Source organism: Aegilops tauschii, chromosome 2 (assembly GCF_002575655.3).
Source record: "Aegilops tauschii subsp. strangulata cultivar AL8/78 chromosome 2, Aet v6.0, whole genome shotgun sequence".
NCBI lineage: Eukaryota > Viridiplantae > Streptophyta > Magnoliopsida > Poales > Poaceae > Aegilops > Aegilops tauschii.
In genome coordinates this window covers 11792130-11864218 of record NC_053036.3, presented here as the reverse complement: position 1 = coordinate 11864218, position 72089 = coordinate 11792130, and the positions used below count along the sequence as shown (strand labels likewise).

Genomic DNA, 72089 nt, shown 5'->3' with positions numbered 1-72089 from the left:
CCAAAGTACTCGCAAGCAAGGAGCTATACTACATATGCATGGGTATATGTGTAAAGGGGCATATCAGTGGACTGAACTGCGGAATGCCAGAATAAAAGGGGGATAGCTAATCCTGTCGAAGACTACGCTCCTGGCCATCTCCATCTTGCAGCATATAGAAGAGAGTAGATTGAAGTCCTCCAAGTAGCATCGCATAGCATAATCCTAGCCGGCGATCCCCTCCTCGTCGCCCTGTTAGAGAGCGATCACCGGGTTGTATCTGGCACTTGGAAGGGTGTATTTTATTCAGTATCCAGTTCTAGTTGTCATAAGGTCAAGGTACAACTCCGGGTCGTCCTTTTACCGAGGGACACGGCTATTCGAATAGATAAACTTCCCTGCAGGGGTGCACCACATAACCCAACACGCTCGATCCCATTTGGCCGGACACACTTTCCTGGGTCATGCCCGGCCTCGTAAGATCAACGCGTCGCAGCCCCTAAGCACAACAGAGAGGTCAGCACGCCGGTCTAACCCTATGCGCGCAGGGGTCTGGGCCCATCGCCCTATGCACACCTGCACGTTGCGTACGCGACCGGAAGCAGACCTAGCCTAGTGGCGTTCCAGTCCAATCCGGCGCACGCCACTCAGTCGCTGACGTCAAGAAGGCTTCGGCTGATACCACGACGCCGGGATACCCATAACTACTCCCGCGCAGATGGCTAGTGCGTATAGACCAAATGGTCAGACTCAGATCAAATACCAAGATCTCGTTAAGCGTGTTAAGTATCCGCGAACGCCGATCAGGGCCAGGCCCACCTCTCACCTAGGCGGTCTCAACCTGCCCTGTCGCTCCGCCACAAAGATCCACTTGCGGGTACTCCTACGAGCCGACCCGACTTTAGTCATCACATGTGTCATGTATATAGTATAAAAGTATATACCCGTGATCACCGCCCAGGTGATCACGGCCCGATAGTATAGCACAGCAGACAGACAAGAATGTAGGGCCACTGATGGAAATCTAGCATCCTATACTAAGCATGTAGGATTGCATGTAAAGGTATACACAGTAGTAGCAAGGATAGGCTATGCATCAGGATAGGATATCGAAAAGCAGTAACATGCTACACTACTCTAATGCAAGCAGTATAGAGAAGAATAGGCGATATCTGGTGATCAAGGGGGGGCTTGCCTGGTTGCTCTAGCACGTAGGAGGGTTCGTCAACTCCGTAGTCGAACTGGGCAGCAGCAGTGTCGGTCTCGTAGTCTACCGGAGAGAAGAGGGGGGAAGAAACAGTAAATACAATGCAATCATAAGCATGACGATGCGTGACATGACAATGAGCGGTGCTAGGTGTGCCCTAACGCGACAGTAGGTGGTACCGGCGAAGGGGGGGAACATCCGGGAGGTATTCCCGATGTTTTGCGTTTTTGGACAGACGGACCGGAGGGGGAAGGTTGCTAGTTCGATAGGTTAGGGAGGTGTGGTGGACGAACGGATTGCGTACTCGGATTCGTCTCGTCGTTCTGAGCAACTTTCATGTAGAAAACATTTTCATCCGAGTTACGGTTTAAAAGATATGAATTTTCATTATTTGAATTTCTGGAATTATTTGAATTTAGCAAAAAAATGAATTATGACGTCAGCATGAGGTAATGCTGACGTCAGCAGGTCAACAGGTCGGCTGACCAGTCAAACCAGACAGGTGGGTCCTACCTGTCATAGACAGTGGGCTAATCAGAAGATTAAATTAACTAAAATTAGTTTAATTAACTACTGGGCCCCACCTGTCATAGTCTAATTATCTAAACTAATTAGTTTTATTTATAAAAATATTTTTTTATTAATTATGCGGCGGGGCCCGCATGTTAGTGGTTGGGCCTGCCTAGTCAGCAGTTGACTGGGGTCAACCCAGTCAACTGGGCCACCAGGACCCACTGGCAGCGACCCAGGGGGGGCACTTAGCCACGTCGGCGGACGGCGCCGGAGCAGCTCCGGCGAGCCAAATCGCGGCGGCGCGCGGCGGGCTCGGCTCGGGTTTAGCGCACAGGGGGTCTGGGGGGCCGCGGTTACTTGCGTTCGACGCGGCCCGACGCCGCGCGTCGAACAGTGGCGGTGCGGGGTGCTGGGGAGGTCGGAGCGGAGCGCCAGGAGCTCGCCGGCGGCGGGGTGGTTCCGGCGTGCGGCGGAGACGGGGTTACGGTGCGAACTGGGGCAAACCGAAGAGCGGGGCGAGGCCTACTCGATGCGGCCAAGGCAACGGAGGCACGAACGGGACCAAAAGGTCGCCGTGGCCACGCCGGCGACGAGGCCAGGCGGCGGAGGGTGCTGCCTAACGCGGCGCGGTGGCTACGGCAAGCTAGCGAGCTAATGGAGAGGGGGGGGAGGTAGAGGAACTCACCGCGCGGCACACGGAGGCCGGTGAGCGGCTTAGTGCAGCAGCAGTCGCCGGAGTCGAAGAAGACGGCGGCGACCCGAGGAAGAAGGCGACGGCGTTGGGGGGTGATGTAGGGGGTCCCGGCTCGAGCAGGTGGTCAGGGAGGACGGGCTCGACGCGGCGGAGCTCGTGGACACGTCGGGGAGGAGAACGGGGCTCGGTGGCCGCGGAAACGACGGTGGCACGTCGGCGACCGCGCTCGGGCGGTGGGGAAGGAGGGAGCGGCGTGGATCTGGGGGGGATAGGGAGAGGCGCAGAGGCCGAGAGGTGAGCGGGGGGCGAGTGGGCGGGGGCGCTGGCGGCCTTATCCTCCCCCGTCGCCGGCGATGGGGTGCGGCGGGGACCTGCCCCTGTTCCGACCCCGGTCGGGGGAACAGGGAAGGGGAGGGCAACCCGGGGAGGTGGGCTAGGCCGGCTGGGCCTGGGGTCGGCCCAGTTGGGCCAGGGGTCCAGTGGGGGGAAGGGGGTTTGCCTTCTTCTCTCTTTTTTTTTGTTTGTTTCTCCCCTGTTGCATTTTCTTTTCTTTTTATTTATTTTCTTTTCTGTTTTAATTCATTTAAAAGTATTTAGGCATCTTATAAAAATGTGTTTTCTCCACAATATTTATCAGTGCAATATCTGGCATGGCCCGAACATTTTTGTTTAAATTTTTGAAAACTTTTATTTTCCACTTTAAATTTAATTAAGTTTGAATTAGGAGTTTGAAAAGAAATGTGATTCCAATGTGATCAAGCCCTGTTTAGCAACATGATTATCTTAATCACAAAGAGTTACTGTAGCATGATTCTCGGGGTGTTACAAAGCTCCTCCACTACAAGAAATCTCGTCCCGAGATTTAGGAGTTAGAAGGAAACAGTGAGGGGTATTCTTCGCGCAGACGATCCTCTCGTTCCCAAGTGGCCTCATCTTCAGAATGGTGCGACCACTGGACTTTGAGAAACTTGATCGCCTTCTGACGTGTGCGGCGTTCAGCTTGGTCGAGAATGCGGACCGCATGCTCCTTATAGGAGAGGTCTTGCTGCAATTCGAGCACTTCATGATCCACAGCTCGGATTGGGTCCTTGAAGCAACGGCGGAGCTGTGACACATGGAACACATCGTGAACCTGAGAAAGGTTCGGCGGTAGCTCCAGTTGGTATGCCACTTTTCCACGCCTTTCGAGAATAAGGAATGGGCCAATATATCGAGGAGCTAGTTTGCCCTTGATTCCGAAGCGGTGAGCACAATTAATCTAAGAAAATTAAGAAAAGTCTGGAAATACTTTAGGAACAATCAGTTTTTTAATTTCCAAGTTAGTAAAGCAATGAATATCATGCTACCTAAAATAAAAAAGAGCAGATTGGTACAATATAAACTTGGAAACTCTATCTCCACCTATTATATAGTCTACTTAAAACTGATCTTTTTTCTTTTGTAATACTAGATATAGAATTCACTACATGAATGCAACTTGTATGATGTATGATATGATCTATGCCACAGGTAGATAGTCTATTCCATAAACACCTGTGGATAATGACGATTTTGTTCTTTAGACTAATTTGCAGTTTATGCCAAAAAGTGTAATTACTATAGCAACTTTGCCCGTGTAATTCAGCAATAATTTTTTCTTTCTGTCTTTGTTGTTGCACCGATGAAATGAAGTGAAATTATTGAAATGAAGAACCTGCAGCAATAAACGAAAAAGCTGAGAGTACAAACCAAACAACAAGAACTTAGTTGTAGCATTATCAACAATAACCACTAGCCTGATAATAAACTGTCCTGTACAATACAATTCATTAAACAAATACAAAGTACTCCCTCTGGAAAGAACTATAAGACGTTGAGGGATTTTCAGACACAGCCGACAAAAGTGCAAATAGACAATTATGCCCTTGATTTGAATTTCAAACCAGTCGTCTTCTTCCTCACGTCCCCGCATTAGCCCCGCATCCAGGCGCTCGTCCTCGCCGCCCAGCTTCGGTCCCCAGGCCGCGCGCAGGCCATCCTCTCCGTGCCTAGGCCCTCCCAGCCACGCCCAGGCCCTCCCTTGCCGCGCCAGGGCGCCCTCCCTTGCCACTGCACCCAGGGAGCCCTCCCTTGCTACTCGCCTAGGTGATCCCCACTGCGCCCACCTTGCTGCTCGCCCTGGTGCTCCTTGCAAGAATTCAGCAACATGATCAACAGCAAGAATTCATCATAGCAGCTGGATCAAGGAGTACAACAACAGCAAGAATAAATTCTCATCATAGCACAGCAGCAGTTCAGGAGATCACAGGTGCACAACAGTAGGAAGAGCAGATCAGCGGTGTACAATAGCAGGTGTAAATCAACACAGGAGTACAATTTCTCAGTACAACAGCAGGTGCAAATCAGCACAGGAGTACAATTTCTCAGTACAACAGCAGGTGCAGGTCATAAAGTACTCCTTGATCATAGCAAGAGCACCAACAAGAGGAAAAGTGGAGCACCAGCACAACAGTGGAGTACTCATCATGCAGGAGTAGCACAAACAGGAGAATTTCTCATCATAGCAAGAGCACCGATAAGAATTTCTCATCATAGCAGCAGTAGAAAGAGGAAAAGTAGAGCACCAGCACAACAGCAGTAGCAACAGTACCTGAACATCACAGCAGCAACATCACAGTATGGTGCTTCCAGATAGTTACTTGTCTAATTTTGTTACTTTTATTATTCCTTCTTATTACATAGTGCGATGGTTTTGGTATCCGCCCCCGTCGGCCCTCGTCCTGTCTATGATTCGGATGTGGTAAATATTATCTTTTTATAACTATTTGGTTCATTTATTGTTTATGACAAATATACCGACCAACGTGACATAGATTTTATTTATCTAGGAGGTGGTTGAACCAGAAATTCTAACCGACCCTATTGTCGAGAGGTTAAATTTAGTTGAAGAAGAAAACAATTACTTGAAGGAAAAAATAAAAAAAATTGAGGAGGAGAAGATGATATTGGAGTTGCATGTTGCGGATGTCGTCGATGATCACAAGATCAAGATGGATGCAATGCGCTTGAAGATTAGAAAGATTAGAAAATATGCCATTCATACCGAGGCTTGGTATCATTATGCCGTTGGATCAATTGTTACCTTGGTTGCGATTATGATCGCATTTGTTTTCGCATTGAAATATTTTACATAGTTTCAATGTATGATTTAATTAATTAGATGCTCTGGAGAGCTATATATATGTCGTTAGATGAGAACTATGTATGTACTTTGGTTCTAATGTGATGATGAACTTCTATTAATTTGGTCACTGAATTATCTATTCATGATATTCTGTAACGGTTTTTGACACACTTAATTATATATAATGCACGCAGATGAACCGACAATGGATGTACGGTGACAGACACACCTCCGAGTACATTAAGGGCGTGCATGATTTTCTCGAAGTGGCTGAGGCAATCAAGCAGAATGGTTTTATGTGTTGTCCATGCCCTATATGTGGGAATACGAAGTCCTACTCTGACCGGAAAATCCTTCACACCCACCTGCTTTACAAGGGTTTCATGCCACACTATAATGTTTGGACGAGGCACGGAGAAATAGGGGTTATGATGGAAGACGGCGAAGAAGAAGAGGACGATGACAACTATGTGCCCCCTGAATACGGTGATGCTGCAACGGGGGAAGCTGCTGAAGATCAAGAGGAACCAGACGATGTGCCCAATGATGCTGCAAGGGGGGAAGCTGCTGAAGATCAAGAGGAACCAGTGCCCGATGATGATGATCTCCGCCGGGTCATAGTCGATGCAAGGACGCAATGCGAAAGTCAAAAGGAGAAGCTGAAGTTCGATCGCATGTTAGAGGATCACAAAAAAGGGTTGTACCCCAATTGCGAAGATGGCAACACAAAGCTCGGTACCGTACTGGAATTGCTGCAGTGGAAGGCAGAGAATGCTGTGCCTGACAAAGGATTTGAGAAGCTATTTAAAATATTGAAGAAGAAGCTTCGAAAGGATAACGAATTGCCCGACAGTACATACGCAGCAAAGAAGGTCGTATGCCCTCTAGGATTGGAGGTGCAGAAGATACATGCATGCCCTAATGACTGCATCCTCTACCGCGGTGCGTACAAGGAGCTGAACGCATGCCCGGTATGCGGTGCATTGCGGTATAAGATCAGACGAGATAACCCTGGTGATGTTGACGGCGAGCCCCCCAGGAAGAGGGTTCATGCGAAGGTGATGTGGTATGCTCCTATAATACCACGGTTGAAACGTCTGTTCAGAAACGAAGAGCATGCCAAGTTGATGCGATGGCACAGTGAGGACCGTAAGAAAGACGGGAAGTTGAGAGCACCCGCTGACGGGTCGCACTGGAGAAAAATCGAGAGAAAGTACTGGGCTGAGTTTGCAGCTGACCCAAGGAACGTATGGTTTGGTTTAAGCGCGGATGGCATTAATCCTTTCGGGGAGCAGAGCAGCAATCACAGCACCCGGCCCGTGACTCTATGTATGTATAACCTTCCTCCTTGGATGTGCATGAAGCGGAAGTTCATTATGATGCCAGTTCTCATCCAAGGCCCTAAGCAACCCGGCAACGACATTGATGTGTACCTAAGGCCATTAGTTGAAGAACTTTTACAGCTGTGGAATGGAAACGGTGTACGTACGTGGGATGAGCACAAACAGGAGGAATTTAACCTGCACGCGTTGCTGTTTGTAACCATCAACGATTGGCCCGCTCTCAGTAACCTTTCAGGACAGACAAACAAAGGATACCACGCATGCACGCACTGTTTAGATGACACTGAAAGTATATACCTGGACAAAAGCAGGAAGAATGTGTACCTGGGCCATCGTCGATTTCTTCCGACCATTTCTTCCTGCTTTTGTCCAGGTATATACTTTCAGTGTCATCTAAACAGTGCGTGCATGCGTGGTATCCTTTGTTTGTCTGTCCTGAAAGGTTACTGAGAGCGGGCCAATCGTTGATGGTTACAAACAGCAACGCGTGCAGGTTAAATTCCTCCTGTTTGTGCTCATCCCACGTACGTACACCGTTTCCATTCCACAGCTGTAAAAGTTCTTCAACTAATGGCCTTAGGTACACATCAATGTCGTTGCCGGGTTGCTTAGGGCCTTGGATGAGAACTGGCATCATAATGAACTTCCGCTTCATGCACATCCAAGGAGGAAGGTTATACATACATAGAGTCACGGGCCGGGTGCTGTGATTGCTGCTCTGCTCCCCGAAAGGATTAATGCCATCCGCGCTTAAACCAAACCATACGTTCCTTGGGTCAGCTGCAAACTCAGCCCAGTACTTTCTCTCGATTTTTCTCCAGTGCGACCCGTCAGCGGGTGCTCTCAACTTCCCGTCTTTCTTACGGTCCTCACTGTGCCATCGCATCAACTTGGCATGCTCTTCGTTTCTGAACAGACGTTTCAACCGTGGTATTATAGGAGCATACCACATCACCTTCGCATGAACCCTCTTCCTGGGGGGCTCGCCGTCAACATCACCAGGGTTATCTCGTCTGATCTTATACCGCAATGCACCGCATACCGGGCATGCGTTCAGCTCCTTGTACGCACCGCGGTAGAGGATGCAGTCATTAGGGCATGCATGTATCTTCTGCACCTCCAATCCTAGAGGGCATACGACCTTCTTTGCTGCGTATGTACTGTCGGGCAATTCGTTATCCTTTCGAAGCTTCTTCTTCAATATTTTCAATAGCTTCTCAAATCCTTTGTCAGGCACAGCATTCTCTGCCTTCCACTGCAGCAATTCCAGTACGGTACCGAGCTTTGTGTTGCCATCTTCGCAATTGGGGTACAACCCTTTTTTGTGATCCTCTAACATGCGATCGAACTTCAGCTTCTCCTTTTGACTTTCGCATTGCGTCCTTGCATCGACTATGACCCGGCGGAGATCATCATCATCGGGCACTGGTTCCTCTTGATCTTCAGCAGCTTCCCCCCTTGCAGCATCATTGGGCACATCGTCTGGTTCCTCTTGATCTTCAGCAGCTTCCCCCGTTGCAGCATCACCGTATTCAGGGGGCACATAGTTGTCATCGTCCTCTTCTTCTTCGCCGTCTTCCATCATAACCCCTATTTCTCCGTGCCTCGTCCAAACATTATAGTGTGGCATGAAACCCTTGTAAAGCAGGTGGGTGTGAAGGATTTTCCGGTCAGAGTAGGACTTCGTATTCCCACATATAGGGCATGGACAACACATAAAACCATTCTGCTTGTTTGCCTCAGCCACTTCGAGAAAATCATGCACGCCCTTAATGTACTCGGAGGTGTGTCTGTCACCGTACATCCATTGTCGGTTCATCTGCGTGCATTATATATAATTAAGTGTGTCAAAAACCATTACAGAACATCATGAATAGATAATTCAGTGACCAAATTAATAGAAGTTCATCATCACATTAGAACCAAAGTACATACATAGTTCTCATCTAACGACATATATATAGCTCTCCAGAGCATCTAATTAATTAAATCATACATTGAAACTATGTAAAATATTTCAATGCGAAAACAAATGCGATCATAATCGCAACCAAGGTAACAATTGATCCAACGGCATAATGATACCAAGCCTCGGTATGAATGGCATATTTTCTAATCTTTCTAATCTTCAAGCGCATTGCATCCATCTTGATCTTGTGATCATCGACGACATCCGCAACATGCAACTCCAATATCATCTTCTCCTCCTCAATTTTTTTTATTTTTTGCTTCAAGTAATTGTTTTCTTCTTCAACTAAATTTAACCTCTCGACAATAGGGTCGGTTAGAATTTCTGGTTCAACCACCTCCTAGATAAATAAAATCTATGTCACGTTGGTCGGTATATTTGTCATAAACAATAAATGAACCAAATAGTTATAAAAAGATAATATATACCACATCCGAATCATAGACAGGACGAGGGCCGACAGGGGCGGATACCAAAACCATCGCACTATGTAATAAGAAGGAATAATAAAAATAACAAAATTAGACAAGTAACTATCTGGAAGCACCATACTGTGATGTTGCTGCTGTGATGTTCAGGTACTGTTGCTACTGCTGTTGTGCTCGTGCTCTACTTTTCCTCTTTCTACTGCTGCTATGATGAGAAATTCTTATCGGTGCTCTTGCTATGATGAGAAATTCTCCTGTTTGTGCTACTCCTGCATGATGAGTACTCCAGTGTTGTGCTGGTGCTCCACTTTTCCTCTTGTTGGTGCTCTTGCTATGATCAAGGAGTACTTTATGACCTGCACCTGCTGTTGTACTGAGAAATTGTACTCCTGTGCTGATTTGCACCTGCTGTTGTACTGAGAAATTGTACTCCTGTGTTGATTTACACCTGCTATTGTACACTGCTGATCTGCTCTTCCTACTGTTGTGCACCTGTGATCTCCTGAACTGCTGCTGTGCTATGATGAGAATTTATTCTTGCTGTTGTTGTACTCCTTGATCCAGCTGCTATGATGAATTCTTGCTGTTGATCATGTTGCTGAATTCTTGCAAGGAGCACCAGGGCGAGCAGCAAGGTGGACGCAGCGGGGAGCACCTACGAGCAGCAAGGTGGGCGCAGCGGGGATCACCTAGGCGAGTAGCAAGGGAGGGCTCCCTGGGTGCAGTGGCAAGGGAGGGCGCCCTGGCGCGGCAAGGGAGGGCCTGGGCGTGGCTGGGAGGGCCTAGGCACGGAGAGGATGGCCTGCGCGCGGCCTGGGGACCGAAGCTGGGCGGCGAGGACGAGCGCCTGGATGCGGGGCTAATGCGGGGACGTGAGGAAGAAGACGACTGGTTTGAAATTCAAATCAAGGGCATAATTGTCTATTTGCACTTTTGTCGGCTGTGTCTGAAAATCCCTCAACGTCTTATAGTTCTTTCCAGAGGGAGTACTTTGTATTTGTTTAATGAATTGTATTGTACAGGACAGTTTATTATCAGGCTAGTGGTTATTGTTGATAATGCTACAACTAAGTTCTTGTTGTTTGGTTTGTACTCTCAGCTTTTTCGTTTATTGCTGCAGGTTCTTCATTTCAATAATTTCACTTCATTTCATCAGTGCAACAACAAAGACAGAAAGAAAAAATTATTGCTGAATTACACGGGCAAAGTTGCTATAGTAATTACACTTTTTGGCATAAACTGCAAATTAGTCTAAAGAACAAAATCGTCATTATCCACAGGTGTTTATGGAATAGACTATCTACCTGTGGCATAGATCATATCATACATCATACAAGTTGCATTCATGTAGTGAATTCTATATCTAGTATTACAAAAGAAAAAAGATCAGTTTTAAGTAGACTATATAATAGGTGGAGATAGAGTTTCCAAGTTTATATTGTACCAATCTGCTCTTTTTTATTTTAGGTAGCATGATATTCATTGCTTTACTAACTTGGAAATTAAAAAACTGATTGTTCCTAAAGTATTTCCAGACTTTTCTTAATTTTCTTAGATTAATTGTGCATTTTGTTAAAAAATTTATTTTTCTTTCAATCATGAATTTCACATTATAAAAATGTGATAAGTTTTAAGTTTTTGCTGGAAATTATAATCTAATTGTTTCCTTTATTATTTTCTAAACACTTATGGCCTTTCGGTTCATGTATGTCTCTTTCTGTATAATTTTTTGTCCGGCAGACAGTCAGACCTGCAAACCCATTGGTATGCAATTTTTATCACTTGTTGACTTATTTTATGTGTTTTCAAGAATTTGGTTATTTATATATTTCATTATGCCCGATGATCTGCCATGTGCTCTGCTGATGATCTAGTCGATGGTGACTTATGAATTCCTAATCCAATTGTGCGGCCATGTTAACACCAAATACAAATAGTACATGTCTCCGAGGAAAGGGCAGGTCTGAGACTGGGACTCGCAGCTACCTTATTTAAGAAATAACTCCTACTGGGTTTTGAGCTAGCCAAGCTGGAGTTTTATTTGTTTTCCAACTTCTCTTTATTACTTTCATCAACTTTAAAAATATGCAGATACGATGTTTATAAATCATATGCATATATATATATATATCTCTAAAGGTACTTCTGAAATATGTAATTTTGTTGATTTGAGAAATATGCTATTATAGGAGTTTGCTGGCTGATATATTGATGGTGGATTTTTTTAATTCCTGTTTATAGCCTGCAGACGTGGAGAATGGATAGTCATGCACTTTTGCTAGATTTAATTTCCACAATACTCTTTCGGGTTCCGATAAGAAAAGTCATCGTGTTCGATACTAACACGGTCTCCTATGTTAAATTACATACCATCATGCTATCCCGGAGTAGTTTTGCATTAAGGGCGGCTTTATTGACTCATAATATGACATCTAGGAGATACGTACAATGAGTACACACCAGGTCTCTGCATGGTTAACATGTACATCACGGCGATCGACGTCTTCTGGTCTATATCGATGACCTCCTGGTCATTGCTTTTACATGTTCCTTGGTTAAAACAAGTTTGATCTGCTGCGGCAACGAGCTTCGTTCACCACGTGTGGCCGGTGGATGCATGACGAAGAACACTTTGGTACCCTGAAGGGTTGGATGTAGTTTTCAATTTTATAAGAGTGTTCTTGTGAGGGTTTGTGCTACTTAATAAAGGTGGCCTTTTCGGAAAAGAAAAAGATGCACACGGTCAACACCCGGTTCCAGTAGGCTTATTTATTTTTGCATGCTTGATTAAACTTGGATTTGTGGTTATATCGGTGATGTTGCTTTACCGAGAAAGCTGGATGAAACCCTAGTTTCTGAAAAATACCAATCCCATTTAACACCAAATAAAATATAGTACATGTCTGCAGGGGACAGGGCATTTCTGAGACTGGGACTCGCAACCAACCTTAACAGTCTTCTAGTTGTGACCTGTGATTATGACAGTCACTGACACTTGGCCGGTCCCCCATGGGTGAAAATAGACAAAACTGGTCCTTTTCTGAAAGTTCAACACAAAATGGCCCCATTCTGAAAATATTTCACAAAATGACCCTTTTGCATGACGCCCGGGCCTAGGGGGTCATGCTAAATAGCATGACGCCCCGGGCTAGGGCATCATGCTATTTGGCATGACACCCTAACCCGGGGCGCCATACTACATGTCACAACCATGACGCCTTAGTCCGGGGCGTCATACTCTTTAGCATGGCGTCCCAGCCCCGGACGTCATGCAAAAGAGGGTCATTTTGTGATATATTTTTAGATTAAGACAATTTTATGTTGAACTTTCAAAAAAGGGTCAGTTTTGTTCATTTTCACCCCCCCCCCCTGGCTACTTACCCGTCATCATGAAAAACGAGCAAGTTAATCATGTACCGTGTCAAGTGGCTCTCCTTTCGCGGATGAGAACGTCCACAAAATTAGTCTCAAACGCGAGTCGCTGTCCAACAGTGCTGCAGATTGGACTGGAGAGAAGGCTCCATCAGGACCTTAACGTTAACGTGCGATCCAGAACACGGCAGTGAAGAGACAGACGACGGCGACGACGGTACGAGCCTGTGTACAGTCGAACGGTCGACAAATGGACTTTATCTTGGCTGCTCCGTTCCCAAGTGTGAACGTTCTGAACCATGGGCATATGAACCAGTTTCTCAAAATTGCATTTTAAACGTGTTTTAAAATGTCAAAGAACTTGGAACAGAATTTCACGCACACATCTTCGCAACATGTGTGCGTAGGACAAGTTCTGTGAGAAAAAATCTCTTTTATTTTGCCTCCACAAAAAAGAGAAATTGCAGTGCTTCTAATTAGCGTCCCATGGTATATTTTTTGTCTTTTTTGAATAGGCCAAGCAAAAAGTTATTTTCCACGAAATTTTATGTGCACACATAGAATGTGAAGATGTATGCGTGAAACTTTTTTAATTTTTTGTGGGCAATTAGAAATGGGTTTTCCAAAGTGGGTTCATATGCCCATGAGTTCATCCATGCACTTTCCGTTCCAGATTCATATGCACTTGCCAATTTTGAATCATTAAGAAGATTTTTTTTCTAAGACACCTCGCCTGTGCAGTTTTGAATGTAGATGCGGGAGTTGTTGTCTCTCTTATGTTATCTAATTAAACTCCACTCCCCGGGCGCTCCGGCGGCGGAAGGGTGGGGGAGCGGGAACCCCGGATCTGGCTGTCCGGTGTGGAAATAGGATGTGGGCTTGCGTCTAAGGCGGTTCCATGGAAGGGAACAATCTCGACGCAAATGAAAATAATGTTCTCCCAATCCTTGCTCCACCTCAACGACGGCTCACCGGGCTTCAGTGCTAAAGGACAAGTGGATGTTGGGCCTGGTCTTGCTGTGGAGGCGGCGGCGGCAGCAGTACTGTTGTCATTTTGTCCTCGGGCTCCGTCCGTGTCGTGGCAGCGGCTTATGCAGCATCACTTGGAAGCTTCGAGAGTTTGTGCAGGCCTTGGGAGGCTGGCTTGTTTGCTTTCTTAGGTAGCAGCCACAGTGTGCCATGTTCTAGTGCTTCTGTGTCGGCTTGGTCAGCTTGGAGGCTCTCAACTCTTGGACTTCGAATATGGCGACTACGACTTTTCACCCTGAAGTGCCAGTCTGAGCATATCCTACCAATGCCTTACAAGGTAACGACGTAAAAACATCATCATTGCTAGGTATAACCATAACCAAATTGGTTTTAAGCTAGGCTTTCACCCCGGAGCTCGAGTCGGGTGCTCGAGTAACACCACCATCGACATCACTCACGTGTTGTCACCACCACTATTTCGCGACCACAGCTGAATGTGTGACCACTGCCGCTGCACAACCATCCCTATGCGTCAAGCCGTCGTCCATAGTTTGCATCTCAGTGCAGAAGTCAACCACCGTATCTAAAGGGAGAGACCCTCACGAAGATCTTTCGATGGCCGTACCAATCCATTGGTCAATGCCTCGGGAACACCGACGACATCAACACGACACCATGCCTTGCTGGATTGATCGATCCCCAAGTCCCCAGAGAAATTCCCCTGGCGCAGCCACCAGCGATCATTGCTCGACAATGTTTTCTGGTGCCTGAAGCGGGAGGATGGGGAGGCGGTGATGCTGCCTTGTGTGCCTGCCCCAGCCACCTCACGGAGACAACGTGGAGGTATGATCTGGTTTTCTGGGACAGTGAAAACCAGGGGCCGCCGTCCGAGACCAGCACGCTATAGGAGTCCACACGTTGCCGCCCGGTAGATCCGTGATGGGCCTCCCTGACAGTGACCTCCACTCATGCATGAGGCCCAGTCGCGCCTCCGCGAGCGTCCGCCTTTGCATCCACCGGCGTGAATTAGCAGCACTCTCGTGTTCCACATGCGCCCCAAGCGACGCAGCCTCAGGTAGGCATGCCTGGCCATCATAGGAGCAATCACACGACAATGGGAAGGAGGAGACGATGCTGCTCCCTGATGGCCGAGATCTGCATGCCTACCCTCCCAGCAAGATGCTCCGCTGCCGCCTCCCTGGAGTCTGCACAGGCTTCGCCGATGGGCTCCTCAGGCAGCGGTGAGATGAGAGTGAGAGGTGCTCGGCCTAGGAGCAGCGCTGGTGGGCTACCCACGAGCGGCCAGGTAGGGGCGACTCGGGGGCTGGGCGATCCTTTTTTTAGGCTGTTCTGTTTTCATTTCTCAGGAGCGATCTCTCGATATACTGGGATTATCCCTTTAAGTTTTCTACGAATGGGTAATTCATTGCAAGGTGCGTAAATCTGATATTTATTTTGTATTTCATTATAGATATGCCTGAATATGGAAAGATTATCATATCTCCATAATATACTCATGAAATAGATAATTTTCATATGTGGTAAGAAGGAACGATGACCACTGGTTCTACGTCTGCTGCCACAAGCACTAATTCGCATGATTGAACATCTATATAAGGAAGATATGAGGCACTAGAAATGGCTTGCCATTTCCCGTCACCGAGCTTTGTGAAGTCTACCATTTCATAGTAGGCACTTTATCAAAGGTCCTCATAGTTATCGGCATCATCATCGCCACCTCCATTTAGGTAAAACCCTAGTACTCCATCAATAGGATTAGACTAGTATAAAAAGGGCATTATGGGAGATATAAAGAGATGATTCCCATAGCTAAAACCACTTGCCGTGTAAAATAACCACTTCTCCAAATTATGATGTTAATCGAAGCATAGCACTTGCATATCATTGTTTCATGCAATGTTGGAATGTTCAAAATGGTTTCCAACTCAAACAAAAGCGAAGCTATGATTTCTTGAAAGCAATGTTGGAATACCTTGGACTGGAGCCACAGCGAATTTAGGAAAAAATAGAGATAATATTCTATTTGGGCCGGTCAACACCGTCCTGATAACCCAAATCCCTTCCGACAAAGCCTTTAGGCCTATAGCCTATTAAATCGCTCAAGCTCTGTCAAAGGGAAGGCAACCACAGCCCTACCAAACGTAAGCCCCTCGGTCTTACCCACTACTAGTAAACTCCTTATAGGTAGGGTCGCATTAGTGGTGGGCAGGCTGGGTGCAAAAAGATTCCCGCCACAGTTATCTTTTCTAGAGACCAGTGGGGAGTACAAAAACATGCTCGCCACTGGAATTAAGTTATCTATGGAGAGCGAAAATTACTGCCTGCCACTGGTTTTCTAGACATAGGTTAGCCATGCACCAACAATACCAGTCGCGAATACCATACACTTGCCCGCCACTAGTAGTTAGATCACCAGTGGTGGGAGGTATACCAGTGGCAAGCACCATCCTTTGCCGGCCACTACTCAAACATGTAGGTATTTTGTTTAATTTCATGTTTTTAGATTTTATTATGTTATTGTTTTGTGACATTGGTATTGTATGGAAAATGATTTGAACATTGTAGGTTCCATTATTTGCTATATGTTTTTGACACTTTATTGATAACTTTGTATTTAACTAGATATAATTAAAATTTAATTGCAATTATACATTTAAAACTAATTTTGAAAGGTTGGAATAAAATCATAATTAAGGTATTTATGTGTGATGAAATTATTGTTGCTACTTTCAAGTATAATTATATGTCAAAATTGAAACTCACAACTTAGTTGTAATTATTAAAAAAAATAAAATTCAAAAATAATGTTGTCTGAAACCTATGAAACTTTTCCTGATGTCATGACAGGTGTAGTGTGTGGTTAATTTTTTTAGAACATCAGAAAATGCTATGATGTAGATTTTTTTTTAAGCAGCTCGAGTACAAGTTCGAGCTTTGATCATTTTAGGCTGGTTTGAGCTAACTCAAACGGAGTTTTGAAGTGAGCCAAATTCGCGTTTTGTTTTAATTACAGTTTTATATGACTCCGGTATCTTCCTAAAATGCAGATTATATATTTACAAATCGTATGCACGTCTGTATATCAAAATGTACCGCCAAAATATACGATCGAAATTAGCTGTTAAAGTTTACCTCGGGATACCGTCTTAATATCAAGAATGACAACTTCTCTTATGGGGCTGAAAGGAGTAGTGTGAAAATTAAGTGTGTCAAAATCTCACAACTATCTATTTTCCATGGCTGCGCGATTGAATCAGGAACTACTAATACAACGTCTATTAGATTGGCCAGCAAAATATCAACACTTCTTAATGTATCAAATACACATTTGTACATGTCTCCAGGGCAACTCGACTGGGACTCGTGACCAACCTTGGCTCATCTTCTAGCTGTGAACCCGTGAGTGTCTATCAATCATGGTCATTGGCCAGTCTTAAATAGCTTGGCTACATATGACCGTGTACTGCATAAAGATTCTCTGTGAAGAAGAATCAAAGAAACCACGCTCGCTCGATCACGCCTTAAGTTGTGGTTGTCAGGAGGTCGTACCAGAATGTCATATTTTCAGATGGAGATGGAGGGAGAGAGAGAGAGAGAGAGAGAGGGAGAGAGAGAGAGAGAGAGAGAGAAGATTCAAAGAAACCATAGCCGCGTGATCGAGAGTTGATTTGTGGTCGTTGAGAGCACGTACAAGGTTGTCACATCTGTTGTACGATATCACACGGGGTACCTCTCTCCCGTGGCCACAAATATGGAAACTTGGAAAGTGAGAGAAGGAGACATGTACGATGCCTTGAAAAGGAGCAAGAGAGAGACATAGTCCCAGCAAACCTCTCAGCGACGATGGTACACCGAAACGTTCGGTGCATAGTTCATTTTATTATTATTAAGACTCGCTAAAGTTAGCCGACAAATTTCATTTTTAGGCTTAGAGCCGAACTGTATGTTCCTTCCGACTTTTACGTCCCTATAAAGGCTTTAGCGTGGAATTAATGTTTGGTCATTCTAGCCAATAACCAACTAGACCAACAACCTTTTTTCTATGTTTGTAACCGATAGATTATTTGTATGTACGCAAAACAACCAAGAATCACTGGCCCAATATAAAGAAAAAAAATCATGAAATGGTAGGATAGAAAGAGATAACATGTAGGACAATTTGTTCATCGCCCTTGGAACAAGGTTGATGTCGTTGTTTGTCGACAGATCCAACGGTCATAATCTACCAAGCCACGATGGTAATTATGTGAGTTGCCATACTGTTACCGGCATTCTTATCTTCATATGCTACAACTATCAATTTGGCAATAATGTCCTAGTTACCATCACTATTGGAAAAAGGCTTATACGTGAACCCAATGAGTGGTGGGCGAGGCGGGCTCCCGTCACTTCTATTTTTGAAAACAAGCATTGGCGGGTAGCAAAAGCTGCCTGCCACAACTAAGAGCGTAATTGGGGCGGCAGAACTCATTGCCCGCCATAGGTATAATCTCCCAGGCGGGACTTATTTGCGTAACTCAGCAGCGACAGACTCCACCTAGCACCCGCCACAGGTAGATGACCAAGCAGTGGCGAGTGGTGACTAGCAACCGCCACTAATTTTCCTTGCCGGATGTCCAGTCTTGGTAGAACATAGCTGTGGCGGGTCCTGCTTACTGCCTGCCGGTGGTAGGTTAAAGAACCTGGGGCGGGCCGCCGGCCGCACCCGCCACTGCTACTATCTTTTTTTAAATTCCAGCGGGGACTGGATGCAAATTACGTCCGCGCAGCCGGCCGCAAAAGCCAATCGCGTACCAACACCACCACGCTACGCTCATATATTGTACATGATGGTACACCAATCCCAAATAAATTAATGATTTGATTGTAAAAAAGAATAACGTAACCAAACTGCTCTCGGCTGTGAGTTACTTGGAGTAGCCTTGCAAAGAAAAGGAAAAACAGTTAATAATACTAGAAAGAAATGTACAAGAAAGGAAACATTAGTATATTTGAAGGTGAAAATTCTTACCACATGTTTATTCTTCCTCAAAGCTAGCCCAGGCTTCAACTGTTTAAGACAGTTTGTGTACCTATGCCCTTGGAGACCACAATTGCCACATGTTATGGTCCCCATTCTTGAAGTGTCTTTTGGCTTTGGTACTTCAAATTTGCCCTTGATCCTCTTTTCTTTCTTTCTTCCTCTCTTGATTTTGAATGCAGGTGGTTCTATGTCTGGACCAGGGGTCCTTACCCAATCATGCTCACCAGGCACAGGAAAGATCATTGGTTCATAAGCAGCAACATAGAAATCTTTGTTGAAGAATTTGCTGACATAATCCTCTGGTTTCCTTTTAGCCTTGTTCATTGCAGAGATGGCATGGTTGCAAGGTATGCCACTAAGGTCCCACTTCCTGCATCCACAAGTCTCAAGTTCCAGGTTGACAGCATGTGTTTGCTGCCCACTTGTAACTTGCCATAAGTTGACCCCTGCCTGTATTGGCTTGCAGTATCTTGCCCTCTCCTTCTCAACCTCTAGCTTCTCACTGTAATGAGGTGTTATCTCCCATCTTGCTGCCTTTCCACTCTCTCTGTTCCTGTGCCACCTCACCATCTGCTTATCTTTTATCCCGTCACACATTGTCCTTATAGGTTTTCTCCTAACATCTAGAATGTACTTGTTGAACACCTCAGGCAAGTTGTTCACTACCAAGTCAGTCTTGCAGTTTGTGTCAAATGCATGCCTTGCCCATGATTTTTTGGTATTGCAGCAAGCCACTCCCAAGCTTCCTCACTTTCAGCTCTAAGATCATTCATTGCAATATTAAATTTGTGTTCATTGTAGGCATAGCTAGCATTATCCATGCACTTCTTAAGATCTTCACCCCTAAACCCAGCATTTTGGAAATTTGCATATAAATGTCTAAGGCAGAATCTTTGGTTGCAATTTGGAAACACAACATTCACTCCATTCAGTAACCCCTGACACAAACAATTTAACAAGTCTAAGCTACAAGCTAAAGAAATATGCACCAATGAATGAAATTTGCATTCTAATCTACTGTAAACACTTGTGCAAAACACATACCTTTTGTCTATCTGACATTATAGTATAAGGTCCAAACTTGCCCACTTCTCCCCCTAGGCAAATTTTCAGTTGGTGTAGAAACCAACACCAACTACGTGTGTCCTCTTGTCCATCTATGCCAAATGCCAGTGGATATGTGTTGTTGTTGCCATCTCTACCAGTGACAGCAAGGAGTTGAGCACCTGTAGTGAGCTTAATGAAGCATCCATCAACACCTGCATAATCAACATTTCCAAACATTAAATACATTCAAGTGAGAAACAATATGTAGTACTCTACAATATGTAAATGGTGCACAAGGTTCAGGAACTAACCAATGAATGGCCTACACCCATTGAGAAACCCCTCCCTTGCTCCATTCATGCAAAAGAACATGGCATGGAATCTTGGGCCTGGGTGGGGTATTCTTGCAGTTGGTACTGCAGTAACAATAGTGACTATTACTCTGCTCCCAGGGTTTGTGTCCATGACAGTCTGAGCATAGTCTTTAAGCCTAGGATATTGCTTCTTGTGATCTCCTAACACAGCTTCAATAGCTATGTTCTTTGCCCTATATGCCATGCACTTGGGCACATCTACACCATATTTTTCCATGCATGCATCAACTATAGTCTGAATACCAGTAGTTATATCAGATCTGAAGAGATGCTCATATTTCTGTGCTAGCCACTTAGCACTAACCCTTGTGGTCTCAGTAGTACTAGGGCAAGTGTGCTCTAGTCTCATCTTCTTAATTACAAAGGTTTTCTCCCTTTTTATAACTGTTGCCACCATAAAGAACTGACATTGTTTATCTGTACACTCAACAATTATCCTCCGATCTGAATTCCTGTGATACTTGAAATTCCTGGCCTGAGTGATGTGCAAATTCAACAAAGCATCTCTGAATTGATGTTGATCCCTAAAACACAACTTTAGACATAGTTGTTCATGTGGTTGCTCCATTTTCTCATTGTACCACTTCCTAGCAGGCCTTTTCTTTGCCCTACTCTTCCTTTTCTTTGGTAGGACAAATGATAGTGGCTGAAAACCATCATCATCACTCTCCCTCAACAACCCCTTCTCTTCTTCATCTGATGATGGTCTGAAATCAGGCTCAACCTTTGGTAGCTTACTGCAATGTGACCTAGTAGTTGGTCCTCTTCTAACTGGCAGCTTCTGCTTCTTTACAGGTACAACTATATTTGCTTCATCTTCTTCAAAAGTCCTATCTTCCTCTACCTCAAATGGGTCCTCAACTTCAGTGTCACCCTCATAATGTAGCAATGGTTCCTCCTCTGATAGCTCATCATATGATTCTTCCTCTTGTACTTCTAACTCTCTTTGTCTCTTCCCCTCTTCCACCTCTACATCTTCATCATCACACATATAATTAGGCTCACTTCCAATTTGACCATCCTCATCAGAGGCAGAAGCATCACTGTCCACATATACCTCATATCCTTGATATCCCTCTTCTTCTTCTTCTTCCAAAACAGCTTTCAACTTGGCATTTGCATTCTTGCTTTCTTGTGTGCAAACACCAGGAGGATGGGGTGTGCTAGAGCTGCTACATTGACTCTCAAAAACTACTCCTTGCTGATCAACAGCTAAGACAGGAGGCTCACTCAGATCATAAACAACAGGATCTTGGTACACAACAGTGGACAAATCTGGCCTTTCACATTGCCGCAACTCAAAATCTCTATCAGGGGGTGCACAAGCCCTAACTAGCAAATTAATCTCCAATTTGTCCTGGAGCTTCCTCTTTATCATTTGTAATTTTGCATGACTGTCTACCAAATCCAGCCCTTTCTCTCCTAAAGATGGATTTTCAATGTGATACAAACAGTCATATGCATTAAATCCTTGGGTTTCCATCACTGCAACCAAATTCAGATAAGTAATATCTGAACTACAAAGCTTCATCTCCAATGGTTCTCTTGCATCAAAATGGATCCTTACTTGCCAACTGTCTTCATCCAAACTACAGAACAAATTCATTTTCATGTATTCATTATCATAACTCTAAATTTGGAGAGCAACAGTACACTACAGGAAAAATTTGAATTAACTTTCCTATAAGTCTCAAATTTACTATTACTATTACAGAAGACAGAACATGAATCAATGTAGCTTCAACCATTTGAGCACAATAGCAAATTCAAGGAAAAAGACAAGGACAGAATACTTCAATTACTCAAACCCTAATCCCAAATTGATACTGTAATTGAACTACTTTCTACACTAGGTAACTAGGTTACTGTAATTGTCCTACAGTGCTCACAGAAGATGAACAAACCCTAATCCCCAACTGGAGATGAACAAACCCTAAAAATCCACAATTGGATAAATCAGAGGAGGAGGGGGAGAAGGATACGTACAACACGCCGCCGAGTCCATGCGTCAACTCATGGCTGCTGCTAGGGTTCGCCACCCACAGCTGCGCCAACCGCAGCCGCTGCTCAATACGTATAAATCAGGGTTTTAGCCTTTTTTGCAAAAACCTGGACCAATGTTGGTACTGACACGCAAAAATTAGCAATTGTGGTACCAATCTGCATGTGATGCCCCAATTGTGGTACTTCTGTGCAATTAACTCAGGGCGGCGGATGATGATGCATCTGGTTTGGACTCCCCATCGGCAGCAACCTCTGAAAGTCCCCACCATGCTAGTGCTTAAGCAAGGAGGACACCCGCATTATCTCTGGTAGCATAAGTACAACAGCAAACATCAGAAGCCAACATTAGCACGAAAAGGTGCTCCATGAAAAACTTGCTGTCACCGAAGAATCATATGAATCAAGCTACATACTACATGCTTTCAAGACATACAACACACACACACACACACACACACACATGCACACAGGCAACCAATTTAGCGAGGCCGCCCACCCAGCAAAACGCACCAAAGAACCAATCTTTCTTAATCAGAGAAGAAGAAGGTGAGACCCAATCTCAGCCGTCGTCCGCGCTGTGCAGGCCATCCATCGAGCATCGCACCACGGACCCCGCCGCTCGGTCCCCAGCCCGCACGGCCGCGCGGGACTCCCGCACCGGCGGCAGCCCCAAGGGGCCGCCAAGCCGATGCTCGAACCGGCACGGGGGAGGGGCTAGCCCCAAGGAGCGGGGAGCCGGCGAATCCGTCGGCCAGGAGCTGGGCGGCGCCCTCCATCATCGCCGCCGTTTGGGGAGGGACGCGGTGCCGGTCGACACGGTGTGGGGCGGGCGGCGAGGGGCAGGAGGTGGCCGCGGGATGGAGGTGGAGATGGGATCGAGGAGGCAGGGTCGTGCGAGGCGCTGGTGGTTTTTTTTCTTCTTTTTTCTCCTTGGTACCGGTTCGGGTCTGACTTATGAGGGGACTGCGGGTGCAATTACTAGAAAATAGGAGGGCCTATTTGCAAAAAGGGCGCGACGGTGAACCCGCCAGACTCAATCCGTGCTTTATTATTAGGGAAAGATTCCTTTGATTTTTTTCTTCACTTTAGAAAAATTCAACCATTCTGAAAGACCGAAGTTTCATTCAAACATAAATTTATATCATTGAAATTTCATTCAAGATAAAAGCTAAATTTAAACATTATGATATTTTACATATTTCAGTGAGCTAAACTTAAAAAAAATCCTAAACTACTCCTCGTCGCTTGCTCGCCGCGAGGTCGACAATGTCCCCCTGCAGCTCCATCGTCATCGTCGTTGCTGCTGCCGAGGTTGTCAATCGATCCCGTCGTCCTCCTCCACCGTAGCCGCTACCTCCGCGGCCACCCTCGCAGCTGCCGCGTCAGCCTGCGATGTCCGGAGAGCGACGAGGTACCCTGACGTGTCTTCAGGGTCATAGTCCTCTTGGAGGACGAGCTGTTCCGGCGGGAGGATCACCTTCGACAGGGCATGCAGGGCGGGCGGCGCGGGTGCCGTTGGTGCAGCTGGTCGCTGCCCGCCGAAAATGCATTGGGCACTTCCGCGCTGCTGCGCTCCGCTGGACATGAGGGCGGTGTGGGCTGCCGCCCTCCGGAATTGGCCGATGACGTCGTCATAGCTTTTGCCGTCCCAAAACTACTGATGGCCGATAATGTTGCACCTGCCGCCCTGGTGGGTGCGGTGCTCCTCCGCCGTGGCGCCAGGGACCAACATCGGGTAGCCGTCCTTGTCGATCTTCCAGTTGTGGGGGAGTTTTCACCCTGGCGGCACGAGGAGGCCAAACCGGTAGAGCTCCTCTGTCTCTGTCTTGCCGAGGCTCGACGACCAGGAGCTGCGGTTGTTTCCGTCGCCTCCGCCACCGGAGCTGCTACAGCCATCGTAGAACGCATCATCGGGAGAGGGGCTTGGAGAGTGTCGGGGTGTGGGTAGCGGGGTGAGGACGATGGGGGCTTGTAGAGCGTCTGGTGTGGACGGCGGGGTGAGGACGACAGGGCCTTTTATAGCCCACCGGGCGACAGGCGGGTAGGCGGACGGGCGGCCGGTGTTACTCCCGCAATAATGGCGGCGGCCTCGGGAGATGACAGGGGGCCTCAAGAACCGACGCCACCTAGGCTGACGAGGCGACACGGGCTGACGAGGTAGGTACGTGGATGGGCGGCTGGAGTGATCTAAGCCATCGTTGTGTTTAGGGGGGTTGTATCGAAGAAGAAGTGATATATAGAAAACAAGGTGGGAAGAGGATTGAAATACGAAGCAAGCCATTGTTCGTTTGATTCAAATTTACTTATCTCTATCTCTGAGGGTAACAAACTTTTTCTAGATGTGTGTACCGGTGGATGGAGAGGGAGAGGCCGAATGCAGTAAAAATATCCCAAAGAAAACGAACTATAGCTATGTTCCATCTAGAAGGTGGACGTCAGAATGATCGACAGTACTATAAGAGAATTGGATTCTGGTTCTCTTCCCTTAACTCACGTATCACACGAGCTATATATGCGTGGATGTCAATTAGCGAGCAATATGCATGTGTAATAACTCGTCAACAGTGATCTTCCGCACGCTCATGGAAGCAGTACTGAGACTAGCTATAGACCGGACACAGGGACACTCGCGCATCATGTGCCACCTGCAGCTAGTGCGTGTGTGTGTGGAGGAGAATGGCTTCGGACAGTGAACGTTATGGTCGACTGTCACCCAGAGCAACCCGGCCAGCCTCAGTGCAAGATTCCAAAGCAAGAGACGCCAACCAGGAGCCATGAATAACACATTTTAGGGCAATTTCACTGTTACCCAGTCAACTTCGAGGACTACGAGCATGCAGCACTGCTGTTACCAGGGCAAATATAATTGACAGTCAAACAGGAGACGTCTGTGTGCATCAACCGATATAGAGGCCGGGGGTGTTCCCTCATTTTTGCAAAAAAGGAAAATCTACGAGAGGAGTTTATATGCCTGGGACACTCTGAACTGAGAAGAATTTCCATAAAACTTGCAAGATTCTTTCTGGTCAGAGGCTGCCAAAGGCGGAAGGAAATACTTTACTCCATATGAGCTAGCTCAGCAAAGGCCTTCTCTGACAATGGCATTTGAAAGAGCTCATGAAGATGTCTTTTTTTTAAGGAGGTTAACCCCCGGTCTCTGCATCAATCGATGCATGTAGCCATTTTTATTAATTATTCCATACATCAATCCACCCGAAATCATCATTCACACCTTCAGACTCGATAATGTGGAGTGCTCTCACTTCCCATATCTAAAACCGGTATCGTCGCCGAAACAACACATAACGTATCGGGAGCAACATCCGGTGCAGCCTACCTAAAGCGCACATCACATGCACACATTTTAGGAGCTGCCATCATCATCGGACCACTGATCCATCTTCAGGAGAGAGATCCGCATCATCCTTGCCAACCCGGACATCCGTTGACGCCACCAAGGCGCCCAACGGCGCCACCGCCCTGCTCGTCCGTCCAGACGCAAAGAATCTGGAAGATCTGTCGTGCGTAGCACCTGCCAACCATGCATGACTCAGTATAGCATCTGTCGGCCAGGCATGACTTGACAGCTCCACCGAAGCTCCATGCCAGAGGAAGCCGCTCCACCTCCTGCCTCTGTCTTCCAGCGCTGCTCCACAAACGATGCTCCCAAGAGAGAAATGGCACTGTAGTGCCGCCATCGTCCGATCTGAAAGACCAGATCCTAGGGTTTCCCCCGAAGCAGCACGAGTGGGTCGACAACAGTTACACGATGATGCCTTCATCAAGGTAACGGCGCAAAACGCCGCCATCGCCCGCCAACGACTCGGTTTTCACCGGCAATTATGTCTCCCTGACTCGTAGCCGGGACTAGATGACGAATCTCAAGATCCGACCACCCAGCCGCGGGCCGACCATCTCTGACGGAAGAGATGACGACCACCGCCGACTGCGCCGGCCAGAGCAGATCTGACTCGAGGTGCCACCAATGCTACCACCAGGCCCTCCACGTCGCCGTCGCCGATCCAAAGGCTGATGACGCGCCGCCGCCGCCGCGTCCGCGGCCCGCGCCGCCTCCGCGCCACAGATCGGATCGAGCGCGTCTCCATATGAATCGGGACTCCGCAAAACCCCAGAGACGCGGGAGAGAGGTGATCTCGTCCACCACCGCCGTCAGCCCCCGGGCTTAGACCGGCGGCGTCCCCCAGCGGCAGCGGAGGGAGGGGAAGAGGGAGTGCGGGCTGGCGGCGGCTAGGTTTTTGGGTGCCGCCCGAGTCGCCCTAGCGGGTGGCGATGCAGGGGCTTCGGCTCGCTCAAGAAGATGTCTAACTAAGAGCTGCATATTTTTTGCCAACATTCACTGGATTTGCTCTCTATCAATTAATTTTCCTACTAACCAAATTACCAAAAGAAGGTGGACTGTTCAGAATGCATTGAAAATGCACGAGGCATGATCCTTCTAGACATGAATGGTATATGTGGCCACGTGTGGTAATGGAAGGAGTCTCTAACTGATAAAACAATTATATGTACGTCAGGGATGCAGGCTCCCCGGCTGTCCTATAAATACCCGGAGAACTAACAAACTTAGATGCACCAAGCAAGACTGTCCTCAAGCACAAGTCTTAAAATATCTGTCTATTACCGATCCGTTCCACAAATTGCCTTCTATCCTACTCCATATAACATCCTTCCCAGCTCATCCAAAGATGACTCTTGGTACTCTTGTTATCATGGTGACTTTGCTGGTGTATTTTGTCTTGAAGAATAAAAGAGTGCTATTGTCCCAGCAGCAACGGGGGCGACGAGGCAGGCTGCCCCCAGGGCCTGCCACGCTGCCCATCATCGGTAACATGCACCAGCTGATTCTGAACAAGCCAGCGGTATTCCGGTGGATCCATGGCCTGCTCAAGGAGATGAACACAGACATCATGTGCCTCCGTCTTGGGGCTACTCATGTCATTGTTGTCGCATGCCCACAGATAGCCTGTGAGGTACTGCGAAAAAAAGATGAAGTTTTCGCCTCCCGTCCCACCACCTTCGCCTCAGGCTTATTCAGCTTCGGGTACAAGGGCTCCATCTTCTCACCACACGGAGAGCAGTGGAAGAAGATGAGGCGTGTCCTCACTGTTGAGATCCTCGCCTCGTCCATGGAGCGAAAGCTCTACCACCTCAGGAAAGAGGAGTACGACCACCTTGTGAGGTACATTAATAAAACTTATTGCAGCGACATGGCATGTCCAGGCAACATTGTCAACGTCCGTCATGTAACCCAACACTTCGTTGGTAACATGATAAGAAGGCTTGTGTTCGGTAAAAGATACTTCAGTGACCTACCAGCTTCATCCACTAGTGGGCCTGGACATGATGAGGTGGCACATGTTGCCACTCTCTTCACGGCCCTCAACCATCTCTACAGCTTTTGCGTGTCCGACTACTTCCCAGCCCTTATAGGCCTTGACATGGATGGCCAAGAAAAGGTTTCGAAGGATGCCATGCAAACACTCAACCGGTTGCATGATCCCATTATAGAGGAGCGGATCCACGAAAGGTCATCCACTCTTGAGAAATGTGGTGAAAAGAAAGAGGCGAGAGACTTTTTGGACGTCCTAGTTCATCTAAAAGATGCAGAGGGACAACCATTGCTGTCCCTACAAGAAATTAGAGCACAAACAGCGGTTAGTATGTCTCCTTAAGCTCGATAGAAAGTTCATTAATTGTTCTTTGAGCCATATTATACATGTATTGACCTTTTCTGTTGCGTTGTACTAATTACTTTATTTATTCTCACATCTATGGATGTAGGAAATGATGTTTGCAGCAGTCGATAACCCATCTAATGCGGTTGAGTGGGCACTTGCTGAGATGATGAACGTGCCAGAGATCATGCAAAAAGCAACTGAGGAACTCGACACCGTTGTCGGTAAAGACAGACTAGTCGAAGAGTCTGACATTCCTCGGCTAAACTATCTCAAATCGTGCATCCGGGAGGCCTTCCGCATACACCCATACCATGCTCTTAATGTACCCCATGTCGCCATGGCGGACACAACTGTTGCTGGCTACACAATCCCCAAGGATAGCCACATACTTTTAAGCCGGCTTGGACTTGGCCGCAATCCCAAGATCTGGACTGAACCATTGGAGTTTCAACCTGAGAGGCATTTGAACACTGCGAATGTACTTCTCACTGATCCAGGCCTACGTTTCATTTCATTTAGCAGTGGGAGGAGGGGTTGTCCTGGGATGTCACTTGGTACCTCTATGACAATGATGTTGTTTGCAAGGATGTTGCAGGGATTCACTTGGACAAAGCTTCCCGGCGTTAAGAGTATCAGTCTCCAAGAACGCAATGCGGGCCTTGCACTAGCTAAACCCCTTGTTCTGCAAGCTACACCACGTTTGGCTGCACATCTCTATATATATGATCCAGCTAAAAAGATTTAATACGCGTTTTCTCATTTATGTATCAATAAAATGTATCTGGAACTAGTGTGTGTTACATGTTTCTGGCGCTGCGTTCGGTTCTCTTGTAATGTTATGACACTGCATGTGTGTACAAACGAAGCAATCGATGTGTGTACTTATCATTATGTAAAACAAAACCTCTGTATTTTCCATTATGGTGTACCATGCAAATAATCCTTGGAACTGCACAAAAGTTTTATGTTTATGGTGTATACATGCCTGCCTGTACAATTGTGTGCCCAGCTTTGACCCCGTCTTACCATTATGTTCTGTATTGCTAACTTGTTGTTCTATAGACTAAGTTTTTTTATTCTATTAACTAGGGTTTCTTTTGTCGTGAGAAATCTTTTCTTCTGAGATATAAAAGCTGTATCACCATGCATTTTAGTAGAAATAACTTATACACAATGATTAACGAGCCGGCCGGGAAGGTTCCCTGTCATCGAAAAGGCGAAAAAAAGAAAATGCTCATCCTAATCAGGCCCAATGCCCAGTTCATTTTTCCTTTGAAACAACTAAAATTCTGAAGAACTGGACTGCGGCAGATTCTGCTTAATAATCAAGTGAAACACGCTGTTCACAAATATGGCTTGGTGCTTGAATACGATGCGAGAATTCTTGTTTTGGAAGTAATTTTCTACTCCCTCTGGAAAGATTTATAAGACGTTTTAGAGTTCCACGTTCATTTCTCGTAAAGCTACGAAATATCTTCAGTTTCCAATTTTGCCCTCGTCACTCACTCCTCCCACTCACTCATTCCCCTCCCTCTCGCTCGACTCGCTTGTTCCCCTTTTCTCGCCTCCGACGAAATCCCTAGCTCGTCTCGCCTCTGACGCTCACGTCGTCGCCGCTAGCTTGCCTATCACCCGCGTCGTCGCTGCTCGCCTCCCTCTCGCCAGTGTTGTCGCCTCTCGCCTCCCTCTCCCCCGCGTCGTCCGGGCTGCCTTCACTGGTGCCGTCGCCTCTCACTCTCGCCCGCATCGCCTGCACCAGCAAGGTCGCCACAAAGTTTGATTTTTTACTGAAGGGGAGGCGAGAGCCTGTGGGAGGAGCTATGCCGAAGGTCTGAAGCGGCTAGTCGTCTCACTGTGAGCACGAGGGGGGGGAGGAGCACGAGCGAGCGGCTGTTTTAGATGAGGAGGAGCACGAGCGAGCGGCTGTTTTAGATGAGGAGGAGCGGAGGCGGCAGTGACATGGTGCAGGCGACGCTCCATCTGCTGCTGAGTGTGACGAGTGGAGGAGGAGCAGGAGGACGTCGGCGCCGTCGGTGAGCATTCCTCTCTGTAGATCTGATTGCTTGCCGCATGCTTGTTGAGTATTGCAAACTTGCTCCTCTCTGATGATGATGAAACAGAGATCTGACTGAATTTCTCGCATGCCTTGTCCTGAATGTTGATTATGTGAATGTTCACAGGAACGTGGAGAACAATCAATTCAAGGATCAATCCCAGAGAAGATGCTCAGCATCCCAAAATTGGTGTAGAAGAAAGGACAACCACTTAACCATTCAATTTCTGCAGAAGAAAGGACAATCATTTAACCATTCTGATCCGCGGTTCCTCTCCGACGACAGTGAGTTGCTGTTTGTACTCCCATGTTCTTTTGCTTGTACTGCTAGAGTGCTTGCGCTTGTGCTGCTAGATTAATATGAGTAGGAGTAGAGTACAAGCAGTAGTTAGAGTGCTTGCTCAGAGTAGGATTTCTGTTAGGAGCAGTTAGAGTACTCTACTGGAAGTCTGAAAGTACTCCTTGTAAGAGTAGTTAGAGTTCTTGCTCAAAGTAGGATTTCATTTAGGAGTCCAGTTGAGCAAGTTTACAAGTTGTAGAGCAAAATGCTCTACGGAAACAAATAATACGCTATAAATAACGTGCACTCCTAATAAATAACAGACCATTTTGTATGGAGCAAGTTAACAGACCATTTTGTTTCAAATAAATAACAAGCCATTTTTCAAATAAATAACGTGTTTTATATAGTTGTCCTAAAAAAGTTTGTTCTACGATGCCGGTCCTAAAATCTGATTGCGAGCAGACCTTGAAGAAAATGTGCCTTGCGTCCATATTTCAGCCGCATGTAAACTACCCCAAGTGCTGGAAGGTGATCCAGCTCAGTATAGTATGCCGAAGCGCGTGATCCACGCACCACGCCTTGTAAATTCAGAAACTTCAGTAAATTTACAGTAAATTCAGTACTGTAGGAGTACATTCACTGTTTTTCTCTCCAAGTGAATAGATGTGTTTTCCCCGTTGACCATGTGTCATTCTAGAAATAAAATTAGTGCATATCTAATGGTAGTAGATGTGCTTAGCTGAAACTTTAGGAGTGATTTTTGTTAATGTTAGTGTTAGGAGTGATTTTGCTTGGAGTACTTGTACTACTTGTAGGAACATATAGTAGTGCTTGATCTGGTGGAGTAGTACTGCTAGAGTAACTTGGCAAGTTTGGATGAATAGTGGGGGTGCATGAATAGTCTCCTCTCCACACACACACACGCGCGCGCGCACACACGCACACAAACTTTCCTTGCCTCTCATCTCCTTTCCTTACCTCTCCAAACACTACTCCAAAGAACAACACAACTTGCATATTCCAGAAATTATTCAGAAACTTTAAAAAATTATAAAATTCATATAAATTTCATAAACGTGCATATAATTTTAGAAACTTGCATAGAATTTCAGAAACTTTCAGAAATTATCAAATTCAGAAACTTGCATATAATTTCAGAAACTTTCACACTCCATTTCAAACAACACATATGGAGTACTTCATTTCAAACAACACAATATAATCCATTTCATACTTTCTTACAACACATATGGAGTATAATCCATTTCCACAAACAACTTTAAAACAATATAATCCATTTCGACAAAAAGGACTCCATGGATGCATTTCCACAAACAAGTCTCATCATAGCCTTACAAGTCTCAACATACTCCACTGCATGCTCACTCGACATCTTGTCCTAGAATCTCCATGGCATTATCATAAACTTCACGAGGGAAATGTATCATAGGCGGTAGCATTCCTTGCCTTTCCAATCTCTCCTTCCGCAAATGTGGAATTTTATGAGTTTCCTCCGCCATAGTTCATCACTTCAACCATGATGGTCTGAAGTGTTAGAAATATTCGGTTGAGTTTGTCGACATCGTACTCATCAAACTCTTCCTGCACACCTTGAATCAGTTCTTTGATAGTCGTAGGGGCTCTGCAGTCGGTCAAAGACTCAAGGGATCTGAAATATCCAAGATCAAGTGCGTTCAGATCTGGAGAATTTGGAGGTTGTTGTATTATTCTAATGTCCAGACCAGTTGTAGCCACAGCTTCTGCAAACTCTGCATCACCGGGAAGAATATGTGTCTTCGCGTTGTCCTGTTGGATCAATATTGGGCCAATATCATCTGCGGGCCACACTTCTTTTATTCCCGGAACCACTTTCTCTATCATATACTGCCGCATTACGTGTCAGTTCACAGTGACGTTCTTGATTTCCATGGTCCCTCTTGCTCTATTTTCACTTCTTCTAGCAGCTGGAATCTCTTGGACGAAAGGCCAGACACCAATTTTCCCTGAGAATGTTACATTGCCTTCAGCATCATATCTGGGTTGAGCAACAGCGGTTAGGAACATACTTTGCCAATATAGTTCTTGTTCCGAATGGTTCTGACCGGGTCATCTTCCTGAGGGAGGAGGCAGTAATTTCTGTTCATTTTTGTCATATAGAACCACTTTTCGTCAATATGCACAATGTTGTGCATACTGATGAATTTAGGTCTTGTGGCTGCTAAAGTTGTCTCATCAAGCATCGACATGCAAAACTTGATCCTCTCTCTTTTATTCTTTTCTTTCAAGCTTGGCTTCAAACGATTGGAGTGCCTCCTAATCTTGCGAAGCTTGAGTTTCTGGTAGAGTGTAGTATGACTGACACCCAATGCGCGAGCAGGTGACCTGAGAGTCGACCTTCTATTCAATGGAACTGTGGGGATTTGAGATAGAACATTATCCTTTCCTTTCCTTCCACATCTTCCTTTCTTTTGGTTGGACACATCCACCTCCTTACCAAGTTCTTTTTGTCGCTCTGCTGTCCTCCAGATTCTCTGAATAAGTTGAATATCAGCTTGAAAAATTCGAGCAACATCCTTCTTGTCAATTCTTTTGAACTTGCCACCCCTACTCATATTCAACGTAAGCATTGCCATGTAAGCAGCATATCTCTGCTCATCTATTAGTGAATTTCTTTGCCTTCGTATTTGATGAACACCTACAACAGCAAAAGAAAAATAGGAAAATTAGGGAAACTGTGGTAGAATAAGAAAGCTATGAACAATCAATTCAACTAAATTCATTTCAACCATGATCATATCAGCAAGATAATCCAATAATGATCTTGAAAATCTATGGTGAAAAATCATTCTAGCAAATCTTGAATAAGCCAATCATGGTTGGGTTAATCTTGCTAATCATTCTAGCCAATCATTGTAGAACAAAAAATCATGCTCTTGGATAAGCTAATCAGTCTAGCAAAATCTTGTTAACAACAAGCAAAGAAACTGCTAACATATGAGCAGTATCATCGAGTATATGCTGTTGACCCCTGTGTCAAGTGTCATAATTCAAGTGTAATGAACAGAGGCAGATCTTGACAGAGCTTGACAATGGAGTACACTTGACTTGGTTACTCTCATTTAAAGCACTAGGAGTAGGATGCATATGCATATGCCAACATCAGGAGTACTCCTGTACAACATCGGGAGTAGGATGCATATGCATATGCCAACAACTAAAAGAAGATGCACTGCTATACAAGTTCATTTATACTGCAAATACACAAAATTAGGAGTACTATACCCTGGAGTAATTAGTGCAATTTCACTGTTTAATCAAACAGTACACGATCAAGGAGTATTTCAGCAAGTTTAATTTCAGTTACAAACAGTACATGATCAATTGGAAACATGATCAAGGAGTATGTGTATGGAGTACCTCCTGCTGCAGCTTATTCTTGGAGATCTGCTTCATCTTCTTGGATCATATTCACATCAGCATCTTCTTCTGCAGGTGGTGAGCAGTTCAGATCTGGAAGCACCATACTGTGATGTTGCTGCTGTGATGTTCAGGTACTGTTGCTACTGCTGTTGTGCTGGTGCTCTACTTTTCCTCTTGCTACTGCTGCTATGATGAGAAATTCTTATCGGTGCTCTTGCTATGATGAGAAATTCTCCTGTTTGTGCTACTCCTGCATGATGAGTACTCCACTGTTGTGCTGGTGCTCCACTTTTCCTCCTGTTGGTGCTCTTGCTATGATCAAGGAGTACTTTATGACCTGCACCTGCTATTGTACTGAGAAATTGTACTCCTGTGCTGATTTGCACCTGCTGTTGTACTGAGAAATTGTACTCCTGTGTTGATTTACACCTGCTATTGTACACTGCTGATCTGCTCTTCCTACTGTTGTGCACCTGTGATCTCCTGAACTGCTGTTGTGCTATGATGAGAATTTATTCTTGCTGTTGTTGTACTCCTTGATCCAGCTGCTATGATGAATTCTTGCTGTTGATCATGTTGCTGAATTCTTGCAAGGAGCACCAGGGCGAGCAGCAAGGTGGACGCAGCGGGGAGCACCTGCGAGCAGCAAGGTGGGCGCAGCGGGGATCACCTAGGCGAGTAGCAAGGGAGGGCTCCCTGGGTGCAGTGGCAAGGGAGGGCGCCCTGGCGCGGCAAGGGAGGGCCTGGGCGTGGCTGGGAGGGCCTAGGCGCGGAGAGGATGGCCTGCGCGCGGCCTGGGGACCGAAGCTGGGCGGCGAGGACGAGCGCCTGGATGCGGGGCTGATGCGGGGACGTGAGGAAGAAGACGACTGGTTTGAAATTCAAATCAAGGGCATAATTGTCTATTTGCACTTTTGTCGGCTGTGTCTGAAAATCCCTCAACGTCTTATAATTCTTTCCAGAGGGAGTACTTTGTATTTGTTTAATGAATTGTATTGTACAGGACAGTTTATTATCAGGCTAGTGGTTATTGTTGATAATGCTACAACTAAGTTCTTGTTGTTTGGTTTGTACTCTCAGCTTTTTCGTTTATTGCTGCAGGTTCTTCATTTCAATAATTTCACTTCATTTCATCAGTGCAACAACAAAGACAGAAAGAAAAAATTATTGCTGAATTACACGGGCAAAGTTGCTATAGTAATTACACTTTTTGGCATAAACTGCAAATTAGTCTAAAGAACAAAATTGTCATTATCCACAGGTGTTTATGGAATAGACTATCTACCTGTGGCATAGATCATATCATACATCATACAAGTTGCATTCATGTAGTGAATTCTATATCTAGTATTACAAAAGAAAAAAGATCAGTTTTAAGTAGACTATATAATAGGTGGAGATAGAGTTTCCAAGTTTATATTGTACCAATCTGCTCTTTTTTATTTTAGGTAGCATGATATTCATTGCTTTACTAACTTGGAAATTAAAAAACTGATTGTTCCTAAAGTATTTCCAGACTTTTCTTAATTTTCTTAGATTAATTGTGCATTTTGTTAAAATTTTATTTTTCTTTCAATCATGAATTTCACATTATAAAAATGTGATAAGTTTTAAGTTTTTGCTGGAAATTATAATCTAATTGTTTCCTTTATTATTTTCTAAACACTTATGGCCTTTCGGTTCATGTATGTCTCTTTCTGTATAATTTTTTGTCCGGCAGACAGTCAGACCTGCAAACCCATTGGTATGCAATTTTTATCACTTGTTGACTTATTTTATGTGTTTTCAAGAATTTGGTTATTTATATATTTCATTATGCCCGATGATCTGCCATGTGCTCTGCTGATGATCTAGTCGATGGTGACTTATGAATTCCTAATCCAATTGTGCGGCCATGTTAACACCAAATACACATAGTACATGTCTCCGAGGAAAGGGCAGGTCTGAGACTGGGACTCGCAGCTACCTTATTTAAGAAATAACTCCTACTGGGTTTTGAGCTAGCCAAGCTGGAGTTTTATTTGTTTTCCAACTTCTCTTTATTACTTTCATCAACTTTAAAAATATGCAGATACGATGTTTATAAATCATATGCATATATGCATCTCTAAAGGTACTTCTGAAATATGTAATTTTGTTGATTTGCGAAATATGCTATTATAGGAGTTTGCTGGCTGATATAGTTGATGGTGGATTTTTTTAATTCCTGTTTATAGCCTGCAGACGTGGAGAATGGATAGTCATGCACTTTTGCTAGATTTAATTTCCACAATACTCTTTCGGGTTCCGATAAGAAAAGTCATCGTGTTCGATACTAACACGGTCGTCTCCTATGTTAAATTACATACCATCATGCTATCCCGGAGTAGTTTTGCATTAAGGGCGGCTTTATTGACTCATAATATGACATCTAGGAGATACGTACAATGAGTATACACCAGGTCTCTGCATGGTTAATATGTACATCACGGCGATCGACGTCTTCTGGTCTATATCGATGACCTCCTGGTCATTGCTTTTACATGTTCCTTGGTTAAAACAAGTTTGATCTGCTGCGGCAACGAGCTTCGTTCACCACGTGTGGCTGGTGGATGCATGACGAAGAACACTTTGGTACCCTGAAGGGTTGGATGTAGTTTTCAATTTTATAAGAGTGTTCTTGTGAGGGTTTGTGCTACTTAATAAAGGTGGCCTTTTCGGAAGAGAAAAAGATGCACACGGTCAACACCCAGTTCCAATATAGGTGGCTTATTTTTTCAAGAAAGTTTGTGCTACTTGATTACTGGTTGTATTGGTGATGTTGCTTTGCCAAGAAAGCTGGAGGAAACCCTAGTTTTTGAAAAATACCTATCCCTTTTAACACCAAAATAGAATATAACACATATCTCCAGGCGACAGGGCAATTTTGGAGACTGGGACTCACAACCAACCTTAGCTTGTCTTCTGGCTGTGAGCTGTGATTATCGCTACTTGTCACTTACACTTGGCCGGACCATCGCTACTTGCACATCATCACGTGCTGCAGACACATTGTGCATCAGAAGAGAAAAGTCATGGCAACGACACCCGCACGGTCCCACGCGCGGGGTTGAATTGTCATGGGGAGCACGTACGTACGTACGAGGTTGTCACATCTTCAGCAGGTGGCAAATGTGACACCAGTATATACGTCTGGAAAACGCGCAAAGATAATCATGTACTATGTGATGTGGCTCTGCAGTCGTGGATGAGAACGTCCGCATGCATGCCTGACACGGTGTGTACGAGAAGAGAAGAGAATAGTCAAGGCAGCCACAGCCCGTACGACAAATTAGGTATCTAATACATGCAACATTCTAATCTAATCAAATCAAACAAGGGTTCTTCAAAATCTTGAAAATAGCATACATTCTATGGATAGAAAGAAGGGGATCGGAGGAGAGTACCTTCTAGAATAGATTGATGAAGGAATCCACGGACTAAATCGTCAGATTTGAAGGATTTGGAAGAGGGGATTAAGAGGGGGAGAGAAGAGGGCCGCCGCCCCGGCTTCTTCTGTAACTGGTGCAATGGGGTGGGTGGGGAGGAGAGGGCCGCGACGGCTGCATCTAACTCACAATGCGGCGCCTACATGTATGGCGCCTAGCTCGGAGGCGCTGCACTGCGGGGTGCGGGCCCAGGGGCTGCCACGATGGACAGAGGTGCAACGCCCCAGAGCTAGGCGCTGCACCGTAGGGTATGGTGCCTACGTGTCGGGCGCCACTCAAAAAGGTCAACCGTGTCAAATAGTTTTAGGTGCAATTCATTTTGTGATTTGATTTTGTTCAGAAGTTAAAATTGTTAAATTTGCCTAAACGCGCGGCGTTGAATTGTCATCGGGAGCACGTACCTGTGTACTGTACGTCGGAGGTCGTCACATCTGCAGCAGCTGGCATATGTGACACCAGTACGGGACGCACATCTGAAAAACGAGCAAGTTAATCATGTATCGTGTTAAGTGGTTCTGCGTTCGTGGATGAGAACGCCCACAAGATTAGTCTCAACGCGATTCGCTGTCCATCGTATGTAACCTGTCCATCATCGGCTCTGTTTGGATACTCTAACATAGTTAGAGTTAGAGTTATTTTCTAACCCATTCTAACCCAAATAAGCATCTCTCCACCGGGATAGTTGGGTTAGATAGAACTAACCCAGTCTAACCCTCCCTGTTTGGATACTTTTGGATTATTTGAGCCCCCAACTAACCCAAACTAGCTCTAACCCCATGATCCAAACAAGGCCATCGGCTGTGTGTGGGACCGGAGAGAAGGCCTCCCAAGTAAAAAAAGTGAAGAGACAGAGGACGGCGATTGCAGTACGAGCCTGCGCACATTCGAAGGGCGACAAATGGAATTTCTCTTGGCTGTTCCGGATGCATATGCACCGGCCAATTTTAAATCGTTAAGAATAAGTTTTTTTCCAAGACACCTATTAGCTCTCTCTTATGTAGAGGCGGGAAGTTGTTGTTCTCTCTTATGTTTTCTAATTAAATTCCCCTCCCGGGCGATCCGGTGGCGGAAGGGTGGGGTAGAGGGAACCTCGGACCTCGGCGATCTATGTTGTCCACTGACACCCCCCCCCCCCCACCCACCCCACCCAAACACTTATTTCGTGGCCTGACCTCCCGCCACCAAGCCAATGCATAAGATGTTTACAATATACCACGAGTCGCCAGTCAATCTGACGGCAATAAATCCGCGCTGGCAGTTACGCCTACGTGACAAGAATAGTCAAATAAGGCTAATCGGTTGGTGTATCCAACCATTGCCCGGAACATCCATCTTTTACGCGAGAAGTGCTTTGTGGCCTTCGTCTCCCTCGCCCACCCCTGTGCCCACCATTGCCGGCCACACCCTCCACCACCCAGCCGCCGGCTAGGCGTCCTCCTACACCGTCGAAGCTCTTCCGCCTACCGCCGGCCTCCATCATCGCCGGAACTCCTCCGCCCGGCACCTGCCCATCGGCTCCAGTTCTCACGCCACCCACGCATCACCCAGCAAGACGCCGGCCCCGTCCTCGCGGGCCGCACTGGCGCAGACATGCCCGTGCGGGTGGATCTAATTTTCATAGTACTCATTCGGGCCAATAAGAGAAGTTCTCGTGTTCGATATTGACATGGTCTCCTATGTTAATTTACATACGATCTTGTTATCCCAGAGTAGTTTTTCATAAAGGGCGCCTTTATTGAGTCATAATATGGCATCTAGGAGATATGTACAATGAGTACACATCCGGTCTCTACATGGTTAAGGTTTATATCATGGCCATCGACGTCTGCGGGTCTAGTTCGACGACCTCTTGGTCACTGTTTTTACATGTTCCCTAGTTTAAACAAGTTTGATCCACTGCGGTAACGACCTTTGTTCATGATGTGTGGTCGGTTGATGCATGGGGAAGAAGACTTTCGTACCTCAAGGGTCAGATGTATTTTATAATTTTAGTAAGAGTGCACTTGTAAGGGTTTGTGCTACTTAATATATGACCTGTGACCTTTTCGGAAAAGAAAAAGATGCACACGGCCGACACCCGGTTCCAGTAGGCTTATTTATTTTTGCATGCTTGATTAAACTTGGATTTGTGGTTATATCGGTGATGTTGCTTTACCGAGAAAGCTGGATGAAACCCTAGTTTCTGAAAAATACCGATCCCATTTAACACCAAATAAAATATAGTACATGTCTGCAGGGGACAGGGCATTTCTGAGACTGGGACTCGCAACCAACCTTAACAGTCTTCTAGTTGTGACCTGTGATTATGACAGTCCTGACACTTGGCCGGTCCCCCATGGGTGAAAATAGACAAAACTGGTCCTTTTCTGAAAGTTCAACACAAAATGGCCCCATTCTGAAAATATTTCACAAAATGACCCTTTTGCATGACGCCCGGGCCTAGGGTGTCATGCTAGATAGCATGACGCCCCGGGCTAGGGCATCATGCTATTTGGCATGACACCCTAACCCGGGGCGCCATACTACATGTCACAACCATGACGCCTTAGTCCGGGGCGTCATACTTTTTAGCATGGCGTCCCAGCCCCGGGCGTCATGCAAAAGAGGGTCATTTTGTGATATATTTTTAGATTAAGACAATTTTATGTTGAACTTTCAAAAAAGGGTCAGTTTTGTTCATTTTCAAACCCCCCCCCCATGGCTACTTACCCGTCATCATGAAAAACGAGCAAGTTAATCATGTACCGTGTCAAGTGGCTCTCCTTTCGCGGATGAGAACGTCCACAAAATTAGTCTCAAACGCGAGTCGCTGTCCAACAGTGCTGCAGATTGGACTGGAGAGAAGGCTCCATCAGGACCTTAACGTTAACGTGCGATCCAGAACACGGCAGTGAAGAGACAGACGACGGCGACGACGGTACGAGCCTGTGTACAGTCGAACGGTCGACAAATGGACTTTATCTTGGCTGCTCCGTTCCCAAGTGTGAACGTTCTGAACCATGGGCATATGAACCAGTTTCTCAAAATTGCATTTTAAACGTGTTTTAAAATGTCAAAGAACTTGGAACAGAATTTCACGCACACATCTTCGCAACATGTGTGCGTAGGACAAGTTCTGTGAGAAAAAATCTCTTTTATTTTGCCTCCACAAAAAAGAGAAATTGCAGTGCTTCTAATTAGCGTCCCATGGTATATTTTTTGTCTTTTTTGAATAGGCCAAGCAAAAAGTTATTTTCCACGAAATTTTATGTGCACACATAGAATGTGAAGATGTATGCGTGAAACTTTTTTAATTTTTTGTGGGCAATTAGAAATGGGTTTTCCAAAGTGGGTTCATATGCCCATGAGTTCATCCATGCACTTTCCGTTCCAGATTCATATGCACTTGCCAATTTTGAATCATTAAGAAGATTTTTTTTCTAAGACACCTCGCCTGTGCAGTTTTGAATGTAGATGCGGGAGTTGTTGTCTCTCTTATGTTATCTAATTAAACTCCACTCCCCGGGCGCTCCGGCGGCGGAAGGGTGGGGGAGCGGGAACCCCGGATCTGGCTGTCCGGTGTGGAAATAGGATGTGGGCTTGCGTCTAAGGCGGTTCCATGGAAGGGAACAATCTCGACGCAAATGAAAATAATGTTCTCCCAATCCTTGCTCCACCTCAACGACGGCTCACCGGGCTTCAGTGCTAAAGGACAAGTGGATGTTGGGCCTGGTCTTGCTGTGGAGGCGGCGGCGGCAGCAGTACTGTTGTCATTTTGTCCTCGGGCTCCGTCCGTGTCGTGGCAGCGGCTTATGCAGCATCACTTGGAAGCTTCGAGAGTTTGTGCAGGCCTTGGGAGGCTGGCTTGTTTGCTTTCTTAGGTAGCAGCCACAGTGTGCCATGTTCTAGTGCTTCTGTGTCGGCTTGGTCAGCTTGGAGGCTCTCAACTCTTGGACTTCGAATATGGCGACTACGACTTTTCACCCTGAAGTGCCAGTCTGAGCATATCCTACCAATGCCTTACAAGGTAACGACGTAAAAACATCATCATTGCTAGGTATAACCATAACCAAATTGGTTTTAAGCTAGGCTTTCACCCCGGAGCTCGAGTCGGGTGCTCGAGTAACACCACCATCGACATCACTCACGTGTTGTCACCACCACTATTTCGCGACCCCAGCTGAATGTGTGACCACTGCCGCTGCACAACCATCCCTATGCGTCAAGCCGTCGTCCATAGTTTGCATCTCAGTGCAGAAGTCAACCACCGGATCTAAAGGGAGAGACCCTCACGAAGATCTTTCGATGGCCGTACCAATCCGTTGGTCAATGCCTCGGGAACACCGACGACATCAACACGACACCATGCCTTGCTGGATTGATCGATCCCCAAGTCCCCAGAGAAATTCCCCTGGCGCAGCCACCAGCGATCATTGCTCGACAATGTTTTCTGGTGCCTGAAGCGGGAGGATGGGGAGGCGGTGATGCTGCCTTGTGTGCCTGCCCCAGCCACCTCACGGAGACAACGCGGAGGTATGATCTGGTTTTCTGGGACAGTGAAAACCAGGGGCCGCCGTCCGAGACCAGCACGCTATCGGAGTCCACACGCTGCCGCCCGGTAGATCCGTGATGGGCCTCCCTGACAGTGACCTCCACTCATGCATGAGGCCCAGCCGCGCCTCCGCGAGCGTCCGCCTTTGCATCCACCGGCGTGAATTAGCAGCACTCTCGTGTTCCACATGCGCCCCAAGCGACGCAGCCTCAGGTAGGCATGCCTGGCCATCATAGGAGCAATCACACGACAATGGGAAGGAGGAGACGATGCTGCTCCCTGATGGCCGAGATCTGCATGCCTACCCTCCCAGCAAGATGCTCCGCCGCCGCCTCCCTGGAGTCTGCACAGGCTTCGCCGATGGGCTCCTCAGGCAGCGGTGAGATGAGAGTGAGAGGTGCTCGGCCTAGGAGCAGCGCTGGTGGGCTACCCACGAGCGGCCAGGTAGGGGCGACTCGGGGGCTGGGCGATCCTTTTTTTAGGTTGTTCTGTTTTCATTTCTCAGGAGCGATCTCTCGATATACTGGGATTATCCCTTTAAGTTTTCTACGAATGGGTAATTCATTGCAAGGTGCGTAAATCTGATATTTATTTTGTATTCCATTATAGATATGCCTGAATATGGAAAGATTATCATATCTCCATAATATACTCATGAAATAGATAATTTTCATATGTGGTAAGAAGGAACGATGACCACTGGTTCTACGTCTGCTGCCACAAGCACTAATTCGCATGATTGAACATCTATATAAGGAAGATATGAGGCACTAGAAATGGCTTGCCATTTCCCGTCACCGAGCTTTGTGAAGTCTACCATTTCATAGTAGGCACTTTATCAAAGGTCCTCATAGTTATCGGCATCATCATCGCCACCTCCATTTAGGTAAAACCCTAGTACTCCATCAATAGGATTAGACTAGTATAAAAAGGGCATTATGGGAGATATAAAGAGATGATTCCCATAGCTAAAACCACTTGCCGTGTAAAATAACCACTTCTCCAAATTATGATGTTAATCGAAGCATAGCACTTGCATATCATTGTTTCATGCAATGTTGGAATGTTCAAAATGGTTTCCAACTCAAACAAAAGCGAAGCTATGATTTCTTGAAAGCAATGTTGGAATACCTTGGACTGGAGCCACAGCGAATTTAGGAAAAAATAGAGATAATATTCTATTTGGGCCGGTCAACACCGTCCTGATAACCCAAATCCCTTCCGACAAAGCCTTTAGGCCTATAGCCTATTAAATCGCTCAAGCTCTGTCAAAGGGAAGGCAACCACAGCCCTACCAAACGTAAGCCCCTCGGTCTTACCCACTACTAGTAAACTCCTTATAGGTAGGGTCGCATTAGTGGTGGGCAGGCTGGGTGCAAAAAGATTCCCGCCACAGTTATCTTTTCTAGAGACCAGTGGGGAGTACAAAAACATGCTCGCCACTGGAATTAAGTTATCTATGGAGAGCGAAAATTACTGCCTGCCACTGGTTTTCTAGACATAGGTTAGCCATGCGCCAACAATACCAGTCGCGAATACCATACACTTGCCCGCCACTAGTAGTTAGATCACCAGTGGTGGGAGGTATACCAGTGGCAAGCACCATCCTTTGCCGGCCACTACTCAAACATGTAGGTATTTTGTTTAATTTCATGTTTTTAGATTTTATTATGTTATTGTTTTGTGACATTGGTATTGTATGGAAAATGATTTGAACATTGTAGGTTCCATTATTTGCTATATGTTTTTGACACTTTATTGATAACTTTGTATTTAACTAGATATAATTAAAATTTAATTGCAATTATACATTTAAAACTAATTTTGAAAGGTTGGAATAAAATCATAATTAAGGTATTTATGTGTGATGAAATTATTGTTGCTACTTTCAAGTATAATTATATGTCAAAATTGAAACTCACAACTTAGTTGTAATTATTAAAAAAATAAAATTCAAAAATAATGTTGTCTGAAACCTATGAAACTTTTCCTGATGTCATGACAGGTGTAGTGTGTGGTTAATTTTTTTAGAACATCAGAAAATGCTATGATGTAGATTTTTTTTTAAGCAGCTCGAGTACAAGTTCGAGCTTTGATCATTTTAGGCTGGTTTGAGCTAACTCAAACGGAGTTTTGAAGTGAGCCAAATTCGCGTTTTGTTTTAATTACAGTTTTATATGACTCCGGTATCTTCCTAAAATGCAGATTATATATTTACAAATCGTATGCACGTCTGTATATCAAAATGTACCGCCAAAATATACGATCAAAATTAGCTGTTAAAGTTTACCTCGGGATACCGTCTTAATATCAAGAATGACAACTTCTCTTATGGGGCTGAAAGGAGTAGTGTGAAAATTAAGTGTGTCAAAATCTCACAACTATCTATTTTCCATGGCTGCGCGATTGAATCAGGAACTACTAATACAACGTCTATTAGATTGGCCAGCAAAATATCAACACTTCTTAATGTATCAAATACACATTTGTACATGTCTCCAGGGCAACTCGACTGGGACTCGTGACCAACCTTGGCTCATCTTCTAGCTGTGAACCCGTGAGTGTCTATCAATCATGGTCATTGGCCAGTCTTAAATAGCTTGGCTACATATGACCGTGTACTGCAGAAAGATTCTCTGTGAAGAAGAATCAAAGAAACCACGCTCGCTCGATCACGCCTTAAGTTGTGGTTGTCAGGAGGTCGTACCAGAATGTCATATTTTCAGATGGAGATGGAGGGAGAGAGAGAGAGAGAGAGAGAGAGAGAGAGAGAGAAGATTCAAAGAAACCATAGCCGCGTGATCGAGAGTTGATTTGTGGTCGTTGAGAGCACGTACAAGGTTGTCACATCTGTTGTACGATATCACACGGGGTACCTCTCTCCCGTGGCCACAAATATGGAAACTTGGAAAGTGAGAGAAGGAGACATGTACGATGCCTTGAAAAGGAGCAAGAGAGAGACATAGTCCCAGCAAACCTCTCAGCGACGATGGTACACCGAAACGTTCGGTGCATAGTTCATTTTATTATTATTAAGACTCGCTAAAGTTAGCCGACAAATTTCATTTTTAGGCTTAGAGCCGAACTGTATGTTCCTTCCGACTTTTACGTCCCTATAAAGGCTTTAGCGTGGAATTAATGTTTGGTCATTCTAGCCAATAACCAACTAGACCAACAACCTTTTTTCTATGTTTGTAACCGATAGATTATTTGTATGTACGCAAAACAACCAAGAATCACTGGCCCAATATAAAGAAAAAAAAATCATTCTAGCAAATCTTGAATAAGCCAATCATGGTTGGGTTAATCTTGCTAATCATTCTAGCCAATCATTGTAGAATAGCAAATCATGCTCTTGGATAAGCTAATCAGTCTAGCAAAATCTTGTTAACAACAAGCAAAGAAACTGCTAACTGTTGACCCCTGTGTCAAGTGTCATAATTCAAGTGTAATGAACAGAGGCAGATCTTGACAGAGCTTGACAATGGAGTACACTTGACTTGGTTACTCTCATTTAAAGCACTAGGAGTAGGATGCATATGCATATGCCAACATCAGGAGTACTCCTGTACAACATCGGGAGTAGGATGCATATGCATATGCCAACAACTAAAAGAAGATGCACTGCTATACAAGTTCATTTATACTGCAAATACACAAAATTAGGAGTACTATACCCTGGAGTAATTAGTGCAATTTCACTGTTTAATCAAACAGTACACGATCAAGGAGTATTTCAGCAAGTTTAATTTCAGTTACAAACAGTACATGATCAATTGGAAACATGATCAAGGAGTATGTGTATGGAGTACCTCCTGCTGCAGCTTATTCTTGGAGATCTGCTTCATCTTCTTGGATCATATTCACATCAGCATCTTCTTCTGCAGGTGGTGAGCAGTTCAGATCTGGAAGCACCATACTGTGATGTTGCTGCTGTGATGTTCAGGTACTGTTGCTACTGCTGTTGTGCTGGTGCTCTACTTTTCCTCTTGCTACTGCTGCTATGATGAGAAATTCTTATCGGTGCTCTTGCTATGATGAGAAATTCTCCTGTTTGTGCTACTCCTGCATGATGAGTACTCCACTGTTGTGCTGGTGCTCCACTTTTCCTCTTGTTGGTGCTCTTGCTATGATCAAGGAGTACTTTATGACCTGCACCTGCTGTTGTACTGAGAAATTGTACTCCTGTGCTGATTTGCACCTGCTGTTGTACTGAGAAATTGTACTCCTGTGTTGATTTACACCTGCTATTGTACACTGCTGATCTGCTCTTCCTACTGTTGTGCACCTGTGATCTCCTGAACTGTTGTTGTGCTATGATGAGAATTTATTCTTGCTGTTGTTGTACTCCTTGATCCAGCTGCTATGATGAATTCTTGTTGTTGATCATGTTGCTGAATTCTTGCAAGGAGCACCATGGCGAGCAGCAAGGTGGACGCAGCGGGGAGCACCTGCGAGCAGCAAGGTGGGCGCAGCGGGGATCACCTAGGCGAGTAGCAAGGGAGGGCTCCCTGGGTGCAGTGGCAAGGGAGGGCGCCCTGGCGCGGCAAGGGAGGGCCTGGGCGTGGCTGGGAGGGCCTAGGCGCGGAGAGGATGGCCTGCGCGCGGCCTGGGGACCGAAGCTGGGCGGCGAGGACGAGCGCCTGGATGCGGGGCTGATGCGGGGACGTGAGGAAGAAGACGACTGGTTTGAAATTCAAATCAAGGGCATAATTGTCTATTTGCACTTTTGTCGGCTGTGTCTGAAAATCCCTCAACGTCTTATAATTCTTTCCAGAGGGAGTACTTTGTATTTGTTTAATGAATTGTATTTTACAGGACAGTTTATTATCAGGCTAGTGGTTATTGTTGATAATGCTACAACTAAGTTCTTGTTGTTTGTTTTGTACTCTCAGCTTTTTCGTTTATTGCTGCAGGTTCTTCATTTCAATAATTTCACTTCATTTCATCAGTGCAACAACAAAGACAGAAAGAAAAAATTATTGCTGAATTACACGGGCAAAGCTGCTATAGTAATTACACTTTTGGCATAAACTGCAAATTAGTCTAAAGAACAAAATCGTCATTATCCACAGGTGTTTATGGAATAGACTATCTACCTGTGGCATAGATCATATCATACATCATACAAGTTGCATTCATGTAGTGAATTCTATATCTAGTATTACAAAAGAAAAAAGATCAGTTTTAAGTAGACTATATAATAGGTGGAGATAGAGTTTCCAAGTTTATATTGTACCAATCTGCTCTTTTTTATTTTAGGTAGCATGATATTCATTGCTTTACTAACTTGGAAATTAAAAAACTGATTGTTCCTAAAGTATTTCCAGACTTTTCTTAATTTTCTTAGATTAATTGTGCATTTTGTTAAAATTTTATTTTTCTTTCAATCATGAATTTCACATTATAAAAATGTGATAAGTTTTAAGTTTTTGCTGGAAATTATAATCTAATTGTTTCCTTTATTATTTTCTAAACACTTATGGCCTTTCGGTTCATGTCTGTCTCTTTCTGTATAATTTTTTGTCCGGCAGACAGTCAGACCTGCAAATCCATTGGTATGCAATTTTTATCACTTGTTGACTTATTTTATGTGTTTTCAAGAATTTGGTTATTTATATATTTCATTATGCCCGATGATCTGCCATGTGCTCTGCTGATGATCTAGTCGATGGTGACTTATGAATTCCTAATCCAATTGTGCGGCCATGTTAACATCAAATACAAATAGTACATGTCTCCGAGGAAAGGGCAGGTCTGAGACTGGGACTCGCAGCTACCTTATTTAAGAAATAACTCCTACTAGGTTTTGAGCTAGCCAAGCTGGAGTTTTATTTGTTTTCCAACTTCTCTTTATTACTTTCATCAACTTTAAAAATATGCAGATACGATGTTTATAAATCATATGCATATATATATCTCTAAAGGTACTTCTGAAATATGTAATTTTGTTGATTTGAGAAATATGCTATTATAGGAGTTTGCTGGCTGATATAGTTGATGGTGGATTTTTTTTAATTCCTGTTTATAGCCTGCAGACGTGGAGAATGGATAGTCATGCACTTTTGCTAGATTTAATTTCCACAATACTCTTTCGGGTTCCGATAAGAAAAGTCATCGTGTTCGATACTAACACGGTCTCCTATGTTAAATTACATACCATCATGCTATCCCGGAGTAGTTTTGCATTAAGGGCGGCTTTATTGACTCATAATATGACATCTAGGAGATACGTACAATGAGTATACACCAGGTCTCTGCATGGTTAACATGTACATCACGGCGATCGACGTCTTCTTCACTAGTTCTTTGCTAAGAGAACCAATCCAAAGAAAAGACAAGAAAAATTGCACACATCAATGGAAACACCAATTCCTTCACTGCTCCTACTAGTCTGATCAATGTTTTGACGGAACATCAAATAAATTTGGACCCTTTATTTCTGTGATTTAATGGCTCAGATGCCACAATGCTACGGTAGAATTTCGGTAGTATATTAAGGCATGAATGGTATTTTTGGATAGTTCGGTCTTATTAATCGCACATCCAGATCTCGTCGTGCTTTATGCCCCAATACATTCTTCATTCTTCATATCATTCTCACAAGCTATGATCCACTGGACGCCACCCACCATGGCAGCCCGTACACGCTTTCGCCGGTGACCCGTGCATGTTCTTAGGCCGCTAGGAGGTGCTTGTTGGCCTTGGTCTCGAATGCATAATGCTGCCGGGAAGAGCTCTTCCTAGCGAAGACTGATGACCCACAAGTATAGATGATCAATCGTAATCCTTTCGATATGTAAGAGTGTCGAACCCAACGAGGAGCAGAAGAAAATGACAAGCGGTTTTTAGCAAGGTATTCTCTACATGTGGTGTAAGTACTGATAATAAATAGTTTTGTAGCAAGGTAATGCGTAACAAGTAACAATAGTAACAGGAGTGTAGCAAGGTGGCCCAATATCATTTATAGCCAAAGACAAGCCGGAAGTACTGCTTATAATGAGCAAAGCATTGCGAACCAACCTGTGGTTGGATGGTTAGGTGGGCAGTGGTATCCCATCCCACCAGGGTTTAAGTCCTTCTGCTCGCATTTATCCTGGATTTATTTCTGGATTTTCGGTGACGCGCGTTCGGTGGAAGGAGACGTTCCCGTCGACTACGAGGCACCTATGATGACTTCATAAAATCTCAAGATGATATGCCGGCTCAGTCTCTTAGAGGTACTCATAGGGGTAGCGTGTGCATGTGTGCGTTCATAGGGGTGAGTGTATGCGCGTGTATATGAGCGCTTGCATCTGTACTGTGTTCAAAATAATAATGAGCAAAGCATTCTCGAGGACACATGGAATTCTCGTATATGATTACTTTATTCACATTCACTAATTTGATAATTAATATGTGGATGAACCGATGCTAGGGTGTTGTTCTTACTTGAACAGGCAACCTCTTATGATTACCCTCCCCCCCCCCCTCGCAAGCATCTGCAACTACGAAAGAAAAATTAAGATAAATTTAACCATATCATGGAACATATGTATCGAAATTAGCCCCTACGAAATAACTCATAAACTAGGGTTTAAACATATGTCACTCTCGTAACTCGTCATGTACTTATTACTCCCCAATGCCTTCCCCTAAGGCCAAACATGATGATAGTCAACGTTCACACGACACCACTAGAGGAAGAACAACATACATATCATCAGAATATTGAACGAATACCAACTTCACATATATACTTATAATAAGACTTCTCCCATGTCCTCAAGAAAAAAAGTAAATACTCACAAACATATTCATGTTCAAGAACAGATGGGTACTGTATATGATTAAGGATTCAAACATATAATCTTCCATCAAGTAAACCAACTAGCATCAACTAGAAGATGTAATCAACACTACTAGTAACCCACAGGTACCAATCTGAGATGAATGGTGGCAATGTTGCGCATAAAAATAGAGGGCGGGGCACATTGATCATAGAAGACCTTGGCATTGCGATTTCTCCAAACATTCTAGAGAATGACAATGTAGACCATGGAAAGCTGCGTTTCTGTGTGTGGTGCTAAGACTTAACCATCTAGAGTCCAAAAAACATTAGTTCTAATCCCAACTAACAAAACATCTTGTCATCTATTTTAGTTATCCACTAAAAGCACAATTCGAAGGAGAATCAGAGAGATATGGAACAAATATTAACAAAATAGGAAAATATCATGCCAATGATGTCATGGATCATTTCCTTATTAATGGATCATTTCATCCACACTAGATGAACCCATTGCGTACAAGGCGTAAAACAAAATGCAACCAAGAAGGGAGGCTAACTATATGAAATATAATCGAAAGAAATGCTCGTTGCACCAACAGGGCAAAATCAAATACAATTGACAAACCAAAAATTTGCTTAATATTCATGGGCCTTAGCTAAACAAAATGAAGAAAGAGTTGAAGGAAATCATCAGCTTGGGATGTGATGGTGGGGTGGGGGTGGAAATCGTATATATCAGTAAAGACCTACTCAGATGCACAATTACCTTCCAAAATGGTTTGGATTCCAAATATGCCACAAAACACTTGCACCTGCTATACATACACCACCATCTTGAGTTGATCAGATGTTGACTATTTAAATGTAAGCCTTGTCAGATTATTTTGTATCATATTAACCATTATAACCATTAAATCAATATCTTCAGAGATAAAACATTGAAACATATGTGTTGTATCGACAAGCATGCCCCTTCTATTTTGCATGCTTGCTCTCGATCGTGAATTATCTTTTAAATGCGAACCAGTATGAGATTATATTGCTATTAGCACTAGTGCAGAACCGGGCTTCAGCACCGGTTCGTAAGGGCCTTTAGTGCCGGTTCTACAACCGGCACTAAAGAGGGGAGACTAAAGGGCGCCCCCCCCCCCCCCCCGTTACTACCGGTTCGGCACGAACCGGCGCTAAAGTGCCACCACGTGGCACGAGCCAGGCCCGGGTGCTGGTAGACCATTAGTACCGGTTGGTAACATCAACCGGTACTAAATGTTTGGGGGGGGGGGTTGGTTTTATTTTTTATTTTTCCATTTAATTCTTTTTTGTTTGTTGGTATTTTACGATACTACATATTGTACATGTTATGCATATATATAAATAGATTTTCTCGTAGAACCGATCATCGAATGTCTCACAACCACCATTAATTATTCACACATACACATGTATATATATACAATTTCTTCTACATGTTGCCTTGGTGCCTTCGGAGCACGATGACAAGTGGTTCATGGGAGCGGTAGCGGGTAATAGTATTCTCCTTTAGGATCTATGACCTGGTCGAGCAAAAATCCCTCTATTTCCTCTTGAAGTGCTAGTATGCGCTCCGTTGGTAGGAGCTGCTCCGGCACCTCTCTGAATTGTTAAGAAGGAGATCAATATGCATGTGTATTAGTTGTGTGACTAGATATCGATAATGGTGTAAAAATTTGTGAATAGTGTTCTGACAAACGTATCCAGTCCTGTCTTTGAGATATGCTCCTTTCAGACGCCATCATGCGAATGTTCTCGCAAACTTAGTATGCACACAGATCAGTCCCCGGCGCCTGCTTCAGGGCCTTTACGAGAATGGAATTTAATCAGATAATGATTAATCAATCATGCTAATTAATTAATGGTATTGAAACAAGAATAAAAGAGATGGTAGCTAGCTAGCTAGTACTACTTAATTACTTACCTTGGGTCGCCACCAATATAGCTTTTTTTCAGTTGCCTGGAGTCACCTTGATGAACTTTGCCCAATCCCTGCCCGGCAGCAAAGAAAATGAATAAAGGGGTTATTAAATAGTTGATATCAGGAAATGACGAACTAATTAAATAGGCCGAGATATAGTTAATAATGATTGAAATTACCTGTCGAGTATCCCCTTCAAGATGGCGAAGTCACTTTCTTCCTTAAGTAGTGAGTCCAGTACTTCAACTGTTCCTTTATCAACTTTAATGACTAACAAGATCCAGTGGTAACTGCATGCGCACACGTTTGCATGTCTTAATTAAGCGGGCATGTGCACAACACTAATCAACTACCCTAAACCCTATACACTTAATTATTAACATCTAGCTAGCTAGTAAGCAAAAATAGAATTTGTAGTACAAGACAGTGTGACTCACAAGAAGTTGTAAGGAAGTAGTATATCTTCATTGGTATTGAGGCGCTTCAAGAACTCTAGCATGCTTTCCTCTAAACTTGCTCGACAACTTGGAATTTTCCATGTGTGTTCATTAACGGTATTTGGGTCAATGAACCCAATGCCATAGCGTCCAGATTTTTTTCATTTCATACATCTTCATCCTGCATAATAACACAGAAAAGAATATAGTGAGGATAATTACAGGTAATGATTGATCAAAATGATCACTACGGCTAGCTTGAGACTTAAATTACAGAAAGAAATCATTACAGACAATAGCAACTGACGAGAGATTTGTCGAGTGCGTCTTGATTGTATAACTGAAATAGTTCTGAATACTCAACATACAGAGCTTTCTCATGGAAGTAATGCTCCTCCTTGACATTCACCATGAGGGACTCTCGATTGGAAATCTTGGTAATGTTCATGTACCACTGATGCAATTCATACATTCTCATTGGGAGTTTCTTGACCTCCTCGGGCTTGACCAAAGGTTGGCCCTGGACATATTTCCGTTTTATTTCCTCCTCTCTAAGCGGAGACATGGGCTCGAGCTCGAGGAGTTGTCCAACAGTGATCTTGAGCATTTCAGCCTACATTATATGCTCCTCGGTTATTACCAGATTGTCTAGCTGGGGAACGGTTTGCCCAAAATAATATTGGGTGCGCGTACTTCCATGTGTTGTTGGCACAACAAGCGGGGGGATCGATTGCACCGCCTGTTCTCCCAGCTGGGGAACGGTTTTCCCGCATTTTTTGATAGCTGCTTGTTGGCTCGAGCTCGAGCTCGCTTCTTTCTGTAGTCATGCTCGATGTGCCTTCCTGATTTGGCGCTCATAGTCTGAGTCAATAGGCTTGGGAGCTGGTTTTCTTGCCATATGAATAAAGTGGTCAATAACTTTTTCAAGCACTTTCTCCCTTGGCGGCGGTGCCGGTTTTGGTCCAAAATGGGCATCCACTTGGGCCCGCACTATGGCTTCGTTTTGCTCCTCGGTCATGTCGTAAGGCCTCTGAGGAAGAGGAGCGTGGCTTGGACCATATTTATATCGCTTGTCTGCGCCTGTACCTCCTGTACTACCTCGACTCGTACCATTACGCACCATAGTTGCGGCTTGTCTCTTCTGCAATTGTTGAGGCGGCGAAGACGGCTGACGTGGCTGAGTTGGAGCAGGAGTCTGCTCACGCATTGGTGGACTTGGAGGAGCGGGAGTCTGCTGACACGGTGGCGGACTTCGAGGAGGAGTCGGCTCTCGCGTTCGTGGACTTGGAGGAGTGAGAGTCTGCTGACACAGTGGCGGACTTCAAGGAGGAGTCGGCTCACGCGTTCGTGGACTTGGAGGAGCGGGAGTCTGCTGACTCGGTGGTGGACTTCGAGGAGGAGTCGGCTGACGCGGTGTCGGTGGCCTTCGAAAGATGATGCAATCCTTTCTCCATAGGATGATACGATGTATGGCCTCTCCCAGTGTGTGCTCGTCGTCACCTCCAGGAATGTCAAGCTCGAGCCCCGAATATTGGTCCACCACCTCATCAACCAAGACACGAGCATAGCCCGCTGGAATCGTGTTGCAATGGAAGGTTGCTTTGGGGGGATTTGTAAAAGCAACGGCGTCCGCCACCTTCATGGATATGTTCTTCATTTTGAAGTGTAGCTCACAATTAGTGTTCTCTATGATGTCATCCACAGGGTATCTATCCAGCAGTGCGTCGCCCGGGGCGGAACCAACGCTGCTTCTCGGCATGGATGGGACGGTGCTATCCAATGTTGGAGGATCATCCGCTAGCTGCTGCCGCTGCTGAGACCCCCTTTCCTAGCTAAGTGAGTCAATCTGCTGTTGTTGCCGCTGGAATTTGACTGCCAAGTCCGTGTGCCTTGCTTCTAGGCCTTGAAGGCGTTCTACGTCCTGCTTCCTCTGCTCCTCCTCCAGCTTCCTCTTCTTCTCCTCCTCCATCTTATTTCTTGCACGGCACCTGTAGTCGTCGTTCCATTCCGAAAAGCCCTCATACTAGGGAATAACGCCCTTGCCTCGTGTTCTTCCCGGGTGTTCGGGATTTCCCAGGGCACGCGTAAGCTCGTCGTTTTCTCTGTTGGGCGTGAACACCCCCTTTCGAGCATCTTCTATTGCGTCAAGTAACTTTTGTTCGGCTCCTTTTAGACTTGCCATCTTTGAAACCAGGCCTTTCTTCGGGTCGAACGCCCCCCCATGCGCACAGAACCAAGATCTGCACCTGGGGGGCCAGCTCCTAGTAACCGGAGTGACCCTTGCATCCTCCATCTCTTGCTTAGACTTATCCCACTTAAGCATTGCCACCGTGTAGCCACCTAGCCCTAGCCTATGGAACTGCGTCTTTTTTGCGGCATTGGCCTTGTTTTTTCTTGACAGTTCCTTAGATAATTCTGGTTCCTAGAATTTCACGAAAGCGGGCCAGTGTTCTCTTTGCTTCTCCAGTGTTCCCTTGAATTCTGGAGTCTTCCTTTCTGCAGCGACGTAGTTGGCCCATACAGTTTTCTTGTGGGTGTTGAATGCAATTGCCATCTTCTTAAGAGCAACGTCCTTGACTTTCTGCACATCTGCATCAGTGAAATAATCTGGTAGTGTGAAATGTTCCATCAGAGATTCCCAAAGCTTTTCTTTTGCTCTGTCGTCGACCCAAGTAACATCTGGACGTTTAGTTTTTGGCTCTTTCCATTCTTGAATGGAGATCAGGAGTTGGTCCTTCACAAGAACTCCGTACTGATGAACGAACTTGTTCGCAATGTTCTTAGGCGTGAGGGGTTCGCCACTAGCTTTGATGGAATCGATGTCGTACTTTACACCCTCCTTCAACTTTTTGCCCGGGCCTCGCTTTGTCCAGATGTCTGTAGAAGCAGATTTGCTCGATCCGGAGGGCTGAAAGAAGAAAGATCGATTCGTTAATATATCTTCAAATCAAAAAAACATGTGATGATCACTAGATGCCTGCTTATATAAATATACCTCGCCGGTAGTCTTTGTTATTTCAAGATCAACATTGTATGCGTCATCATAATCATTGTATGCGTCATCATAATCATAATCATAGTTCATGACTTCATCAGCTCGGTCGTCGAGATCGAATATCTTATCATCACCCTCCCCGGTATTGTTCAGATATTGGGAGCCGTCATCTGCTTCATTCAGATCATCTGGCATGTTAGGGTTGCGTATGATCTCGAACAGGGCCTCTTCTCCCTCTCTGCCGGTATTGTCCGCCATAGCTTTTATTTAACTAATCCAGAAGAAATATAAAACAATTTAGTATTCAAATTACAATGCATGGATGCAATCAATAAGGAAAAACTGAATCATATAGTACATAATATGCATCGTCTCGAATAATATATAATCTCGAATACATCATCTCGAATAATATATAATCTCGAATACATTGTCTCGAATATATATATCGAATACATCACTGGCTAGGTAGCTAATAAAGATCGAATACTACAGAAGAATCTAGGCCACTCGCGGTTCCTGGGGCGCAGGCGGTGGACACCCAAAGAGAAGACACCATCACAGGATCATATCTCCGGTCATCTGCCCAAAGAACCTGCCAGGTATTGGAGAACCTGACGTCCATAGCAGCCATGTAGCGATGGACGTGCTCGTCCTCCTCCTTGACACGGCGACACACCACCTCCGGTGGGGCCGGCTCCCTCTGCACCGAATGTGGCCCACGCGAACGCCACCAAAGGAGATCAGGGTCGACGACGGGACCCGAGGCTAGGTTCCTCACCAAGCGGCGCGCCCCTCCAGGTAGCACCTCCCAGTGCCAGCCCGGCGGAGCCCAGTCCCGGACATGGGTCAGCCGGACGTCGTCGCGAACGGGTCGACGGCGAGGATGCGGGCCGGGCATCGTTGAGAACAAATACTATATGCCCGCAAAAAGTAACATTTTTTAAATGATTGGATTGTGACTTATATGCAAATTCTAAATGTCTATAACTAAAATTATAAGAAACTAAAAACTAACATTTCTATAACATTTCTAACATTTGTATAACAATTTGAAATTAATCTAATTCATCTAGCTAAAACTAACATTTCTAAATTTTCTAACATTTCTATATACTATTTGACATTAATCTAATCTAATTAATTAATTCATCTAAAACATTTGTATAAAAAAAGAAAAAACTAAAAACAGAATCGTGTGTGTGTGCGTGTGTGTGTGTGCGCGCGCGCGTGTGTGTGTGTGCGTGTGTGCGCGTGCGCGTGTGCACCTACGGCGCCGACGGCGCGGCGGCGTCGATTGGAGGGAGGAGAGGGGCCGGGGAGAGGGGCTCACAGTGCGGGTGACGGCGACGGCGACGGGACGGCGAGGCAGAGGGGACGGCGACGGGGACGGCGACGGGGGCGGCGGCGACGGCGACGGGGGCGGCGGCGACAGCGACGGACGGCGACAGGGACGGCGACGGGGGCGGCGACGAGGGGAGGCGGCGACGGGGCAGAGGAGAAGAAGCAGAGGGAGAAGAACGAACTGACGAATTTTTTTTTGAAGTGTTTTCTTATATAGAGCCCCCCTTTAGTACCGGTTGGAGCCACCAACCGGTACTAAAGGTCTGTTTTGGCCAGGGCAAGCGGCGGGAAGCGCCCACCTTTAGTACCGGGTGGTGGCTCCAACCGGTACTAAAGGGGGGCTCTATATAAGAAAGCACTTCAAAAAAAATCGTCAGTTCGTTCTTCTCCCTCTGCTTCTTTAGTACCGGTTGGAGCCACGACTCGGTACTAAAGGGGATGCGCTGGCGCAGGTGCGGTGCGGCAAGTTTAGTCCCACCTCGCTAGCCGAGGGGCGTCCACACTGGTTTATAAGCCCAGTGCGGTAGCTCTCTCGAGCTCCTCTCCAAAGCAGGCCTACTGGGCCTACCTATTCTATGCTGCCCTGTGGGCCTACTGGGCCTTTGCGGGCCTGCATCCTGGCCCAACAACACGTTCGGTTTCTAGTCGTATGTAGGCCTCTCTGGCCCAGTAGGTGGGCTTTTTTTGATTTTTTTATTTTTTTATTTTTTTTAGTTGTTTTTAGTTGTATTTAGAGTTTGTTTGTGAATATTTTTGCTTTAGGTACAAAAAATTACAACTTTCTGTTAGTGCCGGTAGTTTTCAAATTTGAATAGTTTAAATTTTGAATTATTTGAAATTTGTGTGAATCACTAGTTTGTGAAGAACTTAACTTTGAAAATAGATTTTTTTAGTGATTCTTTTTTCTTATGTTTAATATTAGTGTGTTTTATCATTATATTCAATTTGGTAATGCTTAGGTTATTTAAAAAATGAAATGCCTTTGTAACAGATGAGTTTTCATCTGAAACTCTGATACTTCGAAAGAGATTGTCCATTTTGTACACGAAGTGCATCCAGTTTTTGCGGTAACCCTCTCTACTTTTTTGCACATGCTATGTGGGTGAAATTATGATACCATGCCAACTTTCAACATTTCCTGAGTTCATTTGAAATGCTTTTCAATTTCAGGGTCATTTAGCTGAAAAAATCAGTAAATGCATGAAAGAATTTGTTTGCACATAAAATTTCTTCGCGTTTCAAATGCCAAAACACATAACTACCCTAACTGTTACAGATATTCCCTCCTGGGTGTGAAACACAGAAGAAAGAGATGATAGTGAAGCCGATCACATCCCAGATCTTTGGGTGTGAAACTTTTTCTTCGCGTGTGTCCCTTTGCGCCGTAGCCATGGAAAATCTTCATCATTTAACTGGATGCTCGGGTCAATATTCACTGTGAATGGAGCAATTTCATCAAACTTTTCATAATCTTCTGACATGTCTGTCTTGTCATCCACTCCCACGATGTTTCTCTTCCCTGAAAGAACTATGTGGTGCTTTGGCTCATCGTATGATGCATTCGCTTCCTTATCTTTTCTTTTTCTCGGCTTGGTAGACATATCCTTCACATAGAAAACATGTGCCACATCATTGGCTAGGACGAATGGTTCGTCTGCATACGCAAGATTGTTGAGATCCACTATTGTGATTCCGTACTGCGGGTATTCCGTTACCCCGCCTCGTGTCATATTGACCCATTTGCACCGAAACAAAGGGACCTTCAAACCACGTCCATAGTCAAGTTCTCATATGTCCTCTATGTAACCATAATATGTTTCCTTTCCCGTTTTGGTTGTTGCATCAAAGAGGACACCACTGTTTTGGTTGGTGCTCTTCTTATCTTGGGCGATCGTGTAAAATGTATTACCATTTATCTCGTACCCTTTGAAAGTCATTATATTCGAAGATGGTAACTGGGACAGCGAGTACAGGTCATCTTCAATAGAGGCGTCATGCCTGGTACGTGTCTGCAACCAGCCGGCGAAACTCCTGGTTTGTTCACGTGTAATCCAGTCATCAGACCGCTCCGGGTGTTTGGAGCGTAGAAAATTCTTGTGTTCGTCCATATACGAAGCCACCAAGGCGGAATTCTGTAGAACTGTGTAGTGTGCTTCAGTGAGAGAATGTCCGTCCATACATATTATTTGATTCCCTCCTAGCGTGCCTTTTCCATCCAGCCTGCCCTTATGCCGCGATTCAGGAACACCAATCGGCTTAAGGTCAGGAATAAAGTCAATACAAAACTCAATGACCTCCTCATTTTCATGGCCCTTGGAGATGCTTCCTTCTGGTCTAGCATGGTTATGAACATATTTTTTTAAGACTCCCATGAACCTTTCAAAGTGGAACATATTGTGTAGAAATACAGGACCCAAAACGTTAATCTCTTCGCATAGGTGAACTAGGACATGCGTCATGAAGGATGGTGGGAACACCAACTCGAAACTGACAAGACATTGCACCAAATCATTCTCTAACCTTGGTATGATTTCTGTATCGATTACCTTCTGAGAGATTGCATTGAGGAATGCACATAGCTTCACAATGGCTAATCGAACGTTATCCGGTAGAAGCCCCCTCAATGCAACCGAAAGCAGTTGCATCATAATCACGTGGCAGTCATGAGACTTTAGGTTCTGGAACTTTTTCTCTGCCATGTTTATTATTCCCTTTATATTCGACGAGAAGCCAGACGGTACATTAATACTGAGCAGGCATTCAAAGAAGATTTCCTTCTCTTCTTTGGTAAGAGCGTAGCTGGCATGACCCTGATGTATGCCGTCTTTTCCGTGCATACGTTGCTGGTCCTCCCGTGCCTCAGGTGTATCTTTTGTCTTCCCATACACGCCCAAGAAGCCAAGCAGGGTCACGCAAAGATTCTTCGTCACATGCATCACGTCGATTGCGGAGCGGACCTCTAAGTCTTTCCAATAGAGCAGGTCCCAAAATATAGATTTCTTCTTCCACATGGGTGCGCGTCCGTCGGCGTCATTCGGAACAGGTTGTCCACCAGGACCCTTTCCAAAGACTACCTTCAAATCCTTGACCATATCATGTGCATCAGCACTAGTACGGTGGCGAGGCTTCGTCCGGTGATCCGCCTCACCTTTGAAATGCTTGCCTTTCTTTCTTACGGGATGCCTGCTCGGAAGAAATCGACGATGTCCCAGGTACACATTCTTCCTACAATTATCCAAATATATACTGTCAGTATCATCCAAACAGTGCGTGCATGCGCGGTATCCCTTGTTTGTCTGTCCTGAAAGGTTACTGAGAGCAGGCCAATCATTGATGGTCACGAATAGCAACGCCTTTAGGTCAAATTCTTCCCCCATGTGCTCATCCCACGCACGTACACCTTTTCCATTCCATAGCTGCAAGAGTTCTTCAACTAATGGCCTTAGGTACACATCAATGTCGTTGCCGGGTTGCTTAGGGCCTTGGATGAGCACTGGCATCATAATGAACTTCCGCTTCATGCACAACCAAGGAGGAAGGTTATACAAACATAGAGTCACAGGCCAGGTGCTATGGTTGCTGCTCTGCTCCCCAAAAGGATTAATGCCATCTGCGCTTAGACCAAACCATATGTTCCTTGCGTCATCTGCAAACTCCTTCCCGTACTTTCTCTCGATTTTTCTCCACTGCGACCCGTCAGCGGGTACTCTCAACTTTCCGTCTTTCTTACGGTCTTCTCTGTGCCATCGCATCGCCTTGGCATGCTCTTTGTTTTGGAACAAACGTTTCAACGTGGTATTATAGGAGCATACCACATCACCTTGGCAGGAATCTTCTTCCTGGGGCGCTCGCCCTCGACATCACCAGGGTCATCGCGGCTGATCTTATAGCGCAATGCACCGCGTACCGGGCAAGCGTTCAAATCCTCATACTCACCGCGGTAGAGGATGCAGTCATTAGGGCATGCATGTATCTTCTGCACCTCTAACCCTAGAGGGCAGACAGCCTTCTTTGCTTCGTACGTACTCTCGGGCAATTCGTTGTCCTTTGGAAGCATATTCTTTATCATTACCAGCAACTTTCCAAATCCCTTGTCAGATACACCATTCTCTGCCTTCCATTGCAGCAATTCCAGTGTGATGCCCAACTTTTTCTTGTCAGCTTCGCAATTCGGGTACAACAATTTCTTGTGATCCTCTAACATGCGCCGCAACTTCTTCTTCTCCAAATCACTTGCGCAGTTTCTCTTTGCATCGGCAATGGCCCGACCTAGATCATCAGCGGGCTCATTTGATGCCTCTTCTTCAGCTTCTTCCCGCATTGCCGGCTCAGCTTCTTCCCCCATTGTTGTATCATCGTATTCAGGGAACCCATGGCCAGGATAGCTGTCGTCGTCCTCTTCTTCTTCATTGTCTTCCATCATAACCCCTCTTTCTCCGTGCTTGGTCCAAACATTATAGTGGGGCATGAAACCGGACTCAAACAGGTGGACGTGAATGGTTCTTGACGTAGAGTAATTGTGATCATTCTTACAGCCAGCACATGGACAAGGAATAAAACCATCCGCCCGCTTGTTTTCCTCAGCCGCAAGCAGAAAAGTATGCACGCCATTAATGAACTCAGGAGAGCATCGGTCATCATACATCCATTGTCGGCTCATCTTCCTTACACAACACCGAAAAGACTAAATTAATACAAGTTCATACATAAAGTTCATACATATATATAGTTCATACAACACTTAAATGCAACAAACAAACAACTCACTAGCTAAAGCATTTAAATGCAACAACAAATGCGATCAAGATCGCAACTAAGGTAACAATTGATCCAACAGCATAATGATACCAAGCCTCACTATCAATGGCATATTTTCTAATCTTTCTAATCTTCAAGCGCATTTTCTCCATCTTGATCTTGTGATCATCGACGACATCGGCAACATGCAACTCCAATTCCATCTTCTCCCCCTTAATTCTTTTCAATTTTTATTTCAAATACTCGTTTTCTCTTTCAACTAAATTTAACCTCTCGACAATAGGGTCGGTTGGAATTTCCGATTCACAAACCTCCTAGATAAAAATATCTATGTCAACTTGATGGGCATAATTTGTCATAAACACGAAATGCAACAACTAGTTTTAAAAGAGAATATACCACATCCGAATCATAACAAGGACGAGGGCCGACGGGGACGAATATCAAAACCATGGCACTATGTATAACAAACAACGTACGGGTAAGATAATTATACGAGTAACTATATATCCAAATCACACAAACATCAATTTTTTATATAAAACATTCATGAACAAGAGGCTCACCACAAGGTGGTGCCGGCGATGGGACGGTGCGGGCGATCGATGGTGGTTACGACGGAGATTTAGAAGGCACTAAGTAAACCACACCTACATATGCAAACTAAGTGTTATTTTTGACCTCAAATTGCATATAAATCAAATACTAGCACATATAATTCCTCCCAAATTAGTAAACTCACAAATTAATCACTATACAAAGCATTGCAAGAGCTAATCTAGCAATGAGAGATGAAAGGACAAAGTTGCTAACCTTTGTGATCATTTGAATGGATGGGGGCCTTCAAATCTTGACAAAATTTGGGCAAAATGTGTGATGAGCTCGAGAGGAAGAGAGGAAGAACAGAGAGGAGAGGGGAAAGGGGAAGAACAGAGCAAGCTCGGGTGGACGAAGGGTTTATGTAGGACGACCTTTAGTACCGGTTCGTGACACGAACCGGTACTAAAGGTGCTGGAGGGGCCCCAGACTGACAACATCCTGCCACCACTCACTTTAGTACCGGTTCGTGGCACGAACCGGTCCTAAAGGTTCGCCACGAACCGGTACTAATGAGAGCGGCCGGCTAGCCGTTGGAACCGGCACTGATGGACACATTAGTGCCGGCTCAAAATCAAACCGGCACTAATGTGCTTCACATTTGACCTTTTTTCTACTAGTGTAGGAGGACAGTGGTATCCTTAGCCCACCCAAGTTCAAGTCCTAGAATTGACATTGGTGCTCACATTTTCATAGATTTATTTCAGACTTTTCGGCGATGTGTGTTCTGTGGGAGGAGACATTCCCGTCGACTACAACGGTGTTTGTGACGACTTCATTAATATCAAAATGATGTGCCGGCTTAGTCTCTCAAAGATGCTCGTAGGGTAGGGTGTGCTTGCGTGTGTTCATAGGAATGGGTGTGTGTGCGTATGTATGAGTATTTGTGTCTGTACTATGTTAAAAAAGGAATTATCCTTTAAATTTTTATTTTGATTAAAAAACAGATTTTCCAGTAAAACTTGATTTGAACGGGCTGAAATTAATTGACTGGTAAGGACACCGTTTATGATATATTGTACCTTTTCCATTGATAATTGGGGTTCTTTTTAACTGCTACCTGGAAATAGCTATAAATAAATTTGACAAGGCAGTAAGGGCATTCTTTATGATTTAGTGTTTTTTGCGTTTTATTTTTTTATAAGATTGAAGTTTTGGCCAAACTTAGATCAAAACATTCGATGGTTCTCTTTAACTATTGCCATTATTTTCTCATACATAATAATAACAATAGGAACACAACTTATGAATTATTCAAATGTTTTCTGATGTTTTTGAGAAGTTATAAACTTGCACTACACTTGTATTTTTGCCATTCAGCACAAGCTATGCCTATGGGCCAAATCATCTTTTCAACGGTCATTTCACGTCAGTTGATGGTAGTGGTTTATATGTACGTAGTTTAAAATTTTAGTGACATATTTAGAAGACGGAAATTTTAAGTGATGTTTGGGAACAAAAGTAAGTGGAATTTTTCTTGGGGAAAAAGCTTCTAAAAGAAGTGTTGGCACAACCACCTTTTGAAACACTATCGACGGGAAAGTGACCTCCCACTGAAAAATATTCCACATTTTTTAGGGAAATATATTCTGCATTAATGAAACTCTGGTGAGCTTGAGGTACACCCGCATGTTCATAACCATTAAACCACAGATTGCTTCTCAAACCTTCTTCTGGTTCTAGCAGGTCTCTGGCTGGTAGGAAATGTTTTCATGTGCACGGGTTTCCTGCTAGTTTCCCAACTCGCCTGTCCTTTTTTTCCGTTATGCTACGTGATAGAAAAGGTTCCTTCGCAAAAAAAAAGGTGATGGGAAAGGTAGTGGCCCGATTGAAAAAATAATACAAGCAGGCAGTGTAATCTCCGAGCCAATTAATTAAGCCACGCAGAGATCAATACTTACGGCCAACCTTTGCTTGTCCGCCAGCTTGCTGTGCTCATCGGTTGTCAGAATCATGTCCTCGAGACGAGTCACGATACTGCCACGGGACAGCGAAGAGAAGAGTCAGGGCAAAGGACGATCGCACGTGCATGGCGTGCAATCGGGCGAGTTGAAAGGTCGTCGACAGTACGCGCGTACAGTACGAGGTTGTCTGTACATCCCACGAGACCCTTTGCGTCCACATACATGGAATTGGAAGGGAGTGAACGTACGACGGAATGTTCGTGTATCTGTGCGCGTCCGCGGACACTAACCAGTCAAGTTTTAAATTTTCCTATCTGCATCCGGATACCAGATACAAGAAACATACAAAAGCAGGAATGAAAAAGAAAACTCCTACGTACTACTCCCTCAGTCCGAAAAAGCTTGTCCCAAGTTTGTCTTTCAAGTGGATGTATCTAGCACTACCTTGGTGCTAGATACATTCATTTGAGGGACAAGCTATTTCGGACAGAGTGAGTACGTAGATCAACTAGTCTAGTCCTGGTCGGAGATGTCCCCTATCTTCGTGCCCGGCACCTGCGCCTCCTCCGGCTCCTCCACGGCGGCCTACACATCGATCTTTGCTTCAACCTCGTTGAAGAGGGCATCGGTCGATGTCCATTCTTGGCGGATGAACTGTCGGTTGGCCTCCACATAGGCGTATGACCGGCTGCTCCACCATCTCGTCCTCTTGGGCGACGGCGAACTCCGCCTCCACCTGCTCCATGCTGAAACCCGAAGCCGGCGTCAGCTCCTCCTCCAGCTGCTCCACCTCCTCGTCGTCCTCTGCCTCGGAGCCGGCTACTGCTCCTCTCCCTCCTCCTTCTCTGGCTTCGGTGAGTTCGGAGGCAGCCCGACAGTGATGCGGGCGGCGCGCCTCGCTCGGATCTCCTACTCGATCTAGTACCAGCGCTTCGTGTGAGCATAGAGTAGTTGGTTATCTTCTTCCAGATCATGGCGAAGCTGAAGAACGTGGGAAGGGCGTCGGAGCGGGAGAGAGGAAGTGGATGGGCTCGGGCTGGCGGCACGGAGAGGGAGGAGGTGGATGGGCTAGGATTGGCAGACGTCCCTGGGCTTAAATGGCCGACTTGGGCCTCAAGCGGCAAGCCGAACAGGCGCCATGCGGCGTTCACACCCCCACTGAAGGAGACGTCCATCGGACCACCGGGTTTCTGGATGATTCTGCGTGGGACCCTGACATCAGTCCGAAGTGGTGGGTGCGCCCGGGCGCCCCCATATCCACCCCATATTCGGGCAAGATATGAGGAGTGCCGGTCATCCCAGACGTTTGATGCCCGTTTGAGTCGCCCGTCTGAGTTAAAAATTTCGTGACTGATTGGTAACCAGGCGGCCCGCCAGGGCATTTGAAACCGGTTTGGAATGTCCGGCTGTAGATGCTCTCATATACTAGCTGTGGCCTGCGTTTGTGGAAGAGAATCCTCAACGGACTGTTTGTACATTAGTTTGTTTGCCACGGATGCATGTACACATGAAGTCTAGATTCAACTATTTATTTATCAGATGCAATAAATATCGGGCAACTGGAATTTTTCACGATGTCTCAGTCGCTTTTGCCGCATAGAGGAGACCGTGCCCGATGCTGGAACATCGGGGCCGGCTGCGGGGAGGCCCAGTTAGAAGCAAACCGGAGGCGACCAAGACGTGTTTGGTCGTGATGTCACCGGCAGGGCCGAACCGGAGATTGCAAGAGTCACGGAGGAGGGGGGGGAGAGAGGAGAGAGCAATTGTACCCGATAGGTCGAGGGGGTGAATTTAGTGCAATTTATGATGGGGCAAGCCTGTCGGGTCCAACGTGGCGGACGCGCCTAGACATCCATATATCCGTCTTATATTTGGGCTCGATATGAAGGGTGTCGGTCAGGCCGGACATTTGAGGCCCATTTGAGGAGCCCGTCTGGGTCGGGTTTTTTTTACCGATCACTGACCGGGCCATTCGCCCGAACGTTTGAAGCGGGTTTGGAGCGTCCTGCTGTAGATGCTCTAACAGTGATCAGTACTCACGGCCAATCTTAACTTGTCCGCTAGCCAGCTGTGCATATCAGTTATCACAGTCATAGTCCAAGTTAGTTGTGTATCATGTGCTAGCGTGTGTGCAAGGCAACTCAACGAGTAAACGACGATCCATGCATAGTACGAGGCTAACCGACAACGGAACGTTCGTTGTTTGTTTGACACGGATGCATGTGAGCCTAAGTCTAGCACGAACCAATTGTTTATCACATTCGCTAAAGCAACTAAAAAATGTCTGTTGGACGCGATCAACCGACCTGACTGTTACCAGGGAAGTGATGTTGCGCTACTTGCAGAATGCAAAGATTTATCAATGAAATTTGCAAAGGTGGTCTTCACGCACTGTTTCTGGGAAGCAAATGCCGCGGCAGATGAACTAGCTAGATATAGCTATAGTACAAGATTGTCTAGTTTTTGGGAGGAGTCAATCCCTGATTTTATTTCTCACTTGCATGTAAATGACTTATCTACTGTCTGAGAAATAAAGTCGTTTTGCTGTAAAAAAAAGGTCTGTTGGTTCAGCCGATTTTGCCCATATATAGAAGAGGCATCGCCCAAGGCCAAGACGCGGACGCTGACCGTGTCATCCTGACTAGGCCTGGTCAGGTTGGTGATGATGCATCTAGCCGTGGTGTCACGTGTGGAGGCAAATTGGAGGTTTGACGGGTTCGAGTGCGAGGAAGTTGTAGGTGACAAAGTTGTGAGGCTGGGTATAGGGGTGCCTCTGTGTCTTGCTTATAGTTAGACGTAGGGAAGTATTGTGTTGGGAGAGCGCCAGATCGGCCGGCCCAGGCGTGCTTGAAGCCACGGCCTCTCTTTTTTTATTGTTTTAATTTTATTTTTATTTTTGTTTATACTTCTGAATATTATAAAAAAATATTACAGAAAATGCATAAAAATATAAAAAAAATAATCAAGCATTTGAAAAATGTTAAATCTATATTGAAAAATATGTTTATCATATATAAGAAAAATGTACACAGAAAATATTAAACTGGTGTGAAAAAGTTGTTCACGTATTTAAAAATATTAATCAAGCATCTAAACAAAATGTTAAACAAGTATTTGAAATATGTTATTCAGGCATTTCAAATATGTTAATTTATATAGAAAGAATGTTGACCATGTATTAAAAAAAGTTAATTTTCTGTTGTATTAAAAAAATGCTAAACTTGTGTTTGAAAATTTTAATCAAGCATTTGAAAATGTTAAATGTATATAAAAAATTGATCATGAACTAAAAACATATTAATCTTGCATTAGATAAAATATTAATGAAGAATGTTAAATGTGTAATGAAAAATGTTGACCATGTATTAAAAAAATGTTAATTCTGTCTTTGAGAAATGTAGTCAAGCATTTCAAAATGTTTTAAATGTGTATATAATTTTTTGCCCGTGTATTCAACAAAGTGTTAACCTTGTATTTGAAGAATTTCAATTAAGAATTTGAAGAATGTTAAAAGTATGTATAAAAATTGTTGACCGTGTATTAAAAAATGTTAAAATTTTATTTAAAAAATGTTAAATGTGTATTACGAAAATGGTCTTGATGTATAAAAAAATGTAGAATGAAAATCAAAAGAACAAAGAAAATAAGAAAATCATTAAAGATGAAAAGGAACAAAAGAACCCAAAGAAACGAGGAAAAAAAGAAAGAATGGAAAAACGTTGAAAACCTGTAAAGAAACAAAGAAAAACAGAGCATTGAAAACCAAGAAAAACACAAAAATCAATAAAAAGAAGGCAAATGAGAAAGAAATAAAAACGATAAAAATCATGAAAGAAACAAAGAAAACCCAAAGAAAACAAAAGAAAAACAAAAAATAAATATAATGATAAAAAAGAATAGCAAGAAGAAATAATAAAACCTAACAAAAAACAAAAGGAAAATGAAACATAGGAAAAAATGGAGAAAACCTACAGCGACCGAACCTGCGAACACGCAATCGGCAACAGCGAACCTACATTGATGAGCCGGCCCATAGGCAAGCACCTTCAGCGAGAGGAGCTTCCACTCTCGACGCGGGAGAACCTATCGTCTCGCTATAAGCGAGACACAGCTCTCGCGGTGGCATAAAGACGACTCATGCAAGGTAGGGCCGCTAGGCTTGCGGGGTACCGCTGCAGATTACAAGGGTAGGCTATTGGACCAGTGGGATGAGGGAGGGAGGAAGAATTGTTCACATTGGCAATTTGAAGAGGAACAATTAATTCTTCGGGAAGTTGAAGATGCCGCACGCCGGTCCGTTGGATTTTAATTCCAGCCATGCCTTTTTTATGTGGTCCCTTTATGTATTTTCCACCATGGTTTGGGAAAATGAGTATTAGTAAGTTCTTAGTTGTTTGTATGGAATTTTGATAGAAAAATAGAAAGTCTGATTTTTAGCCATGGTAAACAAACGTTTTCATAATAATTCATATTGGCACAAGGATGGCAAAATTAGTTTGCAAACACGGATATATTCAGGCAAAAAATGAAATCGGGCGGATTTGCCATGCTCACCAACTAAACTTGTCATCCTCGACGAACACAAATTTCCATGAAAAACGTTAATTATTTTCATGCCTAAAAATCAAACGTTCGTTGCATATCTGGGTAAAAAAAATAGCCTCCAGAAGAAATGTTGGTACAGATAGTCACCACAAAAATATGTGGCTGAAAAGAAATAGTACTAGCAATTCGGTATGCGTCATGTCCCACGATTTTCATGCTGGCTGAGTCAGCTATGCTGCTGGGTGCCTATAAATTGGCACGTATTCTGGCTACTCTCAAACAGCAAGCAGCAGTAAGTTTATTGGCTACTACAGCTTAGAAGTACTAACCTCGTTGCCAAGCTCTCGCTGCCAAGTGCCAAGCTCTCAAACAATGGCCACGATGAGTACATGCTTTCGGACGTCCTCGCCGGCAACGGTGCGCTGTGCCGCAGCGGCTCGGCGGTCTGCCAACTACGCTCCCAGCTCCTGGGATTACGACTCCCTCCTCCAGCTCTCGCCCAACAATGGCGGACAGGCAGATCAAGTACATTTATCAGCTGAACATATCATATTTTCAACCGGCAAGTAGTACATAAAGTAGATGAATTACTCATGGAAATTATTCCGTGCATGCATGGATGATGTCACAGGTCGATAAGTTGAAGGCCGGCGTGAGGGAGCGGCTGGTAGCGGCGAGCCGAGGCGACCACCAAGCTGCGAAGCTCGGGCTTGTCGACACGGTGCAACGGCTCGGCATCGCCTACCATTTCGAGGAGGAGATCGCCGGTATCCTCAGCTCCGTCCACCGCAAGCCTCACCGGTGCAGCGGGGATGATTGTGATGTTGCTTCCGCGGCATTGAGGTTCAGGTTGCTCAGGGACAGTTGTTTCCCAGTCTACTACCCTCCAGGTACCTCCTTAAATATGAAATATGAAAAGCAGACTCTTAGACGATGTAAGAAAGGAACCTAAAACTACGGCCAAAATTTTGGATATTAAACTAAATGCATGGTCCAATCCAGATTCAATCACAGTTGAAACTTCGAATTGTGTTTATGGCACGGTTTTCTGTACTTAACTGACATGTTTCATTGTAACAATACATAAAGAATTCCTTGAAGATCTCAAGCGCGGACCAGATGATGATGTCAAGGGGCTCCTCTCACTCTACGAGGCTTCATACCTTGCGTTTGAAGGCGAGGAAGCATTGGATGAGGCAAGAGCATTTTCTAAGAAAGCTCTCATAAAGCTCTTGCCATCCATGGATCACCACTTACGGCGCAGTGTGGTTCGTTCTTTGGACCTTCCATTGCACCGGAGGTCTCCTCGACTAGAAGCAAGATGGTTCATAGATCACTATGCTAGAGATGAGAGCAATTCCGACCCATTGCTCGTTAGATTTGCCATGACGGACTTCAACAATGTGCAAAGTGTGCATCAGGAAGAACTCGTGAGACTGGCAAGGTAATTGAGCATGAAGAAACATACATTTAAATTAGCCTGCTAATTAATTCACTGAGTTGATGGGTTTTAAGATATGAAAATTGACCTAAATAACTCTAGGTGGTGGAAGGGGACTGCCCTTAGTGAAAAATTGGGGTTCGCCTGGGATCGTCTCATGGAGTGCTTCCATTACGCAAATGGAATTGTGTGGGAGCCAAACAATGGAGCGTGCCGAGAAGTGCTTGCTAAAGTCGCCAATCTAATAGTTCACTTAGATGATGTTTATGATGTGTATGGAACTCTAGACGAACTAGTTCTCTTCACCGACGCCATTGGAAGGTAACTACATGCAACAGTGCACTTTCTCATAATTCAAGTAATATTCTTGTCCTAGAGTATATGACACGTTAGTTTCACAGCAAATGAAGCTTTTCCATTATCTAAAATTAATAAATAATTTCAGGTGGGAAGAAAGTCCTAGTGAAAGACTCCCCGAATACATGCAAGCACTCTATTCCGTGATGTACAACACATCCGCTGAGGTGGCTGAAAATGTGTTGGAACAACATGGTTGCGACGCTCGTCATGTTCTTCAGAAAGCGGTAAGTTCATATACACAATTAACTTACTCATATGATATAAATTGTTTTCACAAGGAACTGTAATAAATTCCACTCCATGATTTTGCAGTGGCGAGACATGGCGGAGTCTTTCCTGGTGGAGGCAAAGTGGCACCATGGAAACCACAGACCAACACTGCGTGAGTATCTGGACAATGGATCAATTTCAGCCTCTGCTCCACTGTTGCTGCAACATACGTTTCCCCTGCTGCGTGTGGATGAAAAGATCACCCCAATGTCTCTTGCTAAAGTTGGAAGCTACCCTAAATTAGTTCAGTCAGCGTCGTTAGTTCTTCGGCTCTGCAATGACTCTGCAACCCACTCTGTAAGGAAAATTTATCCGGGTTGTTTTGCCCTTTACCGTTTCAATCTCCAAAGTTGAATCTTTGTGAGAGGTGTCTTATGTTGTGAAAATATGTATAACAGGCCGAGCTGGAGCGAGGGGATGCACCATCATCAATAGCTATTCACATGTCGGAGAACAGCTCCAGTGAGCAAGAGTCCCGTGAAGCCATGGAAGACCTTACTATGGAAGCCTGGAAGTCGATTAACGAAGATGCATTCAAACACTACCGATTTTCTAGATCTTTTGCCAAGACTTGCGTGAATTTGGCTCGAATCTCACATTGTGTTTACCAAGGTGGGGATGGTTTTGGTGCGCCGGATAGTCGGAAGAAAAAGCAAATTAGGGAGTTGTTCTTGGACCCTTTCATGATTGAGGAACATTAAACGGTGGGAAACACATATCTTAGAAAGATGTTATATAGGCTTAATTATCTGTAGGTATTGATTGTAGGTATTGATTCTGATTCTGTGTTGTACTACTAAAACTCTAGAACCAACACTAGCTGGTTGATATTTTTTTTTTTTGAGGTGAAACTAGCTGGTTGACTAACTAGCACCATTGGGTGATCTTGATTTACAGTGCTTAGGGCCTGTTCGACAGCTCCCCAACTCCTTGAAATCCTGAAATATAATCCAGCTTCTCTTTTCCTATGCCAGCTTCCCAAGTGAAAGCTAGCGATCAGAAAACCATTCGGTATGCCAGCTCCAGTCTTCTCTGGCAATGCATGGGATGGCAACCTTTTTCAGTTGATTTCGGCCTATTGGGAGTTGAGGATAGGCCAAACTTGGCCCAAGTTGGAAGCTAAGGGGGGATCCACGTAAGGCCATGTACACAGGCTGGGAGAGATGGACAAAGCGTTTTCTTTTCTTTTCAGTGTGTTTTTGACTAACAGAGAACTATTTAAAGGGCGACGCTACGCGTCCGCCGGCGGATAACAGAAAAAGATCGATCGCCTGCCTGGCCATTGGATGGAGCTGCAGATGGCCGTCTAATCTACCCACTAACCATCTTTGCAACAAATGTTTTGTTGTAGTCCGCCCTGTGAAGCAACCTGCTTGTTTCAATCACGCGAACAAGGTTTTTTTTTTTTTGCAACAGAGGTCATGTTGCATTTTTTCTGCAACAGAGGTCTTGTTGCAAAAAAAAAATTACAGAATTTTTTTGTAACAAATGTCTTGTTGGAATTTTTCGCAATAGAGATCTTGTTGCAGAAATTTTACAAAGCTTTTTTTTGCAATAAGATCTCTATATATTTCCGCAACAAGATCTCTGTTGCGAAAAAAGAATCTACAACACACCCTTTGTTGCAGAAAAAAGGCAATTGCAACACGATTGGAGGAGGTTTATGAGAGCGTTCCGTATGATGCGATGCTCTGGTTTTAAGAGATAAGACCGCATACGCGTAAGTGTGAGGGTCCAGGTAAGCACGTGGCAAGCGGAGCAGGCGGTGGACGAGCTTGTTAAAATCAGCCAGGTGATGTGAAACTTTTCCCCTATTTAAAGGGTAGTTTGCAGTACTTTCTATGTAGTACAAATTATAAACTTTTATACAGAAATATCTTTCGAATGAAAATAGAAATATGGCAACTCATATCTTAAGGAACAACACAGTCTACACGCATTCCATATAACAAAAAGCATAATACTTTCTGTGTACAAATTATAAACTTTTGTCATTTAGATCCTTGGATGTACAGTCCTAAAATTTGGGTCTTTAGGCTTGATGTAGTCAACAGACATCTTGACCACACAAGGTCCGCAAGAACATAGCAAGAGACTCATAACTGCTAACAAAGGGAGAGTGGCCGAGCCCATACTTATCCTTCAACAAGTCATGAA

The 72089-nt window shown here is 44.9% G+C and overlaps 2 protein-coding genes across 2 annotated transcripts; both read left to right on the top strand.

The window, feature by feature from the left end:
* Nucleotides 1-26398: 26398 nt before the first annotated feature.
* Nucleotides 26399-29682, top strand: LOC109759066 (tyrosine N-monooxygenase-like). Its single transcript, XM_040401318.3, has 2 exons — nt 26399-27781; nt 27909-29682. The coding sequence occupies exons 1-2, from the start codon at nt 26813-26815 to the stop codon at nt 28548-28550; spliced, it is 1611 nt and encodes a 536-aa protein (XP_040257252.1). The 5' UTR covers nt 26399-26812; the 3' UTR covers nt 28551-29682.
* Nucleotides 29683-68169: 38487 nt separating this feature from the next.
* Nucleotides 68170-70724, top strand: LOC109764069 (alpha-terpineol synthase, chloroplastic-like). Its single transcript, XM_073509476.1, has 7 exons — nt 68170-68386; nt 68493-68751; nt 68951-69305; nt 69405-69623; nt 69748-69886; nt 69975-70229; nt 70331-70724. The coding sequence occupies exons 1-7, from the start codon at nt 68234-68236 to the stop codon at nt 70631-70633; spliced, it is 1683 nt and encodes a 560-aa protein (XP_073365577.1). The 5' UTR covers nt 68170-68233; the 3' UTR covers nt 70634-70724.
* The last annotated feature ends 1365 nt before the right edge of the window (nt 70725-72089 follow it).

Bases quoted from the DNA above. Each gene is read 5' to 3' on its own strand.
- LOC109759066 (XM_040401318.3), top strand. From the start codon at position 26,813: ATGACTCTTGGTACTCTTGTTATCATGGTGACTTTGCTGGTGTATTTT. The intron at 27,782-27,908 runs GTTAGTATGTCT...CTATGGATGTAG, and splicing joins AAATTAGAGCACAAACAGCG to GAAATGATGTTTGCAGCAGT.
- LOC109764069 (XM_073509476.1), top strand. From the start codon at position 68,234: ATGGCCACGATGAGTACATGCTTTCGGACGTCCTCGCCGGCAACGGTG. The intron at 69,887-69,974 runs GTAAGTTCATAT...ATGATTTTGCAG, and splicing joins GTCATGTTCTTCAGAAAGCG to TGGCGAGACATGGCGGAGTC. The intron at 70,230-70,330 runs GTAAGGAAAATT...TATGTATAACAG, and splicing joins ATGACTCTGCAACCCACTCT to GCCGAGCTGGAGCGAGGGGA.